The 72,089-nt window shown below is 32.3% G+C and overlaps 3 protein-coding genes across 6 annotated transcripts in view; 1 reads left to right on the top strand and 2 right to left on the bottom strand.

Annotated features, from left to right (window-relative positions):
• Positions 1-14,598, bottom strand: part of LOC117118144 (twisted gastrulation protein homolog 1-A-like) — a 34,999-nt gene extending 20,401 nt beyond the window's left edge. The window contains exon 1 of one of the 2 annotated variants that reach the window (XM_033262656.1): positions 14,474-14,598. The gene's annotated coding sequence lies outside the window, so the exon portion shown is untranslated. Of the gene's footprint in view, positions 1-6,875; positions 7,082-14,473 lie in introns of those variants that run through there. The other variant, XM_033262657.1, reaches the window with a different exon arrangement.
• Positions 14,599-22,833: 8,235 nt separating this feature from the next.
• On the bottom strand, positions 22,834-54,677 carry LOC117118129 (paraplegin-like). Of its 2 annotated transcripts, none has more exons than XM_033262635.1 (14): positions 54,542-54,677; positions 52,404-52,487; positions 48,580-48,731; positions 45,374-45,487; positions 31,208-31,321; positions 30,472-30,610; positions 29,348-29,493; positions 28,216-28,454; positions 27,726-27,855; positions 26,632-26,794; positions 25,911-26,294; positions 25,265-25,425; positions 24,530-24,607; positions 22,834-23,564 (listed from the first exon to the last, which is right to left on the bottom strand). In XM_033262635.1, the coding sequence occupies exons 1-14, from the start codon at positions 54,660-54,662 to the stop codon at positions 23,412-23,414; spliced, it is 2,178 nt and encodes a 725-aa protein (XP_033118526.1). In that variant the 5' UTR covers positions 54,663-54,677; the 3' UTR covers positions 22,834-23,411. The 2 variants fall into 2 exon arrangements, with proteins under 2 accessions (XP_033118526.1, XP_033118527.1); XM_033262636.1 differs by having other exon boundaries at positions 54,548-54,677.
• A 7,460-nt stretch (positions 54,678-62,137) lies between these two features.
• The window catches only part of LOC117118127 (ankyrin repeat domain-containing protein 12-like), a 115,822-nt gene continuing 105,870 nt past the window's right edge, over positions 62,138-72,089 (top strand). The window contains exons 1-3 of one of the 2 annotated variants that reach the window (XM_033262632.1): positions 62,138-62,238; positions 63,097-63,193; positions 69,943-69,989. The gene's annotated coding sequence lies outside the window, so the exon portion shown is untranslated. Of the gene's footprint in view, positions 62,239-63,096; positions 63,194-69,932; positions 69,990-72,089 lie in introns of those variants that run through there. The other variant, XM_033262631.1, reaches the window with a different exon arrangement.

Raw genomic sequence — 72,089 nt, 5'->3', positions numbered from 1 at the left:
ATAGCTACAAACTGTAGACTATGATCAATTGATTTTTTATGGCATCAATAAGAATTTGAGCCAGCATCATACAGTAGCTGTCATAGTACATTTGATACAATAGGAAACAAAACCACAAACAAGCTGAAATCATGTCGTTGGCTCTGCACCTGCAGTAGTATCTTAGTACAATTCTTACGTGCATGCGCTCTGGTTATTTTCTTAATACCCAAAACCAATCAAAAATGTATTAAAAATTACTGGGACTTCCAAATAAGCCCCTCCTTAGGGAACCTTGTCAACGACCTGGTCCCCAGCTAATGGAAGAGTGACACTCCTAAATGCTCAGGAATTTTAAATCTTTAAAGTTGGCAATGTAATAAGGTTTTCTATATACACTCAACACCCACATCTGACTTTAACTTCTGTTAATATATTTCATATGTACGTTAGGCCTACAGAGCAAATGTACGTGTAGTATTGTATGTGGTACTGTAAATTATGTTTGATAGATTAGATGTTACTTTTATAGGCCTGCTAGGAATTTTTATCTAGGAGCACATTAGTCATTTTGCTCAGGATTTGTTTATAATAATTGGTCCATTGACCTAAACCTGTATATCAATCAGCACTTTCATATCAAATGCGAGAAATTGGAGGGAAATATTTCAGTAGAAAAAAGCATTTAAAATGCATAGAGCCTGGCATAACCTTAAATTTCTGGCTGTAAATTTCTGGATTTTTAAAGAAAAAGTTTTTTTTTTCATCTGTGTCTTATTGAAAGTGATAACTTATGTGGTTCTTATGAGAAATTATAATTTCTATACTATTCTATAAAGCTTGCATGGTGAAGTAATAATATATTAAATGGTAGATAGTTCTGAAAAGAACTGTTGTTTGTGTTGAGAATGTTTCTAAATTTCTATATTATTTAATTTAGGGGATTTTATTTTCAATTATTTGAGTGGCATGTCTTTTTAAAAACTTTAATTTTGCTAATGACATAATAATTAGAGCTATGATAATACTGAGACTCTGCTGGAATAGTATCTCTCCAAATATCATCAAATAGACACAAGGTGATACATTATGGGTGCAACAGCTTGAAAATGCCTCAGAGTAAGGAACCTTTACCAATTCCATCTCATGTTCCAAAGATTCAGCTGGAAACATGTGGAGCATTCCTAATTAGTGAACTGAACCTGTCAGAACCACTTAAGCTAGTGAAAACATCATTGAGATAAGTTGATTGGCTAAAGATTGTTTTACAGTACTGCAGGTTCAGTAGTCTTGATAGCAAGTCCTGCTGTCCAAGCGTGAAAAAGATTGCTCCTCTTTCAGCCAGCAAATGTAGGTCATCTTGTACCAATCAGTAATACCATGGAGGTGATAGTATGGCATAAACACAACACCCTATTCATGATTCTCAGACACTATTAAAATCCAATTATTTGTGGTTTATGGTTTCTACAATGCCCTGGTTATTACCAACAAGGAATGTGATATCACAGAATACATTAAAATGTCAACAATCTGCAACAGGTGATGGTGATAAAAATTAGGCACATGCCACAGCAATGTAGAGTAGCTTTGTGCTTCTACTACGTTGATCCCCAACCAAAATGTTTTGAGATACAGTATAACTACATAATTACATTTTAGTAAAAACATGAACAAATGGAAATTTAAAGAAAAGAAATATATATTTTTTAGCTATAATTATTATGCCCGTTGCTGCCATGAAATATCTGATACTAAGAATAATTTGTTCTTCCTCACAAATGAATAGTTATTTGAAGTATTTACTTCAATTACTAAATTGTTTACATTGCATTATTTACGACCTCAGATTGCCTTTTATTACTTTTTTGCCCCATACCCAATATTTTTATTCATTGTTTTCTTTCACCTTGATAATTTTGCCAAAATCATTTTGCTAAATGGAAAAACATGGTGTTATTTTCTTCCACCCTTTTCGGGTGAATGTTCAAAATATAGTTTGCTAAACCCGGTATAAAAAAGTCTTGCCTTAGTGGATTGACATGATTAGGAAACCGATTGTCGCGACGCAACTTGGATTTGAACATACAAGCACTTTTTTTCCAATGACTAGAATTATACATTATAGGCCTCTACCCAATGTTCCAAACCCATTAACTATGTTTTTCTTTTCGACAACTCTGACCTATTCAAGTAATTTTATAAAGCTTTACTGTTAATTCCAGGTCAAATCTGAGAAACTCAAAACCTGTAAGTATGCACTTGCGATTTAATGCTAAAAACTCAACAACTGTTCATACCTCTCAATTAATGATGTGGTAAACGAAACACTTGGTTTCACCTGGAAATAATCAGATGTAATGAAACCTCCAGAGGGTGATGTTTGAAATTAGATACACAAGAACGTCTCCTATAGGTTAATAACCTCCTATCATTATTTTACAGTACCACCAGAGTGAAAAAAAAACATGCAAAACGAAACTTTTTCAAAACGCATTTATTTAGTGGCACGCATCCATTTTTTATTTACTTGCAAATAAGTTACAGTAATTCTGGAATTTTTTAATATGCCTACAAGAATTGAAAGCAATTCATTAATATAAAATTACTATAAAAGCTGTATAGAGTGCTCAAATAATATTAGCCCTAATTATTGTAGTACAGTATTTTATCACAACTAATGAAGTAAAAAGAAAAACAAACCAGTGTAATAAAACTGTTAAAAACTAATTGCATAAATCAGAGTTACAAGTCAAGTCTAGAATAGTTTAATTTAACTTTTATTAAAAAATTATCAATTGATGTTCTTAGTGTCATCACATTATATTTAATTTATTTAGGGATCTAGAAATGATAAAGTATCATTAAGGCTATATAATAATTATTCTTTACATGCTCCAAAGTGAGATACACTAGTGAAAGCTTTAACCAATCCTGCGGTCAGTTTATTCTATCTGTATTTACTTCAAAAACTAAAAGTTGAGTGATATGAAAAAAAAAATGTCAACTAATGAACATGTTTCATGTTACTAGATGGTGTTTACATTAAGAAACAGATGTGAAAAATTACACCTAATATCCAATTGAAAGGCCAATAAAATCTTGTCCAGTTTAGAGACATGATTTGATCCCTTGGGTCCAGTGTGCTACATAGTGGTCAAGAATTTGCTGCTAGGGTTAGTTGATATGTCTCTTTAAATTATCCATGAACCATGATACATATACTGTACATCATGACACCTCAGCAAAGACTTTCAGGCCTGTATTAAATATATGAATTTCTCCTTCATAAACTACCTAGAGATTACTGTATTATTAAAGATATAAAGTTACTTTATTGTCTATTATACTTAGTGGAGAAATTATACATTGAAATGAAATCCTTAGGAATGCAAAAAATATATATAAATCTGATACTAGTACATTACAATGTGATAATTTATACTTTTTTAAGTAGAAAGTATAGGAAAAATAATAACAGAAACACATACAAGACATACTATATAAACATTAAAATCATTGTAGTTGTCTGTTGTGTAGACCTAAAACATATGTAACCATTCAGAAAAACCTATTTAAATCTAATAACTGGTTTATAAAACGTTGATCATAGCCATGGATTTATACATTTCATTCACAGAAATGTTCCTGTTATTGTAATCATCAGATCATTACAATTTGTCATCTGTTTCCTATAAAAGTTCAAGGCCTTGTGAAATATTTGATTGCATCCCAATTGCCAACATTCAAGTGCTGTGATGAGGATGCCAACCTAGCTTTTGTACTATTACAGAATTGGCAAGTCCAGTGGCCAAGCGGTAAGGGCTCAGTGCCACTAACTACAGCCTTAACATTGGCACCTGTTCAAGACACTCGTCCATGGTTTCTTAATTGTAACAAATATTTGGTTAAGGTTGTAAAAAACTAACAGTCCCACATGGCTTATGTGCACTTTAAGGAACCTATTTCATCTTTCAGAGAGTAGGTTACAGCCTTGTCTTGTAGAGTGATGTGAACATGAAGCCACTATAGGTCTGTCCACATGTATATGACAAATAAATGTGATATGCTTATTTGGGTATAATATGGCATCATCTTGCCCATAATATGGGCACATCACACAAATCTTTCACAAAAAATTGATAGTACATGTGGATAGAACTTAAACACCTCTACTCCTCCCTCCCTTTCCTTTTCTTTCTCTTTTGTGAAGGCCCAATTCCCTGTTCTGCCTCCCCTTGGATATTCCCCTGGTCGCCCTCATTTCTTGTGTCCTTGTGAAAGACACTTAATCTACCTTTACTTCTCTTCACACAGGAGATTTACAACTACCTGGTAGGAGGTGAGTGATCTTAAATGAAATAAAAAGTACAGAATTACACACATACTAGGAATACTCCGCAGGGAACAGAGGAAGTCCACATTGTGCATTATTGATTTTGTATCCAATGACTAGGGAAAAAAGCTCCTTGAGTAATTCTTTCTGAAATAGGTATGTACACTACATAAATAAAATAAAATAAATCAGCCTATCCCAATAAAAAATACAGACTAGTATTTGTAATTTTAATACAGAAGATAAGATAAAACATAGACGTAGTATGAACAAATTAAACATCCATATTTAATTAACTGATTTTACTGTATATAGATTTTTTGTGTTAGTTTGAATATACGAAATATTCCATCTTCTTTGGAAGTGATTTTTAACCTTGCTAGTGTTCAAATACAATATGGAGTCAAATAGAGGATATTAGGTAGTTTTCGCCGCACGACGTTAACCTTAACGTTAACGGACAACGTAATAATTTATTCATTTTGCGTTGCGGAGTACGTTAATTTCAGGATTTTACGTGCTCGACGTACGTTAGTTACGGGTTTGCGCATGCGTATTTTGATTTGTTTACAAAAGGGCGGAGTTATCGCGTTGTATGTTGGTTACTTACGTTAAAGTTAAGGCTAATGTCGTGCGGCGAAAACTACCTAATAACTACATTGATTAATGTACAGGAAAAGCAAGCAAACAGTTTATTTTACAATCAAATTGAGCTTTAGAGGATGCTGGCTTTTTCAGCAAAACTCGACATCACTTCTATTTATTGTTTTGATGTTCAAGTCTGTCCTACTTGTTGTAGTTAATAGTAAGCCTTTTAACAACTTAATTTCGCAGTTCAGTTTCTCAACTGCAATGAATTATTTTGTGTATATATTTGATTTTAATGTGAATAAAGATACCAACATATATTGTATTGGAACAATGTTCCCGCTGGTTCTATTTCTCTCCACCTTTACTATTTCATCCTCATATTTAATATACATAACAATTTTCTTTTTTGTTTCTATTTGTAAACTTCTGTTTGAAGAAAATATTGCATATAATACAAACAATATACTGTGTGAATTATTCTAGATTCCGTTGGCTGCTTATGATTTAGTACAATCCGAAAGGCACAAAGGTTCCTTACACAAAACCCATGAGACCAGCCCATGAGGTATCCTGGTTTATCCATTTAGTTCAATTTGATTTCCGGATAATTGGAACAAATTTAACCAAACATGACATCAAAATGCTTCCTTTGCTCTCTAGACAATATAAAAGAAGAGTGATACACATTGAAAATATATGGCAAGCCTACCATCTGCAGTAACCCTTAAAATTCAATAATAATAATTATAATAATTTATTTGAACGTACACTTTTGTATTAGTGGCACACGTCAGTGACGGAGCGTTCAGAAACTACAAATACTAAGACTTAATAAATTAATTACGATACAAAATCATCAATTTAACATAAAAGCAATATAACGATGGTAGTAAAACAAAAGAATGAAATTACTCATTTAAAGGAAGTTCAGTTTTTTTCAATTTTATTTTTAAGGTGTTATAAAATTTGAAGAAACACAACAGCCTGCAAAGAAAACACCTAACTTTTTTTGCACCATATTGCAAGGCCGAGTAACTACAAATCAGTCATTACAGTATGATACAGCTGTTTGTGAATGAGTTTTATAGGTTTAGACATGGTTTAGAGTATATTTTCTTTATCTCCCATCTAGTTCTTAACACCCTCAAGGTTGCTTCAGGGTAAAGTGAAATAATGTATTTAACCAAATAATAATAATACTGTAATAATAATATTATTACTTATTAAGTAATATTTCTTATTTGAATAAACCAAATGTAAGAACACTGATTTACATTTTGTGGTAGCAGGCTTTACTAATATAAAGAAAAGACAAACTTTCATCACTGCTGAGCGCTCTCCTTGCATAGTGACCAATAAACAAAGAAAGGCCAAGCATCAGGAAGCAAGAACTCAACTGATGAAAAACATTATAGAAAATTTTATAATGAACGGCTAATGACCAGTTCATCCCAGACATCTGCAAGTAGTTCATCCCAGATTCGAGGAAAACATACGGAGACTTAATTGAATAACATGGGTTTGAGTGAGTTTGTGTTTCAGGTGGAGGTTTTGAGACTAAAAAAAAGACTGAGATTGTGTCTGATGTACATAATTTGTTTTATACTGTTAAAAAGTATTTTATAATCTTTTTAATTTAGGTCCTATATATAAGTTTAAGAATGATTTTTAATTATTCTGTACTTTATAGCCATATAAAGTATAAAAGTATCATCTTTTCATCCATATTTATTCAATAAATGGATAAAAATAATTGAAAACATTAAACAATATACTATTAATTTGAACATAATTACTTTTCTTTATACTGTATTTGAATATGTTTATGTTGCATTTAAAACTATTGCAAGCAAATACTTTAATATTATCTTGATTTCCTTGTGCCTTCCAATCAAATGTAGAAAATAAAGTGGCAATTTAAGTTTTCCAAGCCGTGCTATTTATTAAAAGGTTGATACTCAGTACTTACCAACTTAAAGTATTCTCCTAACAAACAAGTAACAAAAGTTATTTATGTAATCCAAGATATAAAAATCCCTAAAAGAGGAACGTTCTTGTGATAGTATAATTAGTAAAATCAAAAGTAATCGCAGTGGTCAAGAAGCGCATATCAAGTAGGCCTACTTTTCATATTGATGTAATCATCCAAGCACTACAGTAAGCTCCTGGCATACTAACAAGGAAGGTGAAATGACACCTCTTCTCACACTGCCTTACTTTAGCCACTTGGACTCTTCCATTATTTGTTAAGGGGAGATATTGCAAAACTTTAAAACAAACTCAACATGGTTCTAAACAGTAGCTCATGAAGCTACAGGATCAATTCACTATAATTAGATTATCAAAGTGTGAATAATACTTACTTCATCCATTTCTTGATTTAAAGGGTAATTTATAAAGGGATGTACTGACTATAACCTTGACAAGAATTTTTTATTCACATCAATTAGCTAATATAGTTCGTTTGGTTTTCTAATTAACTTAGAACTCTATGGATTCAATTCTTGTTTGAGAGGGTAATTTAGTAATTTAATCAGTGTATGCATCAGGGAGGTGCTGTAAATGTTATGGAAATAATATATCGAACATTTCAAAGTAAGTTTATAAATATGAGTAGGTATGTTGTTATTTATGTTAACATTTTTATAATAACTTACATAATTTTCTGGACAGATGTTTTTTTTTATATTTTCCTTGTCAATACAAGTACAAATTATATGTGGATAAGTTAATTACTCATTAAAAAAAATACATAGGCCTATAATACAATGTGAAATATTTGTTCATGATTCCCCCACCCCCTTTCTTTTTAGAAGAAATAAGTATTAGGTGAATGGGTGTGATGTTGTGTGACTAATACTTAATTCATATGAGACACTGTTATATAGAACAAATTTAATTCTCCTGCCCTGGGTATATCATTATCAGCATTTAGCATAAGATTACACAAAGCAGATATGAAACACTTTCACCCAAAATATACATGAAGTTGTCATATGTAACAGTTTGTTTTGGGTATTCTGGTAACATGATACATGTTATTCTTAGTACAGTAGATAGGTGTGGTATAAATTATATAGTGTTACTGTACAAACTTTTTAGGTGTGGTATGTATGGGTGTGGTGTGGCTTGGTGAACTTTGGTGTAAATAGGTGTGGTACAAATGGGTGGGTATAGTGTAGCTTAGCTTTGATAGTAGGCCTACTGTTGGTATTAGTATGGTATGCTTGTGGGACTTATGGTGTGAATGGGTGTACTAAAATAAGAATAATTCTGAGGCCCTAGACTTTTGTCATGAAGTTTTGGTTGCTTTTGGAGTCCTTGGCATTGTTTTCTGAATACAGGAATGAAATGAAGTTTTTTAGATCGGTTGGTACCATGATAATGGTATCTGACATGGGCGAGGGGGGGGGGGGGTCAGACTTAAAATATAGGGGGTCAGGCTTCAAATTGTACACTTATTTGACCCCTTTCACACTTCCCAATTTGCTTTGCATGATACCTTTTATCCTTTCTAATGTACGGTTAAATTGTTTCTTTGAAGTGTGAAGAATCTGAGAAAATGAGATGAAATACAGTATATTTTATTTGATTCATTTAAACATAATAAAATGGATTTAAAAGATTTAGGAGCAGCTAAGTACTATACAATAACTAGATCATCTATCAGCTGCTCTTTCAGGAATTGTAGAGTCTAATGGAAAAGATTTGTAACATATCACTTTGCTTAGTAAACAGCACGAGGATAGGAGACAAGTGTAGATTTTAAGTAATAAGACATAAAAGTCACATCATCCGATGCTTTAGATCTGACCCCTCTGTGTATGACCTGCTTTTGTGGGTTTTAGGGAAATGACATGATTCGGCAGCTCCATTAAACCTGCTTTATAGACATTTGTGAATAAAATAAGGAGATTATAGAGAGGGTATATCAAGGAAGTGTGATGATGAGTAGGATATCACTGTGCGATGGCAAGACAAATTGGACAAGATTGTAGTAGTGTCTAGAGAGTGGAAATGATGTCCAGGTACTTATGTCATTTTGATTACAACACTGAAATGTCAGGGCTAAAAGAAGCATAATTAATATTTCCATGAGAAACCCACCCTAGTCAAGAATTGAGACGCCCGTGCTTACCACAGATAATCATGTATATAATAACTTAAAGATTATTACCTATGAAAAATCTTGAAAATCAATTTTGAAACTGACTTGACAAAAATTTCAACAGGAACATAAAAATTAGTGTTAGCCTTTTTTCTTTCTATATTCAAGTTGATAATATATGGGCAAGTTATTTAAAAATTGATTTTTTATTATTTTTCATGGGACTATATTTTTAAAATGCTGTCTACAATTGTTAATGCCATTGGAAACAAATGCATGATAAATGTTTCCATCTGAAACTTACTCCAGTTAAGATAAACATTCCATGTTTATCTCAATCATGTTAAAATAAGGCAAGCCATACAAACTTGACAAACTTTTTTTGATAAAAGAGGGCGCCATTCCCCTAATGGGAAATGGTTGTGATGCAATCATTAATTCCTTTTCCAGTACCCTTGATTTTTGCCACTCTTTAGAATTCTCCTGACTACTAGATGGGGAATAGACAAAATGCATTGTGCAAAGCTGCTCATGATAATTATTATATTTTCACTCGGTGTACCTGTAGATTGCTACTAAATTATATAAAGTTTTTGTCTACTAAAAAATTTACTTAAATCTGTTCTTTACACTGGTTCCTTTTCAAGAATTCTACTGTTCTCTATGTACTGTAGCCCAGTTGCTTTATCAACTAAGTTCACTGTGACTCGCTCAGGTTTTTCACATGTTATCAACATGATTAAAATTCTGCTTAAAGTCAATATTTTTAGGGTTTGAGTTTTTGTTACACATAGCAACTCCAACTTGTATTCCGTTTTAGGTTGTCATTCAGATTTGAAACTCAAAGTGCTTTATAAAACACAGTTACCATAAATTATATATATATATATATATACCTTAGAAAGTTTTCTAATCTATAAAAAAAAAAAACATAGTACTGGTAAGTGAGTGTGGATGGTCAAATTTATCAAGCTTTCTGCAGTCAAATATGTTTGTTTACTGAAGCATACATTATGCATGTTGTTATAACTATAGGTTACAGTTATATTTTGACAGTCTTGAACGTAGCATATCTATTCAGCCAAATTCAGTCGATTACAACCGCAAAATATATGAATTAAGAGGCAGTTAAAAGCATATATTCATAATAGCTGATATCTTTACAATATTGCTTGAGTTAGAGGTTAAAGACTTAGGATTGTGGTTTTATCCATAAATTTGTAATATACAAGAGGGATGTCGTATTCTCTTGGTAATTTTTATATTAATAAGTCTGACTATAGTTTGTTTTTATTAATATTGAGAGTCCACATATGGCTTGTCATAGAAGTTAGAGAATTCAGCCTGAAAAGCCTCCAAAGTTGTAGCTTGTACAAGTTTAAAACAATAATTATTATATTTATTTTTGGTATTTCTGTGCCAAACAAGATACACTCGCAAAATCGAAGTACATGTAACATGCTGGTTTATTTTGATATACACATATCACATTGGAATGCAGTTCTGAGGTTTTCACATGCAAAGACATGTTTTTTATGCCAAAGGAATAGGTTTGTTATTGGATAATTACTGACTTGGTATGGTCACCAAAGCAGGTAGTCTATGGTATCCAACAGGCAAAATAATGTAGTCATTGTTCTCAGTAACATAGATACAAATCATCCACAGATGTCCTGAAATACAATAATAATATTTGCAACTTCCACTTAATAAGTTGGATTCTAGTTTGTCAAAATTGTGACTTTACCAACTTTAGCTAAGAACTGATTGGCCAATATAACTTTGTTAATTATCTGATTGGTCAAACATACCGGAAACTTAGCCAATTAGCTGATTGGTCAGTTGCAATGACTTGATAGATTAATAGATAGTTTGTTAATTTAGAATATAATGATGTATTATGTGATAAATATGGGAAAAATTTAAGAAATTTTTAAAATTCTCATTAGATGATCAAATAAGTTATTTACTTCTTGAGTTGTAATTTTCAATTAAAAAATTATATACAATCGTCCAACAGGAACTCTTCGTTCCACTTACATGCGAAAATTGCAATAAACATCAAAAATATAATCAATACAATAAAATCACAAGATATAAAAAGATTATTATTATTATTGTTATTGCTATGATTATAATTAATATTGCTATATTTACAATAAATATGTAAATTACAGAAAATTATTTATAATTACAATTAAAATTATGTTTAAATAACACTTAAAAGTATATAATAAACACTTAAAAGTATATAATATAAATATATATTCTTTTTTTTAGTTCATAGACTGTAGGCTACATCTTCAGCAGCTAATTCTTGGCCCATGTGCCTAACTCAATATAAAATAAAAGTATATAATATAAATATATTTTCATTTTTTTTTTGTTTGTTCTTCATAGACTGTAGGCTACATCTTCAGTAGATGACTCAAATTTTATTCTTTAGCATTTCCCACTTTAAATGTCTTCAGCTAACCACAAATTTACACCCATCATCCTGTGAGTAAATTTACTGAATTTTGGATGGCACTAAAGTTTCCAAATTTACGCTAATCTTTAGTATTCCTTATTTTTTTTTTCTTTTTGTGCTAGAACACCTAGAATTGAAGGGGGTGGGGTAGGGTAGTCAGACACATTGGCTGGAGCATAAAAGTGTTTAATTCCAATCAGTCATCTCCATTTGGACATCTGACTGTTTCTGATCATTTTCACATTCTAATTTTTTTATTTTATTTTGAGGGAGTAAAGATTCCACACACCCTACATGTACCCCTCCTGAAGTGACAAAATTTACACTAAATACAGAAAATCATAACGGTTGTTTGTCTATCACTATTCAGTCCAGGAGACAACTGTGGAAATCACTCAACATTAGCATGATATGTAGCAAATGTTTCACTGGACACGCTTGATTATTTTTTTTCTCTTATGCAAATAATCAGTCCATTTAACTATTCCATGTCCTCGATATATAATAATTCTGAACAGTGTAGACCCGGTTATCAATGCAATACCGCGTGTCCTGGGATTTTATGACAAGCTGATGGCTTGAAATAACCCATTTTCTGTGTATGAGTTGAGTATATTTTTTGTTAATTCAATACATACAACATCATTTTTTTTATTATATGTTAAAAAGGAAGCAGAATGAAATAATAGTGATGAATTTCCAACCTACAATAACTATGTGAGACAATACATGGGAAATAAACTATACATTAGTCATCCAAATAAAGTTAAATTTGTGATCTGAGGAGTTTGTTAATAATTCATCAAAGCTTCTCCATCTGAATGTAAACCTGGTTTCTCTTGCAGAAAAAACTCCAATAAATATACAAACATACACCTATACTTACAAAATAATATTTTCAGAATAGTTGGTACCATCTATTTTAATAAATCCTCAAAAATTCAACTAACCCTACAAGAGACGTCCCTATTCAGTGTGTTTGTGATCTGTCTAATTGTTATTTTTGTTTTGTATGTTGTTGTTTTGAGACTCAATTTGTCAATTTGTGTTAGTGTAATATTTGATTTTAATTTTTTTTTTACTAAACTTTTAAAATGTTGTACTTGTTATTATCAAAATAGAAATACAGTAGAATGCCTCTTTGGGACGCTATTACCATATTAAGGGCACTCCTATTATGGGGACATCCCTATTATGGTGAAACTTTCAGCCACAAAACGAGGTAAAGTATATCTAATCCCTATTCAAGGGATACCCTATTAAGGGGAAACTTTTCTGTTCCCGAAGATGTCCCTATAATAGTGGTTCTACTGTATTGGATATGAGGCAAATTTCTGAGTAGGCCTAATTTTATGTAAATTAGATGAAGATTCCATTTGTAAATTCAGAAGTTGATTTATGTGACTTTTGAAATGTGGACTCATATTATTAATTAACTAATGAAGTGGGATTAATAATTTAATTCTCTTGGAGTACAGTAGATTTTACTGTGATTCTCTGTTCTACCAGAGGTCGTTCACAAATATCAACATTTTCACAAGTCACGTACCAACAGTACTCTTTTTCGGTACCCCTCCCTCCCCTCTGAAAGTGTACAAAAAATGTTGATTTTGCAAAACCTCCATTTTTTGTGAAGTCAACTAAAGCAGTGTACTTGATTGCTGAAAAATGAATATTGTATCCATGGTTACATTATAATTTTACCATTATTTTATATTGCATATTATTTTGTATCAACATTTTTATGCATATGTAAAAGTGTACAAATTAGTCTACCCCTTCCCCTAGCTCACTGTTTGTACACTTGTGAAAATGTTGATGTTTAACAACCCCTTACATGAAAGCATCTGTACCAAATGTTTTTAACAATGAAAACAGTTCATATGATGGATGTTACAATATAAGACTGTTGAGGTTGCATGTTCTCAGCATGAACCCAAGCACTGTAAGCAGATCTTGAAACAAATCCAAGTTTTCTATGATTTATGGCGCCTCAATGACATAAGTATTTGATGTTGTTTGACAGCTTGGAACGTGTTATGTTTTACTTCAACGTTCTGACTTTTTACGCTGTCAGCAACATAGTGTTCCCTAACGCAAACATAAAGACATAAACCTAGCATACGATGGGATTGCCGCCAAACGTCTTAGCAATACAATGTTTTTTGAAGGGTAAAACACAACAGGTATTTCTTTGTAAGTGAGTGTATTTCCTTCCCTGCTCCCGGAATTTACATTGCTTCCATTGAGAATGTATACCAATCTTTCACTTTTTTACTAGTAGCTAGTAGGCTCATTTGTTTAGATCCAGTTAATGTAAGCTTTTCAAAAACATATAGCCATCATCATTTAGTATACCAGACAAGACATATCACAAGTCACAGAAGTCTTTAAGAAATTGGTATGTTGACTTACACTCTCACGAGAAAGCAAAAATCTCACAAATTGAGAATGTTTTCATGTTATTACTACATTATGAATTGTCTCAATGAAGTCAGGTGACCTTTGATCACATTTGTAATAATAATAATAGGACTAATAATAATAATAATAATAATAATGATGATTTTTAAAGCTCAAACATCACCACTAAAATTGGTGCTTAAGGTGCAGTGTCAAACAACAGGCAGAGAACAAACAGGAATCAATCAATGTGTAAACATTTTTTTTGTAAATGTTTTTTTTTGTAAATTTTATAAATATTTTTATTCATGAGTGCAGAATATGAAATTATAATTAATTGTTAAAAAATCCATTAAACGAGATTGTGGTTTTTCTTAACTTGTGTCTGTAAACTCTAATATCTATTTAAATGTTACTGTTGTATTTAATAAAATAAAAATTGTAAACACAGAACAAAACTGTCTACAACACACTGTACTTGTATAAAACATACTTAAGTACATAGAGAAGTATTGTGGTTTAATGTAGTGAAAACAACTAATTAGAACTGTTTACCAATAATAAATAACAAATAAAAGAAACTTACACAAATGTTAATATGGTTATTCCAATTGTAAGATCCTAGAACATGTAAGTCTTCTCGTCAAATCCTAGTCTCAAATGTAAATGGTGCCCATTGCTTGTTAACTTTCTATTATTATCCTACCTGAAAAGAACATTGTATGTAGGATTTTGGCCAATCAAAATGCTCCAAAGAATGCACAAGTTGTCAGGATGATGGGTGGATAATCTGCATACAGTTGACAAAAGGGTGCTCACACTATTCTTCAGGGATAAAAGAAAGACAATGGAATGGAAGAATGGGTGGGAAAGATACTTAAAGCAAAAATTACAGAAGAATTAAATGTAAGAATTAACAGACAGCACTTATTTATTTCTTTATTTTAATTTGCATTTACTAAAAGGTCATCAGGGCCATTTCTAAGGAATTTATTTATATATTTTCAAAACTATGTACCTGATTATTATTAAATTATTTTAGTATGACCATTTAATTATTTTCAATAACAACCTGAATTATATTAATAAAGGAGTAAACATTAACATAAAAATGGGATTTATCAAAGGTCTGATTTTTCTCATTACTATATTCCCCCACCTTCATAATCGTCTTGTGATAATATTAATAATGTTAATCCGACCCCCATCTTGCCATACTTGTATGCTCATATTAAGACATTATGAAATATGTGCCATTGTTTTCCAGGTGGTTATCATAACATAAAAAGTCATGATTTTTTTAAAGGTAACTTGAGATGAAAGTTGTAATATATCTATAGCTGTGGTGGCAGCATCAATGATGATTACATCAGCAAGTTGGTAAGTTTCTGTTTTAATAGTGAAATTTTGAAACAATTTAGTAACTTTTTAATCCCCACTGCCCTTTGATGTTGAAGATATTTGAAATATAATATAATATATAATGAAATAAACAAACACACAACTAAACCAAGCTGTACTGCTGCTTTCTGAAATCCATAATCTATTTTTGCAGGTGTCTTAATTTCCTGTAAGTTTTTTACAATATTCAGTTTCTGTCATTAGATACTTGCTAAAATATAGAGAGTTTCTTTTTACACAGTGCAACTAACTTTAGCAGCAAGTAGTCTATAGATTTAAAGTTTAAGCTTTCTGATTACCAAGGGACATTAAAGATGTCAGTCAGATCACTTTACACTCACATAATTGATGCCTCTGCTGTTTTCCTCCAGTGGTGATATAAGAGTAGAGGCCTAGACTTGATTGACTGATTGATTGATTGATTGATTTACTGTCTCTGCAGTATTTATTTAGTTTTGTAATATTAAATACTCTAGAGTAAGGAAAAATTGCTTCAACTAGTTTATTACATTTTAGGGCTACATTCAATAGCTTTTAAAAGGGGATTCTAAGTATCCTGTTAAAGGTCCTTTCTTCCAACTTGGGACCCCTGTTTTAGTCTTTATATACATGTACTGTGTTGTGATAGATTATTCCATATATTTTTTAAGATAAGTTTTGGAAATAAAACGTGGCAGTTGTCAGTTCATCCAGTACCTTAAGTATGGAAGCAGGCTGGTTGTTCCCCCCCCCCCAGACATTTCCCCCAGTGACATTTCCCCCAGACGTTTACCCCCTAAAGCAATTGCACCCTCGGACTTTCCACTTCCCACTTACATCATGCGTTAAATAAAATAAGAATTTAAAAACAATTAATAGGCCTACATCAAGATTTATCATTCTTTTATATTAAATCTTTATTAAGTCAATTGCACAAGTAACAACCATATTTACATGTGGAAAATATTTATACAAATGTAGGCAGCAAAGTATCTAAATAATATAAGAAATAAATTACCGTACTGAAAATAACTTACAAAGCTATAATTTTTACATAATTTTTTTTTATAAAACTAAAATACTCGTGATTATCTATTTCAACTTATTTAATAATGCTATCCATATATAATAAACAAGGGGGTGGCAAGGAATATCCAAGGGGAAACCAGCCTAGACCCGTTAAGTATTCACAAAAAAATATATTACTCTTTTGCTTATGGGCCGTAGTTTGGCTACTACAAATGCTGTCCTTATATCATACAGTATTTTTGGAAACATGATTTTTTACAAGCAACCAGGTTGTACCTTAAGCCTGCATGAGAAATTAGTAATATCTCCATGGTTCATGTGTCATACTAAATCACAGGCTGAGTGGGCACTGACTTGCATGTTCAGAGAAAAAGGTTCCAATTGGGAGCTGAACTGGAATAGATGGTAAAATATATAATGTGCGATATCAACCAGTCAGATATTAGGTTTTGATATTTTGAGGAAATTAGTGATAAGTAAGTTAAACGGCTGTCAATTAGGGCAGATCATTCATCAATGATCAGAATCGGCGATAAAGATTTCACTTTTGGGTGTTCTACTCAAAGAATCATTAAAAGTATAAATCCTCAACTTCCCTGCCAATATGTTGGATGCATACTCTTCCTCTTGCTCAAACTACAGAATTCCCCCGACGATACATAATCCCACATTTAGGTCACCTGTAGGATTGAATTTAGGGTATCGTCAAAAATAATGTGAACATTTGTTCATGAACTCGTGAAATTGGCGCAGTTAACCAGAAGTTCAGATGGATACATGTTCAAACGCGTCGTATCACACATCACAATTAGTATGGAAAATACACATTGACTGCAATATACTTAGACTGCTTCTAATAATGATAAAGATAATGCTTTATAATTTGCAAGTTCCCAATTCAACAGTTTTATAGCATTAAAAAAATCCCTTTGGCATTTAAATGTAGTACATAGTAATTATAGTATGTGTTTTGTTTTTTTTTAAATTCTGAATTGCTTTGTCCTTCGTAATGAAGCTTATAAACTTTCAGAATAACTTGCAATAATGAATTTGATAAGACATAGCTTTCAACTAAATGATGACATATTTTCCTTACCAAACAAGAAATATATAAATAGCACCATTTCTATATTTTTTGCATAGACCCTTAAATTTGCCGGTATGCTCTATTTAAGGTTTTTTTTTTAGTAAAGAAATGTGGGGCTGCACAGACTTATATTTAGAAATGAATCAGACTTGATAGTAAATTTGTTGGCAAAATAAAGCAAGATTAGTTGATGGTAGATAAATATAATTTCTTGATGACAGAGTACTTGTCAATACATACAGTATGTCTTGATAACAAAGTTCAATCACTTATTGGCAAAATAAAGAAAGGTGAATTGATTGCAGACTGAAGAGAGGTGACTTACTGGCAGAGTGAAGACAGACAACTTGATGGCAAATAAAGAGAAATGGTTTGATAAAAGAATTAAGAAGGAATATGATTTCATTGAAGAAAAACATGATTTGTTGGAAGAGTGAATATAAATTACTTGGCAGCATAAAGAAAGAGACTTCATGACAGAATGATGATGGCAAAGTGGTGATGGATGACATCATCAAGTGCAGAAAGGTCTACTTAGATAATGGATGGATTCCTCTAAATATTCAGATATGAGTTTTGTGTTCAGGTTGGTGAGAGAGGTCTAATTTGTAACTTTTTTGGTTCTGATAACAGATAATAAGGTGGCATACAGTCCCAACCTAACTACAACAGTGTTCAAACTTTTTTAAGGCTTTGTAACTTCTATCCAGATAGCAATATGAAACTTGGATGTCTGCTTCTCTAATTGTGTCCTAATCTTCCATCTTCCTGATAAAATTTCCATTGGGGAGCAACATTTCCGGCATTTCAATTTTTGTTAAAGTTACACTTGATTCTAACTGGGATGTCTTCTGCCAGGAATGTTCTTGTGGGACCATACTTTCCAGTGTTGTCATAGCAACTTATCTAAATTAATACAGTGATTTAAATTTGAAACGTCAGCACTGTGTTCTTTGACCTGGGCTGACTAATTTAAATGTGTATTGGAAAAGTTGGCAAGCTTTCAAAGGCCTATCCAGATTTGCAAGACCTGGCAGTAATGTTTATATTTTGGTCTTGCATAACACTTATCATCAACAATGACCAACAGATAAACCAACTAAACATACAAATTGTATTTCTTACTTACAATCTGAATGATGTGAAAACGGGAGAAAGTGAGGTAGTGGAGAACATAGGAACCTAATATAAATCTATCCAGCTTTGTCTACCATCAAATGAATACTTAAGTATCATGTGCATGTACCATTGTTACTTCAGGTCATGCACACACCCACCTGACGCGATTTCTCAGAGAACACCCCACAACAAGGCGCAAGACTGGCAAAAAAAATTATTTAGAATGACAATTCATTTAGTGTTGTACCAACAAGAAGCAGACGATGCAATGCTGTAAAGCACTCGGAGACGAATTCATTGGCTGACAGTCATATGACCGTTGTATGATCCAGTACTGTGTGCTCGGCTTTAAAGAACACAAATAGAAATTTCTAAAGCAAAGATACAAGATATTACAGGCTTTTGGTCTTTTAAAGGATATTTCTGTTTTTTTTTTTTTTCAATTTTTTGCCTCCCCTACTAGTTTTGGCAATTCCTGGTACATAGTAGGCCTTCTGGTTTCAAACCTGTCAATGCTTATAGTTGCTCGAGTGGTTAGGTTAGGAACTTTAGTTTAAATAACTCATCTTTCAGATTAAATGTCAAGCAGTTGGTCCTGTGTACATAATGTTTCTTTGCTCGAAAAAAATAACTTTCACTTCTAACGCATATATATGTAGGCCTATTATATCTGTGTTATGTTTAGTGAAAGTCTGTACGTTTATACTTATGCAGGACTGTCATATGTTTGCTAATGACAATCCTTGGTCCATGTCCCTAAACAGATTGAAAATTTGTGTGATCTCTGAGCAATTTGATGATATTATATGATAACCTCCCTATAGTGTTGAACTTACTATGAATGAGGCCTCCCAGCTGCGAAAGCATAACCACTTGGTTCTTATGTCATTATTTCAAGTCAAATATTAATAAAATTATAGACTGAGTTCAATCGATGGTCACTCTGGTACATCTGGGAACACATAATCAATGCTCACCAAACATTCCTAACCCCTTATGGTAAGCCATGTCATTCTAAGTGATAACCTATTAAAGTGATCAATACATTCTTTTTAATGTCTGAATATAATTATTGAATGTAGTAATAATAATTATTATAATAATAATAAAAATCTTGGATAAAAAAGCCTATTGTACATAATGAATTTTACAGTTAAATGTTGAAAAAATATTATCCTAAAAAAAAAGGATGATGGTGGCCATTTTTTTTTTTTTTTGGAGTATTACAAATCCTGATCCAGAAGTATTTAAAAAGACAGTGGCTATTGTTACAATAATCTTAAACAAATTGTATGTATGGATTGGATTAGTACAGTAACATCTAAATTGAGAATTTAAGACTAATGCAAACTAAACAAGAAATACTGGTCTGCAGACAAACGAATTAGAGATATGATTATTGGTTGCTGAGAAATCTGTTTTGATTGTTGTTTGGCTCTCTTATCTACAGTATACCCTACACTATGTCATCTGAACCTTAATTCTTTTAATTGATATTTGGTAATTATTTACCTTATCTCATTTATTACAATTACCCTATCATTTTAATCTCGTATATGACTATTGTTTTTATTATTATATTTTTAAAAATATTTTCTACTTAGTATATAAAGCACTGCTGTCATTTATTTTTCACTATATTTTTCTTATAGGTTATCCCACCTTGAGCACCATTGGTGGAGATGTGCGCTTTATAAATCTTGTATTATTATTATTATGATCCAAAAATTATGCATTAATAATGTTGGGTAATGTTGTCATTAAGTTTGTATATATAATGTTAGGAAAACTGGATCAGTATCGGAGTGGTAGAGAAATGCGGATCTAGTAAAAAATATAAGCAAACAAATAAACAATATGTTCCTCAATCAGAAATCGTTCATCTTGCCTCAAGACCTTGTTAAAACTGAAATGATAACTTGATTATATGGCAATGGAAATGATTAATCTAGAATCTCTCATTTTGACTCTATCATATCAAACCATTATCACGTTCAACATAGTCAGCAAGTGTGTACAGTTCTACACAAGGACATGCACTAGTATTAATGACTGCAATGGCAGGATGAGGAGCTCACATTTAGCATGAATTATGAAAACTTCAGCCACCCAAAAAAAAAAATATTGTGATAGATTATAAAAGAACCACATAAAAGAGAATTTGTTTATCTACATTTACACTCTTATATAAAAGTGTACCGGATTTTTTGCTCTGATTTATTGATATTACTCATCGACGTGGAAGTCTATCAGGAAATTGCTGTTGGCAGTGAATGAGGCCGTAGGCATCTGGTACTCACCCTGTAGTAAGGTTTTCAATTGGCGCTGCTTCACTTGGTCCAGATCGTAGCCAATTCATTTGACAACTACCTGAGATCTGGTTATTGTGACTCACAAGCTGTTGAGATTGAGAAAGACAAAGTCGCGAAGTAAACCGGTAGTAACCAGGTGTTCTGTACTACCTCACTTTTAAGAATTTCTTTGTATCTTTCATCGACAGGAGAACGTGAAGTAATGAAAGATTGAGTTTTTGAAATGTCAACTCGGAATAGTTATCTATCAGATGGTTGGAACAGATTTTTTTTGTTAGCGTAAACAGTGTGTTGTATCTTTTTAGTTTTAACTTAAGAATGAAGAACATGTTAATGTGTACGACACGATAATGCAAATGATAATGGTTCGTACTAGGATGATGATGACGATGATGTTACAGATTCTGATGACAATAGTGATAATGTTAACAACAATGTCAGGGCTGGCGGCAACGATGAAAATGTTGATGATAGTATAACTTTAAATAAAGGTTGAATAAATGACTAAGTTTTATAGATATACTGACTGACATCCAATTTTTTAAAAATTGTTTAAGTTAACAACATTCAATATTAGTCACTGATCTTAAAAAATTTCAGTTCTTAATTTTTTACAGAAAGTTGCTGGCGAGTATTCGAAGAATATAAGCAAAAAGTACTAAGAATTATTTCATTTCTGTAAATTGGCGATAAAAATATTTTCTCATTCTTATTATCAGTTGAAAACTGATAACTAATTTAAATACTGTATACAAAATAAACAAATTAAGTTATATTTTAAAAATCGTTATGCTTATTCAATTTTGTGGCCATATATCTTTAAAACATGGTAAGTGTACTATAAATGTAATGCTTACTTCCGTAATTGTTGAAAGTTTAGGGTCCTTAATTTTCACTGTGGTCCTTAAGGGACCACTTACACAACTGAGGGTATTAATACATAGAATATACATGTAAAACACCATGGTAAAGATCTTCTTAAAACATTCTCCAAATATGACAACCCAATGTCATTATTAAAAGAACATTTGTCATTTTCTGTTATAAATGACAGTGTAGTTTTATTTTTTATCCTGTTTTATTTAAAAATGTCCTTGCAAAAAAGATGATTATTGCATGCATGTCTATAAAATAAAAAACAACTTTTATAAATTAAACCTTGTTGTAGCCAACATGATGTTCTTTTTCCTGCTGTTATTTCCTGTTATCTTAAGCTTAACAAAGTGATTTATTTTTGATTTGTAAAAAATTATTGACAAATGGTTGCTCCAGTGGTTGTGATTCTGGCTCTCACTTTGAGCTTGTGATTGGGGTCAGTGCCAGTCAGTGTGTGTGTGTATTATTATAATTTATCATAATTATTATTATTTCATATTTTGCATATCTGTTTGCATTAATTGAAGATGATACATTCAGGAAAGCTCATGATTTAGATTGCTAAATGCATATAACTATACCTATTTTTCTCAGGCTATGGTAGTGCATTTGTTTTTGGTTGCAAGAAAATTGTCAAACCCTGTCTGTGGGAAAACTTGGCCCCTGAGCATATAGCCCGAAGCCACCACTATGTTGCTTCCAAATTTTGAGAATCAATGCAAAATTCATTTTGTTAAAAATTTTAATCACACACATAAAAGGCCATAATATACTCAAGCCCATAGGCAGGATTTTCAAAAGGGGGTTCTAATTTTTCACAAAGAAATATAACATGTCAGACGTCCAGAAATAGCAATAAAAATGCCAAGTTTCAAATATTTGGAGTTAATTTCAAAAACTTTCATGCAAATGGTACTTTTTAGTTATGATTTAAAAGGGCATTTCAGGAAAAGAGGGGTTCTTTTAAACTGGCTACGGGCTGGCTACGGGCTTGATATACTTAGTGCAGCCAAAAGGGTTTCTAAGGTTTTGGTTTAAGGTTTCACATGTAAACCAATAAATGGGCTAGTAAGGCTAATAGAGGTGGGTGTTTCACATCTGTTTCCAATGCATTTTTTGTATAGAAATAGGAATAAGTACCAATTATGCTATCATAAACAATTTATTCAAACAAGATATTGTATATAATGAATTGAATCATTAGGGAAAATAGGAATATATTCCTCCTGTTGTTCATTACAACGCATCTGTTTCCAATGTAGTTTGTGGCTATAATAGGAATAGAATCACTCAATACTATCATAAGCAATTGAATTCAACTTAGTGAACAAGGTATTAAATATCATTATAAACAGGGTGGAAATAGCAATAGTATAAACCTCTTGTTGACATGTAGACATACAACATTCAGGTCAACACGATATCAAACAAAGTATAAATCATGAAAGTTATGATTACACATTGATTGAATGGGAAGAGATCATGAAGTTCACCTACTAATCCCTCCAGCTGCTAATCTCCTAGATCGAGTTTACCTTCCAAAACCCCCTTAATTTCAACTGACCTAGATATGGAGTCACATCTAGCTCCTGCGAGGAGCCATCCACAACAACCGTACATCCGCAAGGGATGTACACTTGCTGTAACATTTATAGCTTTTTTTTCTACTTGCTCTATTTCGATGATCTGTTATAGCTACACTTTTACACATGTTATATTCATTAGTCTTCTGATTTGGAATTTTCCTCGGCCGTATCGACAAGATCAAATTCATCGAATTCAACTCTCTTTTTTTCTCCATAAGCTGGTTGGCCAATCAATGCCACAACGTCGTCGTAATTCAAAACCTCTTTCTCAAACAGTGTTGCTGCAAGCTAAAAAGAAAACATTTCGGATATTGTTGCTGTTTCCAATTACGCAGGGCAATAATGTGAAGTGCTTTGAGACAAAGAGATATGGAAAGTGTTAGAAATGCCAACAATTATTAAAAGTAATCTTATAGAATTCTTGTCAATGTTGATAATAAAGCATTTGGTCTAATTCAACAATATTAAATTGATATCTACCATTTATGATTTTATTATTGTATCCTTTTATTTATGTATTTTCTGGGTGTATGCCCACCCTATATCTTTTAGGTAATTTTAATGCAAAATGCCCCGCTAATTTCAGAATTCTGGAATACAAATTCCACACTATGATATGCCTCAGATAATGTTGATTCTGATTATGAAATAAACTATTTAAATTCAGCATCAAAATGCTATCTAGGCCTAGCCATGGGATACCTAGACTTCTTAATAAAGGCCAAACGACTGACAGACCTGTCTAGCATTTTGACAGCAGGCCCAAAGTCATTTGCATTTTTTGGTTCCCATGTTTATAAGTTCATCTCCAAAACCTGACCCAGTATTGTTTTTAAAGGTGTAGGGTCAGATGAATTATGGTGTTTTTTCTAATAATGAATGCCATTTTTTAGTAAAGCTATCATGGAAATTACAATCTTGACACATCTTATAATGCAAGGCCACTTGCTTGTGTCTTTGGCCAAGGCATTTTACTCATGTTGTAAGTAGGTTAAAATGCAAACAAAATGATTTACAACATTATGGGACACTCTACAGGGAGCTCAGTATGTGAACCAAAGGCATTGTTCAAATGATTGGGGTTATAAGAATATGTGCTCTGGCCAATAAATTATTATATGAAGGAAATGTATTGAAGAAAGGTCAGTACATGAAAAAAAAAAGAAATTGAAATGAGCATATATCAGCCCAGAAAAATGTTATAATGGTAAATGGCAATATAATACTGAATATTTGAGAGACAAATTTCTTACCTTTTTCAGTGTATCTGTGTTTTCAAGCAAAATTTTCTCTGTCTGTTTATATGCTAGAGCAACTAATTTGTTCACCTCCTATGAAATTTAAAAAGTAACAACTAAAGTTTATTTATATCATCAAATCACAAGTTTATAACCATCAGGTGGTGGGGGTTTAGCGTACAGCCATCTTAAAGTAGGGATGGGGATTTAATACAATGCAAAGGCACAGTAGGAATGGGAGTTTACCTATCAGGGTCCCAACCTGGGGTTATAAGTTCTAGTCTTTTTTGTTTTTGTTCTGTAATATATTATCATGGTCCTTAAGTATAACATAAATAGATGGGTCTTTTTCTGATGTTGATGATGGCAAAGCATCTTCATTCTAATTATGAGGACGACTAAAAACATAAGTAATCAACAAAGAAATTTTTAACTTTGAAAGCTTGATATGAGAGTTCTATTTCCTGCTGCTTAAAAGTGTCATTAAAAAAAGTTCACACATCAAATCAACACCATTTGGGCTTATGGATAGATATTATGCCCCACAGCAATTGCCAATTAACATTAGGAATCAACAAATGATTTATCTATATGAGTATAGAGTTTTTTATTTATTTATTTATTTTTTTATTTTACAAAATTAGGCACATGTGTAATAGTGATATTGAACCTAGGACTCTGACCAACATCTTAAATATCAAGGTACAACTTGGTTGGTATGATGCTGGCCAGTAGTTATAAGCTGCTTACCATATCAATGAGTTGCTGTAGATGTTGACTGTATGGCTTCTTACCAACTTCATTCGATTCCACCTCAGGGAATGACACATTGCCTACGACATCACTCAGCCCATATGTACGCACTTGAGCATATGCCATCTTGGTTACTCTCTTCAGGTCATCTTGAGCACCTAGTATGGAAAATTTATTGCAAGTATGAAGAATAATTAGGGGTAGTGGATCCAGGAATTTAAAATAACGGGGGCCCAGGGAGGAAATTTGACAGATGGACGTCCATACAACCTGTCCCACCATGGAAAGTAAATTTTCGATTATGGCACTTCTAGATGGCCAGAAATGGCACTCTCAGTCATTTTGAAATATTTAGGGGGTGCCCGGGCCACCCTTGAAACCGCCACTGATTCGAAATATTTATGACATGTATCGGTTGAGGACAATTGTAAAAAAAAAAAAAAAAAAACATAAAGAACTATTTTATAGAAAGAATTTATTTTTATCACATAACTTATGGCTGAGTTTGACTTTTAATGTATGATTTCGTGTTTATATTACAGTTGGAAATAACGCAATGATGATGAATAATTTCATAAAATTATACAGTACATTAGATTAATTTATGTGTTCAGCAGATGCAGAACTCATATTTTTCACTTACCTGTTGTTACTCTATTGAAGATAATAGACTCAGCCACTCTTCCACCAAGGGCCATACACATTCTATCAAACAGTTGCTCTTTGGTGTATAATTTCTGATCAGATGGAAGGTACTGTGCGAATCCTAGTGCTGCATTTGCACGAGGTACAATGGAAACCTTCATCAATGCATCCGTGTGTTCTAGTAGCCAACCGGTCAATGCATGCCCTGATTCATGATATGCTACGACGAGTCTCTCCTCCTTCGACAGGGAGGTGCTTTTTTTGGCTGCTCCAGCAACTATGCGTTCAACTGCAAATTCAAAGTCTTCTCCCGTTATGACCTTGTTGTTCTCCCGTGCTGCGTGCAAGGCAGCTTCATTGCAAATATTTGCAATGTCTGCTCCTGTATAACCAATAATAAATATATGATTATTCTTTCATCATAGATGGTACTGTACATATGTTTGTTTTCCGGAGTTGTAAGGCAAAATAAAAAGATAAAGATTTAGATTAACATCCACTTACTTAATATAAAATAGTCATATATAATGAATTTCGTGTTTAATGGACCTGTATTACATTCTACCATGAGTTTTTCCCTGAGCTTGGAGATTTCGTGTTTGCTAAGAGTGCTATATAATGTGTATATATTCATTCATTAATTTATATATGAATCAAATAAGAGAGAATCTAATATAAAATCATTCAAGGGAAACGACTGGTTGCCCTGAATAACCTACCACTCATCCCTGGGGAAAGTTGGGCTAGCCGCTTAGAGTAAGCCTCTAGCGGTTTCTCAAGTGTGAGGGCCTTCAGATGTTGCTCAAAGATCTCCTTTCGCTCAGCTAGTGTTGGAGTATCAATGAGAATGTGTCTGTCAAATCGACCTGGACGAAGCAGGGCCTATAACGACAAATCATAGGACAATCATTTTAATTATTATTTTATTTATTATCCCGTCCAACAGCAAATACAAAATTTGTCAGCCATTGATGGGAACACAAACGACAAACAGATACATAAATGTGGCAAAGACAAGCCAAACCAGATACTCGTCGCAAAAATCAATTTTGAGTTATTAATACAGTGTTAGAGAGTAAAATATTAGCTATAAAATGGTAAAAATATCATTCAAATCGGACATTTCCTTATGGAGTTGTTTAAAGAACAATATATGAGAAATCAGCCTTCAAAGTTTATGATTTCAGGCATTTATCATGCAGAAACTATCTTTAAATCCTTAAAAAGTGTTGTTTTAACATTGAAAATGGGGAAAATAACAGCATAGAATGATGTATAGATATATAAAGTTTAGTTTAGTGTAATAAAATAGATTTAAAAAAATTTTACATTCCAGCATGTTTTGGCCATTTCTCTGTAACACGATTTGCGACGAGTGACTGGTTTGGCTTGTCTTTGCCACAAATATTGTAAAAATGTAGAATACAAATACTCACATAACCACTACCACCACTAATAATAATACTAATAGTAATAATACTAAAAATAATAATTCAGTTCACGTTGTTAAAAAGCAATCACATATAATTATAATATATGATGCATTTGATATACATGATATTTCCTATTAATCCAACAAGGACCAAATAAGTTTTTTTATAAGGTTTAGTTTCTCTTGGATGATCCAATTATTTATTTTTTAATTGGATCATCTAAAAGAAACTAAACCTTATTTATTTGCGATTGAGATGAATTTATTTCAAGTTTGTTAGTGAATAAACTTGTGATTGGTGGAATATGTAAGTGCTTCAGGAATTACTTCGCATTGAAAATTAAAAAATTATATGGCAAGTTTGATATGTAGACCACCTACTTTATCTAGTACATCAGCTCTGTTAGTGGAGGCCAGCATGATGACTCCTTTCTGGGTTCCCATGCCATCCATCTCCACAAGAAGTTGGTTCAATGTCTGCTCCTCTTCCCCAGACCCTCCTGCTGAAGCACTTTCAGATTGGAAAAAAAAAACCCCAGTAATTTATAGTCATTGGATACATAATCATATAAATAGTTTGCATCAGAAAAATTGAAGAGCATGCAGTACCTTCTGCAACTTGGGGATTGGATTCAATACTAGCCACTAAGTGCAAACTCTGTGGTCTAGTGGTTTCATAATTTTGAAACTCGAAAGTAAAGAGTCTGGTAGGCTAAAAGGGAACATGTCCCTGTAGAAGATTCCTACCAGATAGAAGTTAAAACTTTGAGCCTTTTCAATGAATATGTCAATGATTTAATTGGATTATTGACAAATAAAATAGATTTTTGATTCTGAAAAAAAGATATGTGGTATAATATGACTTGCTTACTTATCTGTTCTTTTCCTTCCTATCGCATCTACTTCATCAATATAAACAATACAAGGAGCCCTCTTTCTTGCTTCTTTGAACAGATTGCGGACCCTTGCTGCTCCAAGTCCACCAATCATCTCTACAAACTCTGAGCCAGCCATGGCCAAGAATGGCACATCAGCTTCAGTAGCAACCGCTTTGGCCAGCAGAGTCTTACCACATCCTGGGGGACCTAGCAAGAGTGCTCCCTTTGGAACCTAATTTAATGGACGAGGGTAAAAAAAGTGGCATCAGTAAGAGATCGTTTTGTTTTTGTCTTCATTGCTCACAATTGTTTTTGCCTTCCACTGAAATTTGCAAATCATCCATAGTGATTAGCTTTTTCTAGTAACTGTAACCATATGAGAACCTAAGGGTGTATATACATCAACTTAGTCGCTAAATTAATTAAACAGTGATTGGGGTATCTTGGGTTTGAATTTCAAATGAGAACATTTTCACCGAAAATCATTTGATGGTTAAATGTTCATGGTTCAATGTTACAGATTTTGTAATATTTTAAAAAAAGAGGCCTAACCACTCTTTTTTCCACCATTTTGCTACCGTTTTTGTGTCTGAGAAAAATTAGTTGTACACATATTTTTTTTTTCCTCTAGAGCCTGGCTTTAATGATCCATGGTTCAATGTTTATGGCTCTATGAGTCATGGTCAAATGGTACATGGTTTAATGGTACATGGTTCAATGGTACACGGTTTAATGTTGATTGTTCAATGATTCGACGGTTATCATTACATTTGTCAAACACCGTTTTTGTGTCTTAGAAAAATTTGTTGTACAACATTTTTTTTTTCCCATGGAGCCTTTTTTGTTTATGGCTCAATGATTCATGGTTCAATGGTACACAGTTTAATTTTGATGGTTCAATGGTACACGGTTTAATGTTGATGGTTCATCATTAAATTATGTGACAGTTCAATTTTATAACAGTTTAAATCATTTAAAAGATCAATGACTTAATGGTTAAGTTACATAATAGTTTAATAATTAATGGGTCAATGATTCTTAACAGAAAACATAATTTGTACTGTAGGTAGGTGGATGATTTCAAATTAAAAAAACTGGGATATTATCATCGACCATTCACTTCACCTTAGCACCTAGTTCTTGGAATTTCTGTGGTGTTTTGAGGTAGTCTACAAACTCCATGACTTCCTGCTTAGCTTCTTTCAGCCCAGCAACATCACTGAATGTGACACCCTTGCCCTTTGAATCAATTATAGTGAATTTTGGTTTTGCTGAAAAATGTTAAAAATAACACATTTTATATTTATTTTAGATAAGGTAGGATTGTCTTTAACAAACAGGAAGTTAGAAAATTGAAGAAAAGAAAATTGATTTTTGTGCGATGTTGTGGTCGTTTAGCATGTTTGTACAGCTGTTAATCAAAAAATAAAGTCTTACTACTAACAATATCTTTTGATATGGACAAATATTTGATTAGCGCCCTCTATATAACTACAAATATACTGTACTTTAGTTTTACTGTACTAGTCTGTTCTAGCATAACATGATGATAACAAATATATTAATAGCGCCCTCTATAAAACTACAGTCATACTATAGTTCATTACTGTGCTAGCATAACATCTATTTCTTGAGGATGACAAATATTTTAATAGCGCCATCTACTTATCACAACAGGATTGAAATTACATACGAAATGCAATCAAAGTTAGATCTATTATTAGTACTGAATGTTTATGTATAAAATGAATAATAATATTATTATATAAATGTTAGTGGCAAGTCAAGTGGCCGAGTGTTAAGGCGGGGCGCTGCTATCTACAGCCTACACATCGGCGTTGGTTCCAGCCACTCCTCACCCAAGGTTGGGTAGGTAGAACCAAGTCTTCTTAGATAACTTATAATATAGATAAAGCTCCAGTGGAGTTTAAAGATCCCATTGCATCTTTTGGAAGAGTAAAAGTTAGCACTGATGCTATGGTTCATTTTAGTCCCTGTTGTTGTGGAATGAAATGCTACTTTAAGCGCCTTTTTACGGTGACTGGGTAGTCACGGAACCACACCCATATGCAATTCAGCACAATGATGCTGTGGGTTATGGGTTTTTCTCCTACCATTACCTTTACTGTTATCATCTGGCATGCAGAATATAATATAATCATATTCTCATAAGACAAATAGGACTATGCCATTTGTTAGCTAAAGTGTTGCATTCTACCATCAACATGAGACATCAAGTAAGGACGTACTTATCTGCATTAATGAATTCATTCCACCACTACTCTTCATGGCTGCCCGGAACAAATACAACAAAGCCCCAAGAAATACAAGGGTCAGCAATATGTTGCTCACACCCTCTGGACTTGAATGGCTGTACTTAATTTGAATCTGAAAAAAAAAAAATAAATAAAAAATGGTAGCAAATTGTTTGATAAGTTTTCAAGAAAAATTGAGTGTTTTTTTTTATTGAAATGCAGCTTTCCATAATACAAAAAAGATATAAGTGTCCTTATCATGTTCTTTATTTTGATGATGATAAATATTTGAATACCAACCTTTAACTGTATCCATACGTTCATTCTACTACTGTACTAGCATAACAATATCTATTGTATATATTGTACGTATAATTTATTGTGGTTTAGAAAAAACAAATTCAATTTACAACATCTATTTTGATCTATATCTTGATGAAGGCAAATATATAAATAGTGCCCTCTATATGAAATGGATTTTTTTTACCATCAGCTTACAACATTTACCAGCTCTATTCTCATCCAAAATAATTTGATTACTGCTGTTTATCTAACTACATTCATTCTTTTCTAAACATAAGAATATTCCATGTGTTTAAAAGAATTATTTTTTTATCCTTGTGTTCAGGAAGTATGATTGAATAGCGCCCCCTATAAAATTATCCACATCTGTTTTACAGTTTTCTTCATTATACATAATTTAAAAAAATATAATATAATGTTGTATTACTCTGTCATTTGGTGGTATTCCTAGTTCTTCTTCAGCTCTTCTCAGCTTCTCTTCAAACGTGGCAATGTTGCCAACTCTCATTCGGTAGTAGGCAGGCTGATTACCTCTTCCAACCTATGAAAAAGAAAACATCTTATGAAGTACAAATAACCAGAATGTAGTGATGTAGTGATAAAATATGCCATCAGTTATACTGGTAAAAATTACTGGCCAACCAAAATAAAATTTTGTAAAAAAAAAATCACCCAGCCAATTTTTTTTGTTTTTTTTAAATTTCTGCCAAAACTTATGAAAATGTTGTCTTTCTGCCCATAATTCAATGTCGACTAGGCCTAGGCCTTTTTTTTGGGGGGGGGGGGTTAATTATTTTGTCTTTCAATTGTTTGTTCGTATAAATTCCATCTGGTCATGCACTACACTGGAAGATCCGGCAAAGTCAGCCACCATTTACATCAGGCCTTGCATCCCATAGGGATTTGAAGACTTGGCATGTATCAATGGGGGTGGGGATTTCATTACTGATTTTGTAAAAAAAAAACCTTCCCTCCCTACCAACTTTTTTTTTTTAAAGGACGATCAACAACTCTATTTTTTTTTTTACATGGCCTTAGGCCTAAGTAGCCTAGGCTGGCCTTCTTTCCATAAATGAACATAATTCCAGTCTATGCCTATAGGCTATGAATATATGTGTTCTTGTTTGTTTAAGTCATCAAACCCTACTCAAAAAAAAGGTAATGACTCACACTGCCTGCATAGCTGATTTTTTATGGACAAATATATCTGCAAAAATGTTTCAATTGGGAGAACACTTAAGTTTTGTCAGTTTTTTCACATAAACTGATATTTGTTGAGGTATTTTACAACATTAATTAATGTGCTAAATATTGTATGTTGAGAGGGCGTTATACCACAAGTGCTACGTACAGTAGATATAAGCTTTGTTTTGAGTGTCCATCATACACCATTATATTAGCAATATACCACTATCTAAGTAGTGTAATGTCAAATTAATATATTTTATTCCAAAAACTATTACTTATCTAATAAAAAAGATATTTAAAAAAACTATTACATTTATCTAGGGAAAAAAAACAAAAAACCCTGAAAAATACAACAGAAGAAGGAATCAAAAGAATAATATTAGGTTGGGTCAAGTTTGAAAATCTTGCTTTCATCTTTGAAGACCTCACCCTCCCTATTTCTCTGAAGGCACGAGTTCTCAAACAATGCATCATAGCGGTTCTTACATACGGTGCAGAAACCTTGACAACTACTAAAAAGTTAGAGAAAAAAATTTCAAGTAACAGAAAGAGCCATGGAAGGAACTATTCTACGGATAACCAAGAGCAATAAAGTAAGCAACATAGACTTAAGAACAAAGACAGGGATACAACATATCATCTATGGAGATGTGCAGGTCATCTCACTTGGAGGAAGAAATAGGTGGACATGCACAATGACAGACTGGATGCCAAGAGCATCAGTGAGAAGAGGTAGACAATGAAAAGATGGCAGGATGAGATAAGAATGTTTGCCGGCATCACTTGGCAGGAAAAAGTTGGAAACAGAAGGAAGTGGGAGATTGCAAAAGGCCTTCCTTCAGCAGTGGAGTGAAATAGGCTAGAAGATTCTTTGAATACTTGATTAAATCTGTGCAATTGATTCCACTTGATTATACATTGTAAAAATATTAATGTTTTCCATGTCATCTTGTTTACTCACAATAGCCTACAGTTTGGAAAAACCCTAGAAAACCCCTCAAACGTGCAGTTCTTTGAATTGCTCATTGATACGGATCAAATTATCAACTTCCAATGAGACATATTTTTTGTCGATTTCCAGACTTATTACTAAAAAAATCCTTAAATTTATTACAAGTCAATTTAAGGGACTATGCAAAAAATGTATGAACAGTATTATTTATGTGTCTGTTAATGCCGAGGATATTTTTAGCAACTGCCAGCCAGGTTGAAGTTTAAAAAAAAAATGAATTTGAATTTTTATGGTACATCATTAAATTCAGCGAATGATTGTTGATAACAGAGCAAAACTGTCATCTACAGGACTAATTAGCAAAAAGAAATAGATCATAGATTGATTCATTAAAAATGACAATCAATAAAATGTCAGATCCACATGGACTCTGTAAAACGCACCATGGATTGTGACATACGGCATGGCGACATCCCTGTGGAGAGTGGGGCTTATCATAACATTACATGTTTACGTGATGTCATTGTCATTTGACATCTGTAACCATGAATGATTAACTGAACATCAAAGATACATTCATAGTTTAGACTTCAGATTCAATTGAATCTCTTTTTGAACCTTTTTCTGTACACGTACTGAAAGTGTATTTTAGAATAAAAAAGAATAATGGCACAGATAATCATTTCCCATATGTTGTTCCTTCATCATTTTGGCAAGACCATATTAATGCTTCTATATGTGTTGAAAATGTAAATAAACTGAGCTTTACTATTCTATGATTGGATATTTCATTTTAAACTTTATTCCAAAAAGGTTTGTATAGTAGCCAAACAAGAGTAGGGCTAAAAGAATGATCGATAAGAAAGTGAAAACCAACACAAAACCTATTCACATTCAGTACAAGAAAACCACCACACTATAATGCCGCAAAGGCAGCAAAGCTGGTCGGGGAAAACTCATTCCCCAAGAAGTTACAATGTGATGTAATATGTACCCTTATATGCTCCCCTCAACAATTAGAACATACTTCACTCACAACAGTAACTGTTACTTTAAACTAAGAACAATGTACATTTAAATATGGTATGCAGACACTTTTTAAAGGTACTACAGACTGAAAGTTGTTTTTTTTTTTAAACTTTTATGTTCAATTGGTATACTGCCCTCTAGTGGACTAGATGGTTTATTGAATTGACATTTTGAATTTTATTTAATTAAGGGTTGAAAGAGATACTTAGTTTTACCAAATTTGTTTTAATGATAGCAGTGCGCTTAGTCATAGCCATAAATTTTCTTAATAGTCTTGTAGATTGCTTTAGTTACTGCTGAATATTATTCACCACCATCAACAATGTAGCAGATTCAGTATGTAATCTATGGCAAGACTTTTTATACCAGGTTTTGCCAAGGTGTTGTAACTGGTTTTAGCAAACTTTCTTTTTGTCAGAGAAAGGCTCTCTCATTGAGCAAAATGGCACTGCCCAAAAGCTTGGAGAAAGGAGAAAATAACAACAAAATGCTATTGATGAAAAAATGCATGCGCGGTAAAGAGAGCAATAGAGGGCGTCTTAATGCAATGTTGATAAAATAACCGTAGTTCAATAATCAGATTGATTATTCTTATTATAGAGATTGCTATACATATATTAAATATTTAGCTAGTAGAATTTCCTTTATTTATTCTTTTTAACTGGCGGTCATGACTTAAAGTTTGTTTTACAAATTCACTTTGGCTCCTACCGCACACTTTTTTTCTCTGATTTTTGATTTGAAAATTTAATTGAAATGTCTACCTTTAATTAAGTTATGTTTTACAAATAGATAGTATTTTTCTTATGATATTGAAGGCACATTCTAACCTTAAACTTAAAGATGGACAAATTTGACTTAGAGCTGGTAATGTTTTAAACACTTTCTTATTATCAATATATTATTATGATCATATATTATTATAGTTATTAAACATTTTTTATCTATTTTTACAAATATATAAAAAGGAAACAAAAAAGTACTGTGTACGTGAGCAAACATTATCGAGGTATGCATTAAACGATATTGCCTTACATCAATGAACCCAACTATTTTTAAAAATCATATAATACCCCTTGTCCATGTTGAGAGCAAATCCCCAAATGAACTCGGCCTTGAGGCTAAATACTTGATCCATTGTAAGGCCTAGCCTCGCAAAACATCTTCCCCAAGTCACTGCAATCATTGTACATTAAGTTATTAAAAATCTGAGGAATAAAAGAATAATGATCCTAACAGGAATTAGAATCTACCTTGTATTCAAATTATTATTAAACCACCGTCTATTCAAAGTGAATTTGGACTCCCATTCACAATGTCATCAGATACAGTATATTGAGCTATTATACAGTTATATCCTGATTGTAAAAATATGACATTGGGATATCTTTCTATTTTAATATCTAATACAATAACCGTTTAGTGTATTTGATTTGGTAGAATTAGATATGCTAGGTGAAATCAAGGACTGTTACAAGTCCAGTAACAGTCTTGTAACAGTGAAATATTAACGCGTTTTGATAAATTTACATCTACGGATGTTAAGTTTATCGGTGCTTCTTTTATTGTATTATTTATATTTAAAAAATGTAAGAATACTTTTTTAATTTTACTTCCAAATGTGGTCTCCTAGTAATTTGGTCACCTAGGACTGTAGTCTTTCCTTGTAATATTGCTCAGGTGATTTTGATATTTGCTACCATTACCTCATGCCAAACAGACTGTGACTCTGGCCAGATTGATGTGATGCTCCCAGCGGGTTTATAATGATTACCGGTAGGGCCTACATATGTAGACCCAGATCCAAATTAACATTGTTCGACTGGCTTAGCTCATGTGTAAGGATCGGAAACATAAAACAAAAACATTGTTCAATAATGAACGATGTTTCTGTTGACATTTTCTCAGAAGACCGCTTAACAGTCAATCAGTGAGTGAGTAATGTCCATGTGACAAAAAATTCATCATGTATAGATATTTGCTGGTCATATGTGGTTTACACGACGTAAAAAATAGGCTCCCAGTAGGAACGTCTGCTTACTACTTGACAGCTTTTTTTTTTGGCTACTTTTAACTTATCATAACCCATCTACGCTTTCTGTGTTGGCAGTTCACTTGAATAGCTACTATACAAGTAGCAGATTGTTGACTTTAATTCTTTCTAGGGCAGGTCTTATCTAGGCATGACATCATATTTGGTAGGTTTACTTTTGAAAGACTTCATTTCTATCTTTAGCTTATGACGTATCCCATCATTCCTCCAACGGGATTTACTCTCACAACTTACAAGGAAGACGATAGCCAAGTTCTAGAGAGCCCCACCCCAGGGCAGTAGACACAAAAACAATGCTTATGGTTTTTAAAAACATTCTTCAGGAATATGTTTGGCTGTGAATGTTTAGCTTAAATGCATTTTTCCATTTACATTATTGCAAATTAATAAGATTGTGTAATGTAAGATTATCAAGTTTTCCCTGAAATCAAATCCCAACTGATATAATTCACTCTAGGGATATTTAAGATTAATTCTTATTATGCAACTCAAGATTAAATGGAAAACATTTAGAGGTTTCATGAGAAAGGCAGAAAGCCAATAAATTTTTAATGAAGAAAGTGATTGAGGTCCACTTTAAATGTATAATAATCACTATATAATGCAATGCAACCTTTGAACAAGGTCAGGCCTTGAGAGTCCAAGCCACAAACCACTGCGCCAACCACCCCCACAATTTTCCATCAAATCAAATGCAGTTCATGCATTAGTTGAGGGAATTTACTGCGCTAAATGACTGACAATAGACTGTATAATTAGTTATATAGCGAAATTAACATAATAGAAAATCCTTTTCTAACAACAGAATATGTGGATTAAACAAGATCTTTTTTTAATTGTGATTTCGTATGATCAGGGAGGTATACCTCCCTGGTATGATATATTGAACATCAATAATACATATTGTATGTGAAACAGTACCACATCACAATAAAAGAGCTTGTTTAAAAATCGAGATGTGGTATTATATTAAACATTTAGTATAATGTTATATAATTTCATGTAGTGATATTTATTCATCTAATGAATAAGAGCATACAAATAAAGATTTTCAACCAATCAACAAACAATCAATACTTTGAGCAATAATGAAAGAGTGTAACGGCAAGGCTAATAGCACCCTCCTGTGCCACAACTAGCGCCACCCCTGGGTTTGACAAGCCGAAAAGTCCAAAAGCAGTCATGATATTTATAGCAAGTAATCTACAGAAATAAAGTAGATGGGGCAAGACTTTTCTTCATATATTGTTGACGAACTATTAAAGGAGGGTAAAAAAATGGTATACAGTATTCCAGTTTCACGTGATTCTGCTATACGTGCGTGTGATTGGGTGGATCGCAATCACATGACTTACACCGGCCATGTTGTCACCAAAACAAAACATTAGCGAGCCACAAACTAACGCAATAGGATTATATTAAAATCCCATAATTGAATTGTTCTCATGAACAGAATAATAAAAGAAAGTTTATGCAGCATCAGTGTTATAAAGTGTTATAAAGCTAATACGCGTGCACGCTGTTTGGTAACAACATGACGCCAAGTTGGCCAAACTCCCTATCTACGGCTCTGGTCTGGTATTTGTTATATACCTCGATCTTTACTGATATTATGTGCGACACATACATAGTCTTTGAACATAATCACATGTGGACATACACACACAGAATAAATTTATTATTGATATTTACCTTGTTTTCCCCATATATATCGATGTAATTGAGTTTATAATATAGTTTGTATGCAGGTGATAAAGTGACAGTTGCCAGAGGGTGTGTGGGCAAAAGATGGATCTGCATAGCATAGTCAAAGGTGGTTTCAGATTTTGATAGGTGATATAATTTTACACACATTTCATCACAGCCCGAAGTGCCTATTTTATGACCATACCTTATAAATCGTTATCGCCTAATAAAAGGAAGTTGCATAATTCTTGAATATTAGGTCCCACAGTATTTCTTTACTTTGATTGTTCAACAATTTACCTATTATGCTTTTTAATTATCACAGTAAATGAAACAAACAGAAAAAGAAACAGTGACAAAAAGGGATTTCCAAGTAAATAAGTCACTGTTGGAGTTGGTCTCAGCAAATTTACTGATTCAATGAAAGTAACATCCGATGCAATCATAACCTGTATGCCTACATTCTAGTAACAGTCATATAAACAATTTTACTATTTCTTCTTTTCCCCTTAAGAATGAAACTAAAATTTATGCTGATAACTGACCTGGTTTACTACATATATACTGTAGGTAATGTACACCAATCAGTGGCAGATCCAGGAATTCAGAATAGATGGGGCCCAGGGAGGGACATTCACAGATAGAGTGTCCACCCAAGAAAAATTATGATAATGGCACTAACAAATTTAAATTTTAATATAATTTTATTTTTTCTCCATTTAAAAAAAAATTAAATTTGCCACACATTTTTAGTGACAAAATATAGAAACCAGACCTTTAATGTACACCATATTTTAATAATAGAGTTTGGAGTGAGAGAAGCTGTTGTCATCAAGGATGTAAAGAAACTGAATAATAAGGAGGTCATACGGAAGTTAATCAAATTTTGTGAAATCCACTTTCTGTTAGGAGCAGGTGTGCAGGAACTTTATCAATGTATCAAATTAAGTGAATTGTGTCAAATTCTAAAAGAGTTTATTCCTTGTGTAAATAACTTCCTTCAGTGATGCAATGATAGAGTTAGAGAATCCTAACTGAAAGAAATTTCTGCATCAACTATCTATCCAGCCGAACCGGGAACTGGTCCTCTACTTCAGCTGCATGTGGATATGAACTTTCAACTAGACCTTTTAATACAGTAGGTGGGATATTGAACTCTCGACTGAACATCTTTTCAGCTTCATAGAGTAGGTGGGGTTTGAACCCCCATTAAGCATCTTTTTCAGCTCTAAACGTAGGTGTGTGAACCCTCAGCAGGACTTCATATTGGTGAAGGTATTAAACCGACCTCAAGTGGGCTAATATTAGATCCAAAGGTGGGTCTTCAAGCCTTCACATAGCCCTTTCTGGCTCTTTAAGTTTTCATCCATAGCTTTCTGTTCATTTCTCCAAAATGCAAGTATTTTCCTCAAGACCTCACAGTGGCGCATCTTGAGGGGGAGAGGTGTGTGTGAGAGAGAACCCCAAGCATGTTCGCACTCCCTATGTCACCCCCATTGAAATTATCTGAAGCAAAAAATCATGCTTGAGTAGTTATAAATCACCTCATATCGCCTTATTTTGTGACCTATTTCACTTAACCATCGAGCTCTAACTTCATGCTCCCCTCCCACCAATCCCATTTCAAGACTTCTAGGTATGCCAACGAGACCACAATATTCGATCACAAACCGAAGATCAAGGGTCCCATGATCAGCTTCTTTCAAGAGATCACCCTTGTAGTATGAATTCAAAATCAGGTAGAGGTGCAAAGAGGAAGGGTGACCTACAGTATATGCTGCATGTCTACGTGTCATCAGTCAGTTGAATAAGTAACACATTGTGCTCATGGAATTATGCAAGGATAATATGAGCATGTGATGAAGGAAAGTAGGCTACTCCTAATGCACCCGATTTTAGGCCACATGTTCCATCTCACACTTGCATTTTATACAGTATAATGATTATTTAATTTGGTGTACACTAAGGAATAGTGAACGTTAATGGGAGCAACTACATATTCTGCATGATAAATCTGGCCTTGATATGGCATTAAGATTATGTTTGTGTTGTTACACAGCAAGATACCTGTCTATGCAACCACTTTAAAATGAGTTTTATGACTTACTAAATCTACATCACATCTTTCACACACATAAAAAAAGACATTTAAAAAAAGCATACAAGATAAATGAGTACACTGAGATTAGTGTTAATGTATAACAATGAAATGTCAATAACCACTATTATTACATCATGTATTGAGCCTGAGGAATATGTATATATTCAGCTTGATGTGTATAATAATATGTTTACACTTCTTGACCAACACTGCTCTAGTATAACAATAATATTCTCATCAAATTTTAATGATGAACAGAGCATAACAATCAAGTATGTTTTTTTTTCCCTTAATTTTACAGATACACTCATATAACTTGGTAATATCATTGTGTTGATAGACATAGGAATGTTATGTGATTATGAGGCCCTGTTGACAAGGGATGTACAGGACTTAAGGAAAGCATTATGAGCTAGTGGGAAACAAACCTATGAGTCATCATACATCAAGGATGTACAACCATTGACAGTCTGTTAGGGATCACTGTCGTTCTCTTCCCCTACTTTTGAACCTGTAGAGAATTTGAGGGAATTAAACATATAGCCTTGTGAATATGAATGAAATGGAAAGTCATTGATCCTAGATATTGCATTCTGATACAGATCAACAATCATAGGCATAACAAACACCCTTGCGGCCCCTGGCTAAGGCCTCTTTGGGCCGTACTGCCCGGGGAATGGGTTTAGAGCCCGGGGTCCGGGGGAAAGCCCTGCTCGCTTCAGTGTGTCAGATGTTTTAAGGTGTATTTTGTTCCTGTTTAGCCGAAGTTGGGAAAAGTGATCCCGGGACTCACTATGGTTTGGGCCCACTATGGTTTGGGCCCCTGGTTCTAGCCAGTGAGAGCTCATTATAGCTGCTACGTCACTCTCAACAATGTATGAGCAAATACATGATAGCAGGCTAGCAAAACTAGGCCTCTTTGTCAGCTACACAGATAGGAGTTTTCAACCCATACATGTGGGCCTTTGCTAGTGTTAATTTTTTTAAACCCTTCACTGAGACTAAGCAAGTTCTGTGGCTGGCCATTTCTGAATGTTGTGAGAAATTAAAAACTTGTCTGAGACAAATCCCACAAGCTCTGAACATGATAATCATTTGGTAAAACCCTTTTCCAGTTCTAAAACTTCACATTCACTTGTGACGTGCTGGTCACGGGAGATCACAATTTTTGGCATGACTTCGATTTAAGCCATCAAGATATAGAATAACACTTTAGTAATTTGATTCACGATTAGTGGATAAAATACATTATTGTAGATACAGAGTATGTAAATTTAATCTATGTCATGTAGTTTATGGGTAGGGTTAATGTAAATGTAAATGCAAGTCTAATCCACAATAATTTCATACCGTTAGGTCAAAGGTGAAGAACTGAGACAAACTAAATCTGAAACGAGAAGTAAGACCATATGGGATATATGATACACACAATAACCTTTTGATTATGTGCATTACAAATTGGAAATGGTAAAAAAAATCAGATTTTCTTCATAAACTAAAAATAATGGTAACATTAAACCGACTGCTTTGACGAAAGTGTTTTAAAAGCATCACATGGAAATTGCAGAAGGGGATGCCACCTATTTATTTAACCTAATGTGCTTGAGAGTAAAATACAGAACGAGTTCTGTCAATATTGACATGGATAGAAATGTTGCGGGGCATGCAACATTTGAGAGCATTGCGACTATGATAAGGCCCTGTTTAGACTATATCAAATTTTATTTGATAAAAACATGTGACATACCTAAATATGGTCATAATGATATCACATCATGACCATATATATTGCTGTGTTTCTGTATACAGTATTTGTTTTAAATATTTTCTTTATAAAAGCACCGTCAATTGCTTTGTGTAACGTTTGCCACCAATGGAAAGGTGTAGTTTTTTAAAATAAAGTATTATTATTATTATAGACACTTTCTGACTATATATGTGCATACAAGCTTTTTGCCAAATAAAAGTCACATAGAATCACCTGCAAATGCAAAGGCTTTGAGTTGTTCTGTTAACTTTAAATAACCCAAATATTTACTTCGCTTTTTCCTGTTTTCTATTTGTTTTATTAGTACATCACACTTTGCATTGGTTAGTGTTAAGAAATTTTCGTTAGAAAAGATTCAAAAAGATTGTGTGTTGCGTATGTTTGAGTGTGTTGCTGTAAGTAGGTGTTTTTTTCCCTTTTTTTTAGCTTGTAACATTGTGTTTTTTTTTCATTAATTATTATCCCAATGTACACCTGCTAACTCTCACGAATAGTGCGTGAATCTCACGCATTAGCATTCACTTTTTACATCTACATTGTATTATCTCACGCATCATAAAGATGTTTACTGTATAAAGTAAAAGATAAAATGTATAGGCCAATTATACCCTAAAATTAATTAAAAGGAAGAGAATTGGTCATTATAATGTAAATACAGGCCATATCAATCTTTTTTAACAAACTATACTGACAACTGTAGCAGTTGGACTACAATTAAAAAAATAAAATAGAGGGCGCTCTATTTCATGATTTTACATAGAGAGCGCTATATACTTTTTTTCACGCATCAGACACCAACGAAGTTCAGAAAAATCATTGTTCAATAATGCAAATATATTTAGCTTCAACTTTATTTGCTATTTATACTGGTTTTTTTTTTTTTATATTTTAATGTAAATATTTTTTTTTGTGCGACTTCTTAAAATTCATATTTCATTTTATCTAATCTCCGGAACCATTGTGATTCTTTATTGCTGTCTGTGCTTTTTATATATATGTTTTCATTGTTTGGCTGATTCTGTTCAAATTCATTTTCATTTCATAAAAATCGCACTAAATTTTATTGCGTTCTTATTTGTAATACTAGCAATAGTAGATGGAGAATAATATTCAGAAGTGTGTAATGCCTCAACTCTACACATGGTGATGATAAGATTTTAATCAATAATGATATGGGATTCACATTTATACAATAAAAAATAAAGAAACCATTCACTTACCCGTATGTTACACATGGAGGCCTAATGAATAATATTCTCATAAGTGACATGGTTATTTTTTGCAATGGTGATTATTGACCTAGTTAAGCAGTAAGTTCATAACTATAGCTATAGAAACCCCTACACAAGTAAAGCAATATATCATAAGAAACATTTTCTTCATTTATTCTTATTGAAAAGACAAAATATACCTTTCTGAATGATATTTATTATTGTTATTATTTTATAATACAGGTATATGTTTATTATTACTTGGTCTGTGCAGGTGTAGCCTATTACAATAGCTCTTTGCCATTTGCCATACAGGTGTTCAAGAGACGAATGAAAGATTTACAACATCTTAAATATATACTGCCAGTGCTATATTCTGTGTTGTTTTTCTCTGCGCTTTTTTTTTTTTTTTGGGCCAAAAACTTGTGCATTGCTTTAGGTTTCTTTATATTTTGTATTTTATGTAGACCACCTATGAATAATACTGATTGATTGATTGATTAGTTAGTTACCAAAGCCATAATTTTGAACTTTAACCACTTTGGTTTTAGACTATTGGTAAACAGGATTACATTTTATTTATTATTACTTTATTGCATAGTTATTTTCTGAATTCTACATAAGTTTTGCCAGTAATGTTATTTTTTCTGTTGAAGGCAAGTAATGTTTCTGATGTTTTTTCTATCTGATTTGTCAGAATTAGACAATCAGTTGTTGGTACTGCTCATTTTGACTAAAATTATATTTTTTTTAACCTCGTACAATATTTATAATGCTTAAAAAGGAAGGAGAGTGGGCATGTCAAACTAACAAAGGCAGCAAATAAAATTTACAAACTAGTATTGTATAAGAAACAACAAAATCTGCCTGGAATATAAAATTCAGGTGAATGTAGATTTATACTAAATCATGTGACAATTCAGCAACGTCAGCACGCTAAAGCCTAGAGTAATTTTGAAATGTACTATGCTATATTTAGATTAAAAGGCAAAAAACTGATGAACAACAATGCTGTAGGAAAATATAGTAATATTCATCACCATTACATTCTTTTTTCATATTACTACTGGTGATTAAAACCCTCATATCTAACTTACTTGGTGAGGATCTAATTCAGTAAAAGCAATTAACTTCCGCTGATTTCATCTAAAGTTCTTTTAAACTACTGCACGTCTCAACGTAATCACAACAACACTCTCGCATCCTTCCTGAGATATATATTGCCTGAGTATTTCCACTCACAATATAAGAACATCTGAGAGATAACACCGAGATTAGGGATGGCAAAACATGAACAATTTGAAATTAAATGGAAAAAAAAATATTTAGATGAAAAGTTAGAACAACAAAGACTGATTAAATTGTCAAGGCCAATTGTGCATGTGATAGACACATAATTCAGGTTAGCTCTAGAAGTCAATGGAGTGCATTGCCACAGCCAATCTGAGAAACGGCCATTTCAGGATGATTATATATTTAATAGGATGAATGCAGATTCCCAAAAATGATAATGTAGGACTGGGAATATAAAAAATAATGCTTAGTACAGTGAATCTTTGTGAGTCGGCCAATGTTGCTAATGATCACAAATGAATCAATGCATTTAGTTAATGAGTTGCCACTGAATACAAGGTTAGAAAATTTCAGATGCTAAGATGTGATACAAGTACAGTTATTCTTTGAGAGTCAGCCAACGTTGCTAATGATCACAAATTAATCAATGGACTTAGTAAATAAACTGCCAACTGAATACAAGGTTTGGAAAGTTCAGGATATTTAGATTTCAATAGGAGTAATGTGGATTAATGATAATATAGGACTGGTACTCTATAAACATAGATGCTAAGATGTGATACAAGTACAGTGATTCTTTGTGAGTCAGCAAATGTTGCTAATGATCACAAATGAATCAATGCATTTAGTTAATAAACTGCCACTGATGAAGTGTTTCATCAATCATTGTCATCATCATCTTACTTTGTTGTAGATTAATCATGACGTGTAGCTTCATGCATATTAAAACTGAGATTAGGCCTATCTTCAAAATTATTACAAAATTGTACTAATGTTTAATGTTATCTCATGTATTTAAGAATGTAACAGTCCTCAATATTTTTAATAACTCTTCCATATACTGTTGTGTTTGTTGTATGTGTTGTTGTCATTGTTGTCACACTTAAACTCTCTCTACACTATCAAATTTTTTGATATAATTGTGTAATGTTCCCATATATGGGAATGCTGGTGTCATAATACACTCAGAACATATGTTGCTTGGGATTTTCTTGAGGTACTGTAATACAGAACCAACCCCCAAAATTACTTGACTGATGACAATGATGTAGACTTGGCTTGCACTTCACAACCGAAATGAAAGGCAAACGTGTGCCAGTGTTATCTTCACAGTTGTTATTGTAACTATATTCAATTTTATTATGATAATGAAGTCAATCAATCAATCAGTCAATACTAATTATTATACCTATGGTTAATGGTATCATATCTATTTCAATAATTATCCCATTATTATTTATTATAATTATCAATCCTCACAGTCTTGACATGGGCATTTTAGATATCAATGTAAAAACTGTTTTCATGGTACCTGACGTCCAAAGACTTTTGCTCCATCATGAAGAAACACTCGGACAACATCAGAGGCTGGGTTGGATGAGGATCCATCTTTACCATCATAGTAAGTCACAGACACAGATTTTACCTTAAATGATAAAAAAAAACACCATACCACTTAAAAAAACTTAATATAAACATTTTTTTTTAAACCCATGGCTAGGTATAGTCTCTGGGGTAAAATCAAGAAAACACTCAATATCATAAACAAAAATATTAATTTCTGGTTTTAAAACTAATCTGGCAAAGTGCCCGGAAAAACACTCCTACTGCGGATGACTGAGAAATAAAATGTAGTGCAGGTGATGCTTTTAACTAAAGGAACTGGCTTCCTCTTGTGTTAATAATAATAATAATAATAATAATGCAATGAAACATATAAAGCGCCTATTATTGTTAAAAATAACTTGCCACTGGCGCTAGGAGAAAAACTGAAAAACAGCAGCAGAAGAATCCCATGAACTGATTAGTGAAAATTACAAAAAATGGTGTTGTGACTATGAATGGTACATGTTTAGATGCATCTGTCTGGCAATTATCAAAGATATTTCCAGTTATATTTTACGACTTTTAGATCTTTTTATAATACTTAATAATATTTTGACAGTATACCATGCACTGCATCAGGTTATGGTCGCTGACCTACATTTACCATCAAATTACCTTTATCCACTAAATGTTTTGTTTGCCTTTGCCTTGCCCCCCCCCCCCACCATCTTAATCAACCCTGGTGCTGCCACTTCTTGTTGAGATGAGTTCATACTCTGTTGAGCTATGCTGGTTTAGTTTTAAGAAGTCAACGATACGATTTTCATGTATAGTGGTGAAAGGACTGGTAGGAACTGGGCCGTGGCGTGAACGCACCTTTCTTGACCCCGACATACGATTCAATGCTGAGCAAAATAGTTTTTGAATCCTAGTGTAAAAGTCTTTTGCTTGTCTGTACAAAAACCTTAAATAGGAATTTACTTTTTGATCATTTTAAAAAACATTACTCAATTACACATTGAAGACATATCAAACATGCTTCACAATGAACTTTATTTTCCTATTTAAAGGAGTATATTGGTTATTAATTTAATGAAGTGGGAATTAATAAAGTCATGTGATGCAGATTGTAAACCAACAGCAGGAAATGAGCAACACAAATTGTTTGTTTTCAACTAACTCAATATTCATGGAATAACTACACAACTTACTAGTTGGCTAGCTGAAAACATGTTTTATCATTTGGTTAATTAAACATTATTGTATGTCTAGAAAAGGTCAAACTTCTAGGCGAAAGGAAAATTAAAGTAAGGCTAGTTTGATTAATGTATTTTTAAAATACTTGAGGCCAAAGAGTTCTAAGAAGATATGAAATGAGAGTTGGTTTCCATAGCAACGATATGCATAGGACAAAAGACGGGGAATGAAACGCAAGTTAATCTTGATATTTCAAAACTCTATCTCCTACTGCGGATGACTGAGAAATAAAATGTAGTGCAGGTGATGCTTTTAACTAAAGGAACTGGCTTCCTCTTGTGTTAATAATAATAATAATAATAATAATGCAATGAAACATATAAAGCGCCTATTATTGTTAAAAATAACTTGCCACTGGCGCTAGGAGAAAAACTGAAAAACAGCAGCAGAAGAATCCCATGAACTGATTAGTGAAAATTACAAAAAATGGTGTTGTGACTATGAATGGTACATGTTTAGATGCATCTGTCTGGCAATTATCAAAGATATTTCCAGTTATATTTTACGACTTTTAGATCCTTTTATAATACTTATAGCTGGTGAGCTATGCTGGTTTAGTTTTAAGAAGTCAACGATACGATTTTCATGTATAGTGGTGAAAGGACTGGTAGGAACTGGGCCGTGGCGTGAACGCACCTTTCTTGACCCCGACATACGATTCAATGCTGAGCAAAATAGTTTTTGAATCCTAGTGTAAAAGTCTTTTGCTTGTCTGTACAAAAACCTTAAATAGGAATTTACTTTTTGATTATTTTGAAAACATTACTCAATTACACATTGAAGACATATCAAACATGCTTCACGATGAACTTTATTTTCCTATTTAAAGGAGTATATTGGTTATTAATTTAATGAAGTGGGAATTAATAAAGTCATGTGATGCAGATTGTAAACCAACAGCAGGAAATGAGCCACACAATTTGTTTGTTTTCAACTAACTCAATATTCATGGAATAACTACACAACTTACTAGTTGGCTAGCTGAAAACATGTTTTATCATTTGGTTAATTAAACATTATTGTATGTCTAGAAAAGGTCAAACTTCTAGGCGAAAGGAAAATTAAAGTAAGGCTAGTTTGATTAATGTATTTTTAAAATACTTGAGGCCAAAGAGTTCTAAGAAGATATGAAATGAAAGTTGATTTCCATAGCAACGATATGCATAGGACAAAAGACGGGGAATGAAACGCAAGTTAATCTTGATATTTCAAAACTCTATTAGTATATGGGCTGTTTGAATTTATGAAGGTAAAAGGAAGGTCCACGCCAAACAACAAAACTGCAGTATGGGATATATATCGTTCTGACCAGGGTTCTATCAAAATGAATCCAGACTAGTCTCAGTTACTGTAATTCTAGGTCAATCTTTAACCTCTGCCCACACCATCAAATTTTATGTGACAAATTTATGTGATGTGCCATATGGGCATGATGATGTCATATTACACCCAAATATGGGCATAATTTATTTGGTCACATAAAATTTGATAGTGTGGACAAGAGCTATACTTGGGTGCAATGTTCCAGAGGTTTCAATCCCTAAACTAATTTTAAATATCAAGCGTGCTACTGTTACTGACGCAACCCTAAAAGGTAGCCCAAGCAAACGATCATAATCAATACAATTTATTTTTAGAGAAACCAATCCACTGGACAAGTAAATGTAATAAAGGAGTCGTTGACAGACAGAGAAGGCAGCAATTCATCATCAGTAGCTCATGACAATGCACCACTGATTACTAATAAGAACTCGTCAGTGCAGCAAATTAAACAGACATTCATAACATGAATGTCTGTTGCTGTGAAAACCATCTGTGAGTGACATAGCTCTGTCCACACTATCAAATTTGTGTGATGTGCCCATATATGGGCATAAAGATATCATATTACACTCAAATACAGGTATATCACATTTATTTGTCACTATCACAAACCTCTCCTTTAGCTAGCATTTCATTGAGAAACGTCTGCCAGGAAATGTTCTGGGCTTCTTCGCCTTTTGATAGCAAATTCAGAAGAGTGAGGATGACAAGTAGGGCGATGACGGTCCGCACATTATCTCCCTCCGAGCCATGGGGAGACGATTCTGAAACAAAAACAAAAATATAACTGAATTGATTAACAAAATCCCCACAGGGACTGAGGTTCCTATGTTAGTATGCTGTTAGATAAAGGAACCAAAAATCGGAGATAGGATATGTATTAAATACACAGTTCATTAAAAAAAAACAGGTATCTGTTTTGAACAGATTTATTTATTATTTAAATTTTTTTTTTCATTCAATTTGTGTAATTAAAACAATATATTGGTAAATACTGAGCATTCTAGTATTTCTACAACTATGTAAATATTTTTTCAGCATAGAACTTCCCACTTTCAGGACAGAAATGTGTTTTCAACTTTTTGTACCAATTTAATTAAATTTGTTAGTTTGCCAAATTGAGAGCTAAAAGGATTTGTAATGAGAAATCTGGCCTGGTTTCAATATTAAGAGGAAACTTGTTTGTTCTGACCACTTATTTTAAGTGATATTACTATTTACAAACTTCCTAGTCTGAAGTACTAGAAAATGGATGAAGGAGGTTGCTATGGTATCAGTGTTAAGATATTATTAAAGAGTACAGAACTGCAAGAGGTATCTCAAAATGCACTACCATGAACTAGAGGGCATCCTTGAAAAGAACATAAAAGTATGTTTCAAACACTATTCAATTTCTAATAGGCACCCCCTAGCTTATGGTAGTACTGTACTTTGTTTTTTCAAGACAGTCAGGCCTCTTGTAATTCTGTACTCTGGTTGGTGTTCAGTAAAAGAAAATTCTAACAAAAAAAATGGCACATTTGTTTGAATGATGTCATCTGCAAAGTGTACTTTTACACCCTTGAACTTGCTCCATGTTTCATGTTTTCCTCTATCATAAAATCTTGTTTCTAAGGAGAATATAAATTTATTTCTCTTGCTCCAATGAGCCTATGATTTTCTATGTTACCTTGGGTGGCATTTTGATTCAAAAATACAAAGGAAAAATCTTTCTCTTGTAATTCTGTACTCTGGTTGGTGTTCAGTAAAAGAAAATTCTAACAAAAAAAGTGTCACATTTGTTTGAATGATGTCATCTGCAAAGTGTACTTTTACACCCTTGAACTTGCTCCATGTTTCATGTTTTCCTCTATCATAAAATCTTGTTTCTAAGGAGAATATAAATTTATTTCTCTTGCTCCAATGAGCCTATGATTTTCTATGTTACCTTGGGTGGCATTTTGTCTTACTTGATGCAAATGCTCTTTACAAAAAAGTGTAAATAAGATGGATGAAGGAGGTTGCTTCGGTTTGAATCTTAAGCGTTAATTAAATTATGTTTGCATCAGCCATTGTTTCTTTCTGTTTGCTAAATTTAGAATACCAAGACGTTTGACATTTGCCATCATAATACTGTAGCAACAGTGGCATCGGATTGAGATTGCACCTAACCTGGACAGGTGGTTGTAAGTGCTTTATTTGTTGTTGACATTGTTAGTCATGGGATGTAATATTGACTGAAAATATTTTGAAAAGAAAAGTAACTGACTCATTTTTCACACTCAGAAATCCATATTTGAATCCAAATATATGAAACTTTGAATATAATAAATGTTATCAAAATTCTGATATTTGTTTTGTTTTCAAGGTTAGATGTAATATTTCATATGCGAGAATAATGGACCACTCATGAATGTCAATCAAATTTAACAACTGAACAATCGAAATAGGGTCAGAAATATGCGCTTTCCAAATCCCAAAAACATGTTGTTTCACAAATGCAAGTGTTTACGTATGTGCCTTCTATTTGTGGGACCTTAGCAATCAATATCCAAGTTACGATTACTATAGCTCATGTAGTAAAATGTCTATAGTAAATCAGAAAAAGAACTGAATTGTTTCAATTTATGTCTACTTGATAACTGAGTGTTGATAACTGTTATGATCATAAATGAGCACTCAAATTGTTTAAATTTTGAGTAAATTCTGAATACAGTATTTGGAATGTTAAGAATTTTTTTTTGCATGAGCCATTTTCTTTTAGTTGATGCAGTTAAAATTTGCTTTCTCTCATAGACTCATAATATTATACAACTTAAATTATAGAAATTAGATTGTTCAATATAAATTTAACTTTTAAAATGAAAACAATCTGCATATCATGTTATATAATATTTTTTAAATCAATTAAAAATATCAGTAAACTTATTGATATAAATAAGCAATATATTATTTTACAAAGCAAATAAAAAGGTTGATAGCATTATTTGGAGGTTCATTTGCATTCTGAAACAATAGTCTTTGTCTTAGATTATTATGGTCTTTGTTATTAGTCACTAAATGTTATGCTTATTAATATTAATGTCTAACTTGAAGAAACATTCACCATCTGTGTCTTAAATAGAAAGAGTTCACCTTTTAGTTTACAAGTGTTTCAAACTTTTTAATAATTTTATTACATAAAAGATTATTCATTCCACTTTCAAAAATACAAAGGAAAAATCTTTCTCTTTGGACAAAACAATAAAAATGATTGTGAAATATTATACAATTTGCATTTGCATATCTTCTTTCCACTAACAGACATTTTTCTTCAGGATGTACACAGGGGCGGATCCAGATATTTTCAAACGGGGGAGGGGGGGAGACAACATGTTCATAATAGATAAGAGAGTAGTGCTTATTTCAATACATAACATTTTAAAAATTTAATGGCAAAACGGGCAGATACGCAAAATTTAATGATTTTTAAGTTGTAAGTTAAATTATTTCTAAGTTAATAAATATTTTGGTTTTCCGGCAATATTAAAATTATGATACTCAGATTTTAATCTGAGCACCAGTCATTGTTCCACAACTACCATTTAGTATACTGTATTCCTTAAAAACAACATAGTCCTTTCATTTAGTTTTTTAGATATTGGAAATATTGCACACAACAGATGGTAGCATTGAATTCAGTTAAAATAATTTGAACACAAAAGGTTTAATAGCTGATCATAAAAGAATATTTTGACCCAAATATTTGCAATATGAGGGACAATGCACTTCAATAAACCTTTTAATAACATCACTTATCTGAATACCTATCAGTGCATTTTGAATGAATGCATCTGATTGGTCAATTTAAATATTCAATTCCAGCTGAAGTAAATGTAGGTTTCAATGGATCACTTTAAAATTTAAGAGAAATATAATTTATGGTTGTTTTTATTTTTTGGTTTTTTGGGGTTTATTTTTTTTTTTGATAACAGTATTTTTAGAAAATGATGATGGAGGAAATATAGGTCAGGTCAGATCCAACAGATACTATTATTTGATTCACTAAAAGCATTTTAAAAATATAGCAAGGTTTTCATTTTAACAGCATGGGGTGAGTGATTGTTAACCATAAACCCAGAATTAGGTGTTGACACAATTTAGTAAGAAAAGAAAACCGACCAACTCTGATTTTCAATTGTCACTGTCTTTGGGCAACACAATATTTTTTTTACTTATCTGACAAAGGAAAACACTACCTAAATATAAAGAACTTGAAGATTCATAACTGTACATGAAAAAAATATGGAGAAATGAAATCAAGACCATACAATATATGCCTTCTTAAGTAATAACTTTTATATTGATTGAAAGCGTTAAAAAACAAATTCCATGTGAAATGAGTTTTACACGTTGACAATGAGTCTTGCATATTAGATAAGAAACTTTTCTTACTTCAATTTACATCTGATACTTACCTTCTTCTTCACCGTGTCTTTGGTTTTCTCTGGGGTTATTTTGGTCGTTGAACCGAGAACTTGTGTGCAGAAAATGCACATTTCCTACAAATAAAACAAAGGTCAATGACCATAATACTGAGTTCAAGATCTTTTTACATAATTCATTGTGAGTTGAATGACATCATAACATGCATATAACCTTTGGTATCCATATTTCTCCATTAGTTTCATATTAATATGAATACAACTGTCTGTCTATGTTGATTCCTTGTCTCTCATTCAACAAAATACAGCTTCTAAGAAAAGCAAATATATTATGGACAGTACACCCAAAACAAGAAATATGATATTCATTTGAGAACACAATATTTTAATCAATCTATTAATATTTTAAACTCTATACAAGCAAGTTTTAATTTTATGCAAGACAAATTTGTGTGAATTAGCCCCAACCATATGGGCATGAAGATATTCTATCACATCCATATATGGGCTTCATGACGTCAATCAATCAATCATTTATATAGAGCCAATATCCATAGCGCAAGATAAATGTTCAGTGGCGCTCAGAAAAAAATGATGATGTACATTACTTATTTTTTCAATTAATTTCTTGTATTCCTTATAGCTATCAGCCAAATGCATGTAAATGAATTTGTAATTCATTGAGTTTTAAAGCCAGGCTCCGAAGGAAAAATTTGTTTTTATATGTCGTTGCAACTAAGACACACAAAAAAAATGTATTGTCCCATGCTAAATACAAAAAAATTTTATAAATATTTTTTGAAATTAACTTGCCCATTTTGAAGTGACATAAAAGTTATCAACTTGAACATAGAAATTAGTGTATTTTAAAAATGTCTACCCATCAGTTTACAGCGAAAAATGATAGAAACACTTCCAGTCACTGGAAGTGTTTTATTATTTTTATTATAATGTTTTGGTTTAAAAATCAGGTACACATTTTTTTTAAATTCAATAACTTTTATACACAAGTTTTTTCGAAATTATTTTTTATGATTTTTTGACATTAGAAAGGGACAATACATCTTTAATGAAATACAGATTTTTGAATATTTAAAAACTAGGCAGGGGGGGGGGAGGTGAAATAAAGGGTGGTTACACACTTTTTTACTCCCGTTTTTAAATATTCCAAAATGTTTTATCTCATTAACCGATTTCCGATTTTTATCTCAAAATCTAGCCGTCATGTATGCTTGCATTTTAAAAATTTAAAATAAAAACAATAAATTTCAAAAGAAAACACTATTTGAACTATTTTTCTGACAAAGATTTCTAAATTCTTCTTTTTACTGACTTTATATATTTATTAATTACTGTATCTACACTGTTGAAATTTATTTAATTAGTATACTATTAAGTTTATGATAGGCCTATTTCTGCTATTTATTGTATTGTATTTAAATGCCTTTTATGTTTATATTTATTAATGGGGCAGCTGACTCTCAATGAGTTATAGTAAAATGTTGCTTAAGCTGCCCCTGACCATAATTTTTGTTGTACTGTACCTTTTGTAAATGTGTATTGGTCGAATAAATAAATGAAATGAAATGAAATATCTATCAAATTTTGGTCCTTAAACTTTTTGTCGTGAGTTTTCAATTTTTTTAAAGAAATATGAAATGGCAACTTTGCAAAAACATTTTTTTTTTCACAGACCACGCAAATAAATGAACCAGCCTGTCAAAATGTTAACAATTACTGTACTAGTGAAATTAGAGAGAATTCGAAAGTATTTCAAACTAGGTGGGCGAAAACAATAACAAGAAAGATTGATTTCTCATTAAAAGAAGTGTTTAATGAGCAGTTTGATGGAGCAATGAACAACACAGAGAAGCCACGCATTTATCAAACTTAGGCAGTTTAGGCATACATAGTATCGCCTTCTGAAAATTTACATGTACGTAAGCCTTATACACATTGTGATGTACATTGATGCATTTTTCGATATGCATCGAAAATAACAAATAGCGAAAAAAAAAAAAAAATTTTTTTGAAAACCAATAACAGGAAATCAGGATTTTTTCTCACGCACCCTCTACTGCCAAATTCTGCATCCGCCCCAGGTACACATTGAAAAATGTATTGAAATTTACTTTATTTGAATGTTAACAATAAAGAATACTGTACTTAACTATTACCTTGACCTACATGTACATTGCAGGATGATGGTGACAATAGATTTGACTTCTGCAAAATGTGCAATAAAGCTCTTACTTCTCTTCTCAGCTGATTTGAAAGGTTCTGTAAAATCATAAATTATTCAAATGCTTTTTACTTGTGTAAAGTAGTTGTGTGAAAACACGAAATTTTATTGTTTTGTATTACCATGCATGTAATATAAATGGTTATATTGGAGAATTGCATTACACTGTAATAGTAATATTTAATGCGTTGAAAGGGGTGGGGAACAAGAATGATAAACATATCTCTCCATTTTTTTTAATACTGCTGTACTTCGTATTTGTCATTCCATGGCTGGAATATTCGATTGAGAATTGACAAATTCACTGCTGAGAGATCTAGTTGTATTTTACAGTATTTTTTTTAATTGTATTTTTTCCCCAAGTAAAACCAATAACTGAATATATTTTTCACAAATATGGATTATGACAATAAAGTCTTGTTTGTAAAATCCCTGAAATGTTAAAAACCTTACAAAATCCCGTACCATCAGATATTTCAAATTGGTCAAATGATTGATTGATAATGTAGATTTCTAGCCTACATCATTAAAGTGTAAATCTTCTGAGAAACCTTTTTTATATGACAAGATCTTTAATGTAAAATAGATCTGAAACTGCGACCTGGACCTATTGTGTCTTTATTTTAAATAATACTGGTATCACCGTTTAGAATTATGCTTATAAAAGAAATCATAGAATCCTATATAACTATATATTAAAATTTATAATCAAATGGATTGATAAATTCAACTTTAACATTTTGACTTTCTTTGCATCAAATGGATAAGAGTGCAATAAAAAATAAGTTAACAAATAAGTGTGTTTGGCTCAGCCTAAATAAAATGAAAAACTGAAACAACAGAAGAATTCAAGCAAAGTACACAAGTATTTAGAAAGACAGGTGAAGAAGACATACAAGGAAATGCAACTTGAGAGCAAATACCAACGTCACACAGGACAGCAGCAGTAGTAGCTGACCAACAAATTTAAGCTGAGGACAGTTATACGAGTCTGAGTTGGGAGTGTTATAATTGAATTTAATAGCAAATAAAGTAAAAAAGTATTTAAACAGGGCAGGAATTTACATACAATACAAGGAAACCCTGAAAGCACCGATGATTCTGAAATTAAACTAAAAACAGAATTTAAATTGAGGCAGGCAATTTTTTTTTCCATATATATGTTGTTGAATAAATTCATCTGGTCCCATAATTAATTTTGGGTATGCTCTTTTTAAATGTTTCTCTGAGATACATTGCTTTATTAAATGCTTGTGTCAAAAATCTATCCTCGTCTAAGGGCACATAGAAAAAATTATTAGATTATCACTCTTTAAAAAAAAAATTTATGAGGGAGGGTGGTTTTTTTTTTTTTTTTTTTTATCGGATCAGTATATTATTTCGCTTTTGTTGAGGGAGGGACTGTTTATATTTGGTCTGTAATAGTAAATATTGTATAAAAACTGGTTTAATTTTATAGTTTTTAAACAAAATGAATTTGATGTCACAAAATTGCATTGTTATTTTTATGCTATTGAAATAATTAATGCGGCAAAAAGAAAATTTAAAAAAAAATTCCCACATCAATATTTCCCAAATTTTTGATGCGGGCGGGAGTGATAATCTAATGAATTTTTCTATTTGCCTTAAGTCTGATGATACTATTTGCTTGTTTTTAAGTATTGTATGGTATGGGGAAATACTGATTTAATATAATAAAATATAGTTGAAGGTGGTGAGACTTTATTGATCTATTAAACAATATTTTATTATTATTTTAAAAAGAACACAGATGGCAGGGAGAGCCTGCCACGTGTATGGAACACATTTTATATTGTAATGTATATTTTCAGTAAATTTGATTATATGAATGAATAATTTATATCCTAATAGTTGATAATTAAAATATAATCCGTACGTAGTGTTTTTACAGAGTCCGTCGTGTGGTCGGTCGCTTGCCTTTTTTATCGTTGTTTTGCTCAGCGGTGTATTTTTCTAGCTCAGGTTTGACATGATTGGGGCTAGCCTAGTAGGCCTAGCCTAGACAGGAAAATAAAGTTGCAGAAATTTATTTGAAACTGCTTATAGCGACAGCAATATATCATACCGTTATATAGATACATTTTTATGATTATTGTAGAGCTAAAATATGGTTTAAGATAAGTTACAGACCATATTTTTCTTGCCATACATTTTTAACACAAAATAAAAATTTTAAAATTTGGAGTGTCTCTAGGCTATACTAGCCTAGGCCTATAGTGCCAGTCAACAGAGTAGTAACTATGTGAGTATGCCTATCAATCTGTACCTAAACCTACTTACCACAATCTACGCTAATGCTAGGTACAAATTTTCTTTCGCCAAAGTGGCGAAAGGTTTGTAATTTTTTTCGCCAAATTGAAAATGTTTTAGCCAAATTTAAAAACCAATAAAATTTCACAAAAATGGTTCCGTAAATGAATTTTTCTTACATATTTATGTCTTATTCATTTGTAAGCAGTTGTAAAGGTGGTAATAACAGCATTGATTGAACATAAAAAACAAAAAAAATGATCGTTTACGATATGTGGGACCGGCGAGTACCGGACCTGCTCTAGACCTAGTGCTAAGCCTAGGCCCTAATTCAATTGGAACCCTAATTAATTCCGTAGGAGCTATTTTCACTTTTTGATGCATTACAAGCGACTGCTATTTCAAGTACTATACCGTACAGTACAGTAGTCCCTACCTGTTGTTTTGCTCTACAGCATAACAAATGTAATTATCAATAAAATTGATGCTTTTATAATTGTTTTGACATGCATTTTCGCTGTAGTTTTTTCACATTTTCGACATCACGATGACGTTTTTTGAGGGTCAGAGACTGCGCCTCTATAACCCTACCAGCCAATTGGTTTATTTGTTTTTTCGGGGGTGCAGTGGTATTGTGCAAACACTTGCTTTGATTGGAATGACGTCAGATCGCCCAAAGTTTCATAGTGCATGACAGGAACAAGCTCAGTGTAAGACAATGAAGATTTATTTAAAACAAATAAAGAAAAACTAATGGTTTTATTTTAGAGATAAATATAAATACATTTAACAAGCTTAACTTCCATTCTCTTCAAATTTTCTCCATAATTAAAATAGCAACATGACTGAGGCTATGTATTTTTGTAATCTACACTGACGAATATAACGACGTCCGAATCCGAATTAAACGTCGGGCTACTGAAAGGAATCACCCGCAGAAACATGCTTTGAGTTTTGTCTAGTGGAACTTAGAAGATTTAACTTTCATTTTATTTAACATTTACTGGCGTGTCATTTTAATCAATTTATTATAATCTCCATGAGATTTCGTTTTCACGGCATCTGGTAGGCCTATGCATTATTGTTTTGTTATTTTTTACTACAAAAGTGATCATCTGGTTTTAGAAGTTTATCTTTGTGTTTGGACCGAAAAATTATGAGATTCGGATTTTCGGAAATATATATTATTTTAAGTAGTATAATAAATATGTTTCAAAGAACAAAATCGCTGAAGAAATATCGTTTTAGTGTTCTCTATAGAGCGTGGGAACGATACTTTCAGCGTGTCATATGCGGGCAGTGATCAGACTGTTTGCTTCAAAACTGCCCGTGCATGCCCAGAACGATTTATCTATCTGGGATTTTCCACATTCGCTGTTGGTGAATGACTAGTATGAGCATAGACAGTAGGCCTATATTCTTTACCAGTAGTGTATTGTGTCATTAAGAAATTCTTAATTTGAAGATATAACTTTGTGAAAATTTTCAATATAGCCTAGGCCTAGACCTATCATGTAATTTATTAACTTTAAAACCTGTTATATTTTAACCTTTTGTTTAATGATGTTGATAATGTTGCTAAAAAAGTAAAACAAAAACAAACATAAAAAAAAATATATACAGAAACTTAACTAAAATAAAAAAGAACCAATGAATTAAAAGAAGTAAAAAGAATTAAAAAGAAGGCAAGAGAACAGAGGGTGGTCAGAAAGATATAATAAGTTTTCTGTTTTGATCAAAGTTTTGAAATTTTTAAGTTGGAGATCATTTATTAAAAATACATTTATTAACCACGACGTTAACGACCACATTCTTTTTATTCACTAACTTGGGCATGGGGTTGAAGACAGAATGGATTTAATGCTGGCCTATACATAGTATATTTCAGGTATTGACCGGATTTGAGTTACTAATTCAATGTTTTTATGTGATAATGGATATTAATTTAGAAAATGGATACAAATTTTAGAATGACTTAGTTCACTTAACCTTGATGAATGTATTTCGGTGCTGTTAAACAATACAAAATAAAACTGATGTTAATGTAATAGTAAGTTTACAAAAATATTTTTCTACACTTCATTACATTGTTTCCGTTCTCTTATTTTACCATCTTATCACTCATCTTAAATTCAAAAGTGCAATTCATTCATTGTGTAGAGTTCATTATTAAGTTTCTACCACCATTTTCACTACATTAATCCCAAACAAAATACCCTCCGTAAAGTAAATGAAACCCAGTGTCATTGAACGGCCATGGTGAGGACTGAATTGTGAAGGCATAATGCAAAACAAAAACATGAGCTTATCCCGTCATGCAGTTGATTGGAGCTGCTCGCGTTTGTTATTAGTCCATTGCTTTGAAACACTCCACGCCTGTTTATACAGCATGAAATAACATCAAAATGTATAGTGGCAGAAATTGTGATAATTGCCCTTCTAAATTTTCATATTTAGTATCAAACTCTCTATTCTGTAAAGCATATACAGTGTTATATGCTGTTTTTTAATGTAATGTGGCTGGATTTATATAGCGCTTTATGCCGAAGTCTCAAAAAGCTTGAGGTGTGGACTAGCTGGCATAGTAACTTCCTTCTCCCCTAAGGGGGTCTCTTCTTGTTTGAGCTACCCGGAAAACCGGTACCAGCTATCTCTCGTCTGTCCAGAACAGACAAGAGATATTTACTATTTATTTATAAGAATGAGGGACAGTTATTAAGCTACTAATTTATAATTTTGTTATTTTATTACACCTTTCATGTGAATAGCAAGTAGATACAGACAATTTCATGATTTATTGATGCTTTATTAACTGAATTGGTGTTTACATTTGACCAAGATGTAACTTTTCCTTGGTCAAATTACACTGCACTATGTAATTTAAATTTTAAATATGCATTAGTTTTAAAAAGCTGTGTTCACACTAGATGAATTTTGTTCTTGACTAACCATATAAACGGTCACATGACCAAAAACAATCCAGTGCAAATTACCTACATAACATTCTACTTGGTCAGGTTACCTAAGGCTTGTGGCAAGTTTAACCGAGTGAACCTTGTTCAGGGAGATAACCAGTAGGCCTAATGCAAACAGCACGACTTGGTTAAATCTTTCTGAATGCATGCTAATGCCACAGGTTTGTAGGTGTAGAAAACTAAGGGTGGATGGTAGAAATTTTAAGGGTAGGTGGGTGATAACATTGGTGAATTCTATATAGTAAGAGTGGATTTTACGGATGGACAAGGAGGTTAATAAAAGTGGGTGGAGGGTCATGAAATTAGCTTTAGACTGGTTAGAAAACTTCAAGACTGTTGTGGCCCCACCCACCATAACTAGAGTACATCACTACTAATACCATACTAATACTAATACTAAAATTATGTCAATGATTACACAATCTGAATCTATTACATAATAAAATTAGACTCGTTTATTTTTTTTTCTCTCTATAAAACCTTAAACTGTGTGAAAACAATATATATATTATGTTATTTTAGTAGTGGAATCAGTATTGGTTGTAACATACATGTTTGGGGTTTTTATAAACTACATCTACACTGTAAATTTTGGTTACCTCAGTAGTAGGTCCTATGTCATACCATGCAGTAGCCGAATGTTTTCATCCAAAATTTAATTAAAAATTGGATAGATGTTTTCAAGGTTATTTATTACCAGGTAGCTTTAGAATATAGCTTGCTGATCTGATTATTTGTAGATAATTAAAACTCCATTATTCTATCTTAATCATATCAGAGTTTTATCGTTTTAATTCTAGTTCCTTGATCAATGTTAATTGTTATTGCTAATGATCAGTTGCTATTTGTCATTTCAAATTAGTAATTAGAAAACATTGGTAATTAATTTGAAATTTTTACCAGTTTCGTAATTCGTGAAGGAATTTTTGCTTTATCTAAATTCATAGTATGTTGAACTAGAAATTTCAATATAGAAGATAGTTTTAAATTAACTTAAATTTTAATAACATTTTTTTCCCAATGCTTATTCTTTATTTTATTATTCCATAGTTTTTCAGGTGTGAAGCATTTTAAAATTAAAGATGGCCCTGATAAATTATTTGTTATCCTACTGATTCTAGTAATCAATGGATTGCCTTACTTGCATTGTATTTTTCATCCAGTGTACAAGAAGCATTCAAGATTCTGTCTAATGCATATTTCTCAAATTTTTTTGTTGTTTTAAAGTAACTTGACACTAAAATAGTATTAGTTTAAATCGATTGTAATATAAAATATAACTGAAACATCCAATTGCATTTCATATTTAATACTGCCCTCAATATCCGCTTGAAAGCTCATAGTGCAGGTAATATATAGTTAATTTAAATGTTTGCGGAGTTGCCTAAAACAGCTCTACGCTGAAGGACGCTACCATGTCCGCCAGTGAACCCGATACATAATGTGCAAGTATGAATTTACTTAATTCTATTATCCCAATGAATTGAACAGTAGGTACCATACACATATTGAATATGTTTCTACTAAGTGTTAAATACTAACATAGCTTCTCAAACATAAACATGTGATTCACATTGATAGGGTTTAGTTGAGTTTTTTCCCACCGATATACCAGCAAAGTACTGTTTACATAACTTGCAAGTAATTTGGTTCAACAAATCTATTGTTTCCAAAGGTATGTGATCAATGTATGCCATCAATAAGAATTGTCAGGATGGTGTTGATTATAATGATTTTTAGTGTACAACTTGTGAAGTGATAGGTCAGTATCCATTCTTCATGTAAACATTTTTTTGTAAAGAATCAAAATTACTAATACTAAAGTTACTAATTTTATTTTTATTCATTGTGTATTATGCAATGCCTTGAGAATAGTAAGTCCTAATTGGAAAATTTGGAGGTGTTGGCCACAACCTCAGTTGAAGTATCCAAATGGTAGTGTAAGTGGAAGGTCTTGGGTTCAAATCCCGATAGGGACATGCGTTTCTCTTCAAAAAATTACTATCACTTAATTTAACATTTCCACAGTGAGGGTACTGAATTCATTGTTGCAGATTATTTTTATGTTGTCGATGTATTTGAATCTCATTAAGATAGATTGCAATTGAACAATATTTTTCTAACGTAGGCCAATTTCTTATTTAAATGTAATTACCGGTAGGAATAGATATTGCAAAGTGTAAAGTTGGTCTTCAGTTAGCAATGCTACTGGGCAAAATACTTGCAAATTATAATTTACAAGATGGTGGCTGTTTTACCTTTGTCAGGTACAGTATTTTGCAAATAGTTGTCGTCTTACCACTTGTCGGCGCGTATTTACCTGGTTTGCAAATGGCATATTGACCTGATTCGCAGTCCATACACAGGGATTTAGGTGAAGGTACAAACTTTTCTTTTATTGTTATAACTCTTTAAGTCAGCCCCGGAGAAAAACAATTTTTTGCTATGTTGTAGAACTGATTTTGCTAAGACAGAAAAAGGTATTTAAGGTTGAAAAGGGCGTAACTACCCTTTTTTTTTTACCATCCCCCTCCCCCCCATAAATTATATATTCTAAAATCTGTATCTCATTAACTGTTCCTCAATTTTATCAAACAAATTTTTTTCTGTCTTAAAAGAAAGTTCTACAACATAGCAAATTTTTTTTTTTCCTCCAAAGCCTTTTTTTTTTCCTCCGAAGCCTGATGTTAAGCTCTGCCTATCAAGTTTTTTGTAAAATAATATGTGTTGTGTCCATATGAGCATGATGATATTATATGAGCTTACAATCAGAATTCATATCTTTGCCTATATTTGGACAAGTCACATGTTTTTGACACATAATAAAGCCAGGGACGTAGTTATGGTGGGCAGTGGTAGACAGGGCCACCTAGCCTTGAAGTTTTCCACCCAGTCTAAAGCTAATTCCTAAAGCACCCATCCTTATTAACGCAATTTACCATTCCTAAAATCCATGCATATTATTTAGAGTTTTACCTATGTTATCACCTACCTACCCACCCTTAAACTGTATATCACACACCCTCTCACCCTTCCACCATTAAGTGACCATCACCCACCCTTAGTTTTCTAAAGCTACAACCCTTTAAAGCTTTAGTGTGGACAAATATTTATGGTAAGCCAACAGGTACATAGAAATATCCACCTTCTGCAGGAATTAAAAAAAAAAAATATTTATGAATAATAATTTTTTGAGAAGAATGTCACCTGAATGATTGATTCGAATTGCTATTTTCAGTTTGGTTATAATGACTCTCAAACAATGATATATGTTTATAGTGACACCTGAAATTAGTTGATTTGTGAATACTAAGGAAGTTTTATTTGCTGAATAGGTGAGTTTGTTTATTTGATTAATCTTGTAATAAACATCGTTAACAGATTGCTATGTTTGGAAGATTGCTTCTGAAAATTGAATTGCCTAATTTTTATTGGAAAATATCCATAATTGTTCATTTACTTTTTTAACGGAAACTATTTAGCAATGGTGGAAAAGACTATTTATGTCATTGACAGGTGGTTTCACTTTAAAATTATATTCAGGAAATAGTTTTGTATGAACTGTCTTTACTTTGTAAATTCCCATGGTATTTGCAGTGTGAAAGTATCATTAACGATCCACATTTGTCACTAAATCGCATTATTAATACAGTATTTGCTATCTTTTTCAGTTAACACATGATAAATGTTTATTATAGTCTGAATGCCTGTGTCTGTACTATATTAATGAATAGTTGTAGGAATTATGTTGGGTGATGTAGATGAGATTTATACTTCTAGGTGAAGAAAGTCAAACGTAGATAAAGTGTCTCGCCAAAGGATAGCAACGATGTGACCAGCTTCACATTCAAACTCACGACCTTTCGATTAAAGCCCGAAGCTTTACCGTCACAGTATCCTATTTGCACTGTAAACTAAATTATTGAATGGATATTGCTTAAACTAGAAGACCTAACTGTAAAAACATAGTCTGGTTAGCAAATTCTTGTAATATTCAAGATTGAAGAAGATATTGTGTTGAGTTGATATTGTTTACAATTTTTTTATGATATAAATGTTGAACCACAAAATAGAAATAAACGTATGTTGAACGTTTCTTTGACAATTTGCCAACTTCTGATCAACATAACTTTAGAAGCACATGAATGTATTTAGCACATATTAATAGGCCTATTTTGAACTTAGGTGGGGTTTTTTCCAGTTTTTTCATAGTATTCCTTTAATATTAATGGTGATTAATACTGTTTTGATGGTATTACTAGAAGTAATATGACCTGTAGCAGGTAAAACTTATCTATAATTGACATCATCAAAGAGAGACAGAAGAAGAGTAAGGTAACAGTGTAAGACAGTTAGAATTAGATCAAAATTAATTGATAGTCAAGAAAAAAGTGTCAAAGCTGAAAGAATTGGATCATACTTTTTTGATGCATAAGCAGCTTATATTCACTGTAGTGAAGGCTTAGAGTATTCAGTATATAATTACTCCATGCATGTATTTTGTTTGCTTGCATCTTCTAATAAATCATCTTGCAGTATAGTCATTAAAGTAGATCAGGCTGGCACAGTGCTTAAATGATATTAATAGTTGCTTGGAGCTCCTGCAATTTGAATCTCGCTTCCATGTCAATATTTGCAGTTGTCAGCTCATGCAACTCAAGATGAATGCACATGCTTTTACAGTGTTTACTTCTGGTTTCATGTCATGGCTTCAATTTCTTTTTCCATCTACCTAGTACCAGCCGTATGCTCAGTGATTGAATAGTATTTGACATACTCAGGTTTAACATAGATACAAGTTTTTAGAAATGAAGTGTATTTTTTATTCATTAACTGAAATAATTACAATATTAGCTACAAGTTGGTTGCATCACAAAATAATGGTCAGAAGATATCAGATTAGAACATTATAACCTTACTTCTTACATCAGACTAATATAGGCCGCCTAGAAAAATATTGTATCTTACTAGGATGGAAGGTAGTGTATATTAACAGAAAGAGGTTTTTAGGATTTGTATTCAGTGTTCTCCTGAAGCCGTTTTAGCCGTCAATTGTACCGGTGAATATATCTGGCCAACCATTAAAAATTTTGAGATTGTAAAATAATAAAGCTACTGATTATTCTTAGGTAGTCTAGGCTGGCCTTCTTTCAATAAATGAACATCATTCCAGTCTATGCCTAGGCTATGGCTATATGTGTTGTTTTTTCAAGTCATTAAACCCCACTTAAAATTTAGAGAACATTGTGTATTAATGATTTCATACACTAAATTCATTAGAACAATATTGTTATTGCAAGAGTTTTGAGAGCCCTTCTTGGCCCATCACTTGGGTTTAGCTTATAGCAAGACCCACCACAGCAGTGCTGTCTAGGTGTTGGCCATAGTATTATTAGACAAATTTTCTGTTGCTTCGCAGCTAAAAAGTACTGTAACCTGTTGATATTGGCGTCGCCTTAATCCCAAAGAAAGGATTTGACTATGATAGAACAGAAATGAATGAGAAATAAGTGAGAGCAGGCATTAAAATGGAGTGTTAAAGTGACACCATTGGCTGTTTGCAACCTTTGTAGTTATTAATTGGATCGCTAAACAGCCTCCCGATGATGCAAACCACCAAGTCACGTTAATATCATGTACTCTCAATTAAGCACTGCGACGTTTATTCAAAATAAAAAGATTTTCTGAAATGTTGGAGCACGTATTCGAGAGAGGCGCTTATTTTCACTTTTGATAAAACTTAGAAACTGTATTGTGCAATAGAACTTTATTACGTACGTACCATCATATATTAATTTAATATATTCTAGATATTAAATGACACATACTGATTGTTGAATGTGTTTCTACATAAGGTAGTAAAGCAAGTTACACAATACTGTACATAAGTAATTTATAGGTTTACGAATATTAATAAAATGAATCGAAAGAATTTTAAGTGGAAGGTTTCAACGATAATTTTGGATTCAGAAATTCAGTGTAATATTGGATTTAACTTAGAATTGTTGTAGTCAATAAAGTGCTAGTTATTATAAAAGTTAGTGCATGGATTTTGTAATTAAGCTTATTATTATTTCATCCTCATAATAACATTCCTACCAGCCACTGTGCCTAATCATAGATTCTAGATTATGGCCTAATAATACCAACAATGGATTAGTGGTTAGAACCCTAGGCATCATGGGAAATTAATTTGAATATTGAAAAAGATTTATTGCGATAATAATAAAAATAATATTGCCAGTATCCATCAAAGATGCTCATGGTGCAAACAGATGTAGGTTTGTTTAAAAACTAATTCTTATTTTTAGTCTACAGGTATCACCAATGTTTCTGTGAATAAATATAGCATTAATTATGTCTTTGGCCACATCTAAATGTTTATTAAAAGTTGCTTATTCATAATGGAAATATTAGATATTGACCATATTTGGCAATAATTTTGTTTTACATCTCCTTAGTTTTTTCTTTTTTTTTTCATAAAATTAAAAAAAAAGGTTTTTGAGTTTTTTTTCACTGATGTTCTAGCTTATCTTATTACTTTTGATTTGCATATTCTCATATTTCGTAAATAAAAAACAGTATTTAGTCTTATTTAAGTAAGACCAAATTGAAATGATTCTTATCTCCTAGGATTTCATTCATTTTGTGGGTTTCATTTGCTTTATTCTCAGGAGGCAAAACAAACAGTTTCACTTTCCACATTTGTGATGCATTCATTGGTGATCAGAAGTCTCAAATATATAGGCCTAGATGCAACTCTGTTGTGGTCACATTTGTGAAGGGAAAAAGAGAGAGGGTGCACTCAATCTTGGTGTACTGCAAGTTCAACATGAATTTGTAATACCATGAAAGTGATAAAAATTCAATTACAAATAAATTGAGATGGAAACAATTAAAAATTATTTATTATGTTGGTTAAATACAGACTAGATTAAAAAAATTAGTATTATAGTACAAATTATTGATCACTTACAACTAGTCCAAGACAAATTACAAAAAGCCAATCTGGTAAAACAAATATATCATCAGAGAATGTTGATCATTTTCTAATAAGTCTTGATAAACATAAACATAATACATGGTAGGCCCTAATCAGTTCATTACAACTAGCTTCAATCTTAATAAATTTATGCTTATTGCCTAATAATCTTCATATATGTTGTAATGAATTAATTAAATAAGGATAATTGTTGATGTAATTCATAATTAAATTTTATTTAAAATGAAGTTGTTTAGTATTGTTTACTGTGTAGTTATATTATTCAAAAGATGATAAACTAAGGAGATGCTTTATGATGATTATAAATACTTTATCAACTTGTAAAATTATTACAATAATGATGAAAACATTATTTAATAATTAGATGTTAAATAACTATATTTTTAATTTATTGGAATTAAATGAAACCTTGATGAGATGGTCCCTTATGACATTAGTTAATGTTTTTACCTTTGGAACAAATTACTCATTCAGTATTATTTTAGGGATAAACTTAGAAGTTTCTCAACATATTTTTATTTTGGTTTTGGTGAAAATTTATTAAATTAAAGAAATAGTTATTATAAATATATAATTTCCTATTTTTATAAAGAATGTACATAGATTCAACAATTTGATTTCATTAGTTATTTGTAGTTTGCTTAATTGTTAAATTATGTGATAAATAGTTTGATTATTGTTCTAAGTTAAATGCAGCTAAATTTCAGGCTAATGTAACTTTTGAAATTTATAATCCATACTTCGCCAAGTACTGTGATTAGTTATGAACATAGTCACATCAATAAATTTTGATTTTGCCAAACATGTACGCTGGACTAAATACTGAATACATACATAGTACAAAATGTAACAAATTTATATATTTAGGTAAAAGATATTAACAGCAAGAATCTTAGTAGACGCTAGCTGCCGGAAGAAATAAAATTAAGCAGCCTAAACCACTGTCGTCAAATAGGTGTGCACCTCAATCTAATGAATCCCGAGATATTTTAACTGAGATTCATTATCGTGCATGCTTTTCATTCAAAAGTCTCGTTAGAAAAGCATGATTGAGCAAATAACCAACCCTAAGACAGGCGTAGTGAAACCCGACTGTATATATTGTCGGGAGTGTTACCGTTTCTGGTCATGTATGTCGTAGGTTTACTATACGGATTACAATTAAATGTGTGAGAGTTGGGGCTGGGCCTATTGTTGCAGATGTTTCATGCAATCCAAGCCTGATGCAATCCAACCTGACATCTAATGAATTTGGAAACTCGTTTTTAATTTCACAATTTTTATTTCATAATTTCTTCCATCATTACATTATGGTACCCTTTTCATTCATGAAAATGGCTTATATAAATAGGTTAAATATTCATGTATTTCATCATTTTCAAGACAGTCACAGAACATCTCATTTCTGAGGCACCTTCCATATTTCAAAATTAAACAGCATGCTAATAACAACACACAAAAAAAGCTATTCATGAAAATGGCTTATAAATTGGTTAAATATTCATGTATTTCATTATTTTCAAGACAGTCACATAACATATCTTTTCTGAGACACCTTTCCTTATTTTAAAATTAAACAGCATTGTAATAACAGACACAAAAAAAGCCCCAGAAAAACATATAAAATACATACTGCTACAGTATACTGTAGTAAATTTTTAAAATGTAATTATATAATAATGTTTTAGTTACTGACCGTTAATGTTGTTATCACAAGCAATATCACAAATTTTATGATAATTAAACTAATAGTTTCTTTTTAGTGCAGCAATATTAGGGCATACATTATAATAGATTTTCATTTGAAATTTTAAAGGTTATGCGATACAATCAAGTGTACCGCAATATTTGTGGACAGGTGTTGGAAATAATTGATGGAAGACCCTAACTACAAGCTGCTATTTCCTGTCAACAGGCACTATTCGTTGCAGTCGATATATAATCACAATCTATAGATTCTTGGGGAAAACCAGAACAATAATTATCTGAAATGTACTATAATTTTGAGCTAATAAATTTGAATAGCGAAATTGGTATAAAAAAAAAATTGGGTATTAGAAAAATAAGAATATTGTTTTGCTTTGCAGAGACCCTTAAATTGTCTGGCATTCAAGTAAAAACTGAAGAAAGTAGTTTGGATAAATATGTTTCATTTGTAGTTGCTCAACTGTCATTTCCTTCTTGGTACTGTACATCCACTCATGAAGGAATAAATCTAAACTTATTTCTCAATAATCCACCCCAGTTTTAACTGCAAATAAGTTCTTTTATCCTTTCTTTCCTTCTGTCAAAGTGTATATCTGTTGCTCGTTTCTTCCTCCTTCATCTTCTTCCTTTCATTCTTTGATATATACCCCAGTTTGTCACTCAAATTTGTAACCACACATTCTTATGGATTTAATGTGTTGGAATATTTAAACTATACATCCCTTTTTTTCTTTCATTTCATTTTATCCAAGTGTCTATAGCCTCAACTCGTTTTTCCATGTCCTACTTTTTAGAGTCGGGAGGTATACCAAACAGTTGCGCTTGTTTGCCGTGCTATATACTATGCATAATTTAGTTCCACTTAGGAACAAGTTGGACAGATATTCTAGCAATGTTCAGTGCTTATACCATCCTTACAATTAATTATTCATCCATAAAGAATTTAATCTTTATTTGAGGATAGCATAGTTTATCATGTCTTGTTTATTAGATAAGTTGTTAAAACTTATCTACAACATTTTAATTTAAAGTATTGTAATTAGATTTTATGGGATGTTCAGTTAATATTTAATAACTGATTATGCATTAACTTTTAATATGTAAATTTCGTAAATTGCGGTATATGTTTCATGTTTGGAGCTAGAAAGTTGATCACACACATTTCTGTTTCAATGCCAAATTTGTAAAAGAAATGATTGCTTGTCTCTTTGCCTTGTATGCTCTTTTTCAAAGCACACATAATGCAATGAATATCACACAGTCCTTAAAGTAAATACTGTAACCTAATAATATGTTTGTTAGATAACCTAATGAGAACAATGAACGTATAATAATAATTACAATACAATATGTTTTTGTTTTTATCTTTACCAGGACTCTAATGTGAATGTTTTAGTCTGGACAATTTCAGTGTTAATGAGGTAAGCATCAATCCTCAATTATTTTACTTTAATGTAAAAAGGACAAATCCAGGGATTAAAGAGCAGAAAAATGTCTGACCGTCTCATCAAAGAGTATAAAATTGTAAGGGGTCCGATTTCTTACAGTATTTTGCATACACGCAATGAAACAAAAAGTGCAGTACTACCGCAAGAGGGGGCACCTTATTAGAATTTGAATAGAGTTTGAAACTCAAACATGCATTCTATGGATGTAGCAAAAGAGGATTCCGTTTAAGGAAACCCCAACATTCGGACCTCATGTCATTTTATACTCTTTGGTGTCATCCTTTTTGGAATATATCCTTGATAAAATTTATGACTTTGGTTGATGATGATTGATGCGGATATATTGATGTACGTTCACAGAGGCTTTAGTATTGCAATTGGTTGTTATAATTTGCTGTACATTTCCTACAATTAAACTCTAGTCTGGATAGAGCAATAGTCAGATGCATTATTAGTAGATAATAGGGCAGGATGTACTATTGAGTGGTTGGTAAAATGACCTTGTATTGTTATCTTTTATATAATCTAATAGATTACATCTCTTTTTATCTATATACAATGGTGCTATTATTATTTATCTGTAGATGTCTCTGTCAAGTTCAAACTTTTTTCAAAGTGAAAAAAAAGGTTGTATCTCTCAAATAGATTATAAATATGTCATTACTGTTGTAGACGTGAATGTAAACAGCATTTATTGTTGTATATGAGAACAACGATAGACAGCGACGCCAATTTGATTAGCTTGCAAGCTCCTCATATCCAAGGGGATACAGTACTTTCATGAGTGCAGATAACATGTTTTGCACTGTAAAGAAGAGTGGTACCACCCGTCCAAAGTACAATTGAAAGTTCAAGTATAGTATTATAACTGGCTGTTAAATTTACTGCAGTATTTCTTTATACAATGATAATCTTATTCATAACATTCATTATTGTAACACTATACCTTGTTCACATGGACACTTTCGAATAGCAACAACTATTATTTAACAAGTTATCAGGTTTGTGCCATGTGAATGCAAATTCACACTGAAACAGATGCATAGTATATATTATAATTTATAGTATAAATTTTGTATAATGGTGTTAATATTATCACAAAGATCCCTGTGATATCTCAAAAGAAAAATAAGCATGTCTACTGCTTGTCTTGTTTTTTTTTTTTTTGCTACTTTAAACTCATCCAACATTTTTTGGGCTTCCCTACCAGGACCAATTTCAAAAGATTTTAGTTATTCTGGTCAGAGGTATCGGACTCCCTCGTTGGGCAAATCCTAGAGCCACCCCTCATAATTGGTATGACCAGCCTACTAGTCTGCGGAGCCTAGCCCAGGAAAAAAAGTACTATCACTCCAACCTAAGTCATTGGAGTGATGGTTTAAGTTCTTGCCTGCTTCTAAACTAATCAAATGCTTAGATCTATATATGAGGTATATAGTACCTCTTAAATGTTGGGAAAATACTTTCATTTGGTTTTCAATGTGAAAACCAGTATGCTTTGATGGGTTTACCATACGTTTTGTTATGTTAATAGTTACTATTTTTGTTCAATGTTAAATATAAATATTCTACAATTTATTGCCATTGCTAATTATATTCTTTCTCTGAAGTTTATTTTAGTAATTAAATTTAATATATACATTGTAAATATGTTTTGCCATAGTGCTTCTCATGGGAGCTTTGCTGGTGGTATGGCTGCATTAATAATTTTCCAAATAATCAATGCTGTCAATAGTAATATCATAGCTGAGCTTATCACATGACTTTAGTAAGCTGGTACAAGCAAATACGTATACAGCATGTGATTAAACTATAACATAGCAGAGCACACCTTATTACAATATTGGCTTATCCACAGTTTTGTTTTTTGAATGGCTACCTGCGGTCCATAATAAGAGAGCTAACTGTTCATGAATAGGACCCTTATGAACAGAAGTCAACATAGTTTAGTTTGTAAATTTGTGGTTAAAATGTGGTTAAGGAAATTCCCCTTCTGAAAATGATGTAAAAACATCCCATAGGAAACTTCATGTTATGTCTCTGCATGATAATGTTGCAAAATCTAATGAATGA

This window comes from Anneissia japonica, unplaced genomic scaffold (genome assembly GCF_011630105.1).
Source record: "Anneissia japonica isolate Jap-2015-1 unplaced genomic scaffold, ASM1163010v1 scaffold11779_len1430905_cov172, whole genome shotgun sequence".
In the NCBI taxonomy this organism is placed as follows: domain Eukaryota; kingdom Metazoa; phylum Echinodermata; class Crinoidea; order Comatulida; family Comatulidae; genus Anneissia; species Anneissia japonica.
This window is presented reverse-complemented; position numbering and strand designations above follow the sequence as displayed.

What these genes read in the sequence shown, in the direction of transcription:
- LOC117118129 (XM_033262635.1), bottom strand. Translation starts at nt 54,662, where the DNA reads ATGATTTTACAGAACCTTTCAAATCAGCTGAGAAGAGAAGTAAGAGCT. An exon ending in GAATTCATTAATGCAGATAA is followed by an intron (nt 29,494 to 30,471) that starts GTACGTCCTTAC and finishes AACATTTTTCAG; the next exon opens with CAAAACCAAAATTCACTATA. An exon ending in GGAAGGAAAAGAACAGATAA is followed by an intron (nt 27,856 to 28,215) that starts GTAAGCAAGTCA and finishes CCAATCTGAAAG; the next exon opens with TGCTTCAGCAGGAGGGTCTG.